This window comes from Prunus avium, chromosome 6 (genome assembly GCF_965620075.1).
Source record: "Prunus avium chromosome 6, drPruAviu1.hap1.1, whole genome shotgun sequence".
NCBI classification, from domain to species: Eukaryota; Viridiplantae; Streptophyta; class Magnoliopsida; order Rosales; family Rosaceae; genus Prunus; species Prunus avium.
Genome location: NC_142289.1, coordinates 22527282 through 22588903, shown reverse-complemented (window position 1 = coordinate 22588903; position 61622 = coordinate 22527282). Strand labels below are relative to the sequence as shown.

General features: G+C 36.4%; 4 protein-coding genes, 1 long non-coding RNA gene and 1 pseudogene across 7 annotated transcripts; 3 read left to right on the top strand and 3 right to left on the bottom strand.

The window, feature by feature from the left end:
• Positions 1-14792: 14792 nt before the first annotated feature.
• On the top strand, positions 14793-17906 carry LOC110747651 (BolA-like family protein). Its single transcript, XM_088255800.1, has 3 exons — positions 14793-14983; positions 17305-17327; positions 17420-17906. The coding sequence occupies exons 1-3, from the start codon at positions 14921-14923 to the stop codon at positions 17613-17615; spliced, it is 282 nt and encodes a 93-aa protein (XP_088111926.1). The 5' UTR covers positions 14793-14920; the 3' UTR covers positions 17616-17906.
• A 7399-nt stretch (positions 17907-25305) lies between these two features.
• On the top strand, positions 25306-26318 carry LOC148293846 (uncharacterized). The gene is made up of 2 exons (XR_015836317.1): positions 25306-25891; positions 25994-26318. It is a non-coding gene; the product is annotated as an uncharacterized LOC148293846 (long non-coding RNA).
• A 630-nt stretch (positions 26319-26948) lies between these two features.
• Positions 26949-30441, bottom strand: LOC110746429 (leucine-rich repeat receptor-like kinase protein HAR1). Its single transcript, XM_021946650.2, is given in 3 exon segments — positions 26949-27603; positions 27721-28911; positions 28914-30441. Coding segments are annotated over 3 exon segments (2964 nt in total). The 5' UTR covers positions 30322-30441; the 3' UTR covers positions 26949-27238.
• Positions 30442-31166: 725 nt separating this feature from the next.
• LOC110746430 (Plastid-lipid associated protein PAP / fibrillin family protein) lies at positions 31167-33122 on the bottom strand. 3 transcript variants are annotated; one of them, XM_088255504.1, is made up of 7 exons: positions 32651-33119; positions 32430-32545; positions 32216-32338; positions 31927-32025; positions 31781-31825; positions 31561-31634; positions 31167-31441 (listed from the first exon to the last, which is right to left on the bottom strand). In XM_088255504.1, the coding sequence occupies exons 1-7, from the start codon at positions 32910-32912 to the stop codon at positions 31345-31347; spliced, it is 816 nt and encodes a 271-aa protein (XP_088111630.1). In that variant the 5' UTR covers positions 32913-33119; the 3' UTR covers positions 31167-31344. The 3 variants fall into 3 exon arrangements, with proteins under 3 accessions (XP_088111630.1, XP_088111632.1, XP_088111631.1); XM_088255506.1 differs by lacking the exon at positions 31561-31634 and having other exon boundaries at positions 32651-33122; XM_088255505.1 differs by lacking the exon at positions 31561-31634 and having other exon boundaries at positions 31167-31450; positions 32651-33121.
• A 2515-nt stretch (positions 33123-35637) lies between these two features.
• LOC110746985 (uncharacterized) lies at positions 35638-39596 on the bottom strand. The gene is made up of 4 exons (XM_021947203.2): positions 39009-39596; positions 36946-37029; positions 36776-36865; positions 35638-36066 (listed from the first exon to the last, which is right to left on the bottom strand). Exons 1-4 carry the CDS (start codon positions 39402-39404, stop codon positions 35806-35808), a joined length of 831 nt encoding a protein of 276 aa, XP_021802895.2. The 5' UTR covers positions 39405-39596; the 3' UTR covers positions 35638-35805.
• A 2176-nt stretch (positions 39597-41772) lies between these two features.
• LOC148293845 (uncharacterized) lies at positions 41773-44869 on the top strand (annotated as a pseudogene).
• Positions 44870-61622: the final 16753 nt, after the last annotated feature.

Here is a 61622-nt window from a genome sequence, read left to right as displayed (position 1 = left end):
AGGGATTAGATACATGCTTGGTTGTTTAAATTGTTCTTCTATGCTTAATGGGTTCCTAATGCTTAATTTTAGGTTAGACAACAAATGATCAAATTAGGGAATTAGGAACACAAGGTTATGACCACACACCATGGCTTAATCATACTTTAGCTAGAATCAATCCATTAATCTAATTGAACTTGGGAATTTATCTGCTTGAGTTAGTTATTTCTTTCTTCCTTGTTTTATTTATTTCATTTCTTTTTCATTTCTGTTTTGTGTAGGGAAAATGAATTGGATCATTCAATCACCAATCCTCGTGGGATCGACCTCGCACTTACATATGCTAAACTACCAACGGCTCGTGCACTTGCGAGTATCACAAGTTGAGGATGCAACTGAATCCATTTTGGTGCAGCTGTATCTACACAACACTTACTATGTTTTAGTATTGGTAATTTCTTGTAATGTAATTACGTTAGTGTAAATATATTGGCGACTCTACTTTTGTTGAATATATGTACTTGTTATATCTAATTTCCAATTATATATGTATGTGGAAAAATAAAACGGAGTTTAAAAAATTTGGATATACTTACTGAGAAGATTAATGTAAAAAGCAATGAACTCAAGTCAGTCATACTTTTGAAATTAAATTATTTTACATTTAATTATGGCGTAAATGCAAATTATTACGGTTAGGAAATGAATCTCGTGTCTGAAAAGTTGCACATCTTCCCAATTTCATCATATACATCTCAAATTGAGAAAGAATCTCAATGCTCATGTACTTGAGTTGTACTAAAAAAAAAAAGTACTTTTGTCTAAAACGACCGGTCGTCATTTTTGCGGGATGGAAATCTTCATCCGTAACTATTTTTGACTTTTGGTCCGCGCTGTATTCTTTGTTTTTCTGTGCTGAATCCAACCGTATAAAGAACTCGAAATTTGAACATACGGTCAGGAAGTTATAGATTAAAAACTGAACAGAGGTCGGAATTGCAAAAAAGGGCCAAAGAATTTGTAAAAAAACGACCGGTCGTCCCTGGCAACCAACCGGTCTTATTTTTGCGCGACGAATACTACTATCGTATCGCGCAATGAGGTTTTGCGGGACAAATAATTTTGTCGCGACAATTAACAAATATACAATAATCTTTGATTAATAGAAAATAATCTTGCGCGATGAAAATATTTACCCGTCGTAAGAGGAGGTTTTGCAGGACGACGTGTTTCGTCGCGGCAGTTAACAAATATGCAACAAATTTTTGAAATAATAGAAATAATCTTGCGGGACGAAAAACTTTACCCGTCGCGCAAAAGACATGTCCCTAAAAATCTCAACTTATTGCGAAATAACATAAATAACCTTGTGCGACGAAGACTATCGTCGCGCAGATAACTGCGTGACGACTTATACGGCCTCGTCGCAATATTCGTTTAAAAAATAATCAATATAAATTATTTATTATTTTCTGTTTCACTTTGCGCGACGTATATAATTGTCGCGCAAAGTGTGTTTAAAAAAAAAAGTCGAAATTAAACTGTAAATATTTTTAAATGAACATCAAATTCATTTATTATATTCATACGGGGTCAAGGTTTGTAGACGTAAAAAATCATCAAATTTGGAGTTAAATTAACCGTTCAAATTTGATTTTTCATTTGTAACCGTCGAAAATGTTGGTCCTGTTACATCATGTGTGATTGTATATTTTTTTCCAAATTTTGGCATGTACGATCTCTGAGTATAAACCAACAACTCTACCGGTTGGATCGTTGAAACTACTTTCCTAGAATGCGTGTGTCATGAAAACACTATATTAAAAAAAAATGAATACATTTTGTATATGTTTGTTAAATAGAACATACAATTTTGTGGTATCCACTATTGTAAATATCTTTAAATGACGATCCAATTCAATCATTGTATTCATATACAGTAAAGGAGTGCACCCATAAAAAATCATCAAAATCGGAGTTAAAAAAACCGTTAAATCGTGATTTTTAGTTTATAACCGTCGAAAATTTTGATCCCGTAACATCATCTATGAATCTTGCATTTTTTCAATTTTTGGTGTGTACGATCTCTAAGTATAAACAAACAAGTTTGACGGTTGGATCGGTGAAACACCCATCGTACAATGCGTAGCCCCATTAAAACAACATATTCACTAACATTTTATATTGTTTACTTTTTGTACTTTGCACTACGAATATTTGTCTTATTCGTCGCGCAATAAATGATAGCGCGACGTAATGAAATTGCCGTCGCTCAATGTAATTCTCAGGATTTAGGGTTTTGAAAGGGTTTAGGGTTTAGGGTTTATGGTGTGCGACGATGTTGTTCATTTCGTCGCGCAAGTTCTCAAATTATTGGCGATTCCAATCCCGCGTATTAAAAATTTCTTGCGCGACGCCGTTTATTTTTCCGTCGCGCAAAGTACGAAATTTAACTTTGCGCAACCGATGTTTTTTCGTCGCGCAAAGACGCAAACATTTAGGGAAAGAAACGCGCAGTTTTGGTCTGTGTTCAACCTCTCTCACTCTCTCAGTCTCGACATCAAAATCGCAGCCTCCATTTCCGATTCGAACCCTAACTCGCAGCCGCTCTCTCTCCTTTCCCTCTATCTCATCCCTCTCTATCCCTCTCTCCTCCATCCCCACTCATCCCTCTCAGTCCCTCTCTCCTCGAACCCCTCTCATCCCTCGCATTTCGTGGCTCCTCCTGCCCGCTCTCTCTCCTCCGTCCCCACTCATCCCTCTCAGTCTCCTCTGTCCCCACTTATCCCTCTCAGTCCCTCTCTTCTCCGTCCCCTCGCATCCCTCTCAGTCCCTCTCTCCTCCGTCCCCTGTCAGTCTGTCGCCTCCTCCGTCTCCGCTCATCCCTGTTAGACGGCGGCCCCCCACTCTCTGTCTCGCTCGCCACCGCCGAACTGCCGTGCTCTCCGGTCTCCCTCGAAACCCAGTTGGTAAATTTCCCAACTCTCCCCGATATATATTTTTTCAATTTTTAAGTTTTATTTCAGAAATTTTCGGATTAAGTTTGGAATTGTTTTGCTGTTTCAATTTGTATATTTATTTTGTAATTGTTTAAATTGCTGTTTCAATTTTGTTTTTTTATTGGATTTGTATTTTTTATTTTAGATTTGTTTTTGTATTGAAATTGCATTGTGGTGTACGATTTGTGAATTTTTAGGTGTATTGCTGTTAGATTTCAGATTTGATTGGAGCATTTGCTGCTGTTTTTTGTATTTTGATTAATTTTTGGGGGCTTTAAACTATGTGCTACTAACCAAACTATTTCAAAATTGGGCAGCAATTTGATTTTTCTTTATTATGTGCTTCTGTTTTTTGTAATATCATACATGTTTCTATTTTGTTTGCTTTAAAAAATGTGCTTCTGTTTTTTGCCATATAAAGAATACATGTTTCTGTTTGTTTTTTAAATATTGAATTTGTTGTTCATTAGGCTTTGAGGTTTTTTTTTTTACAAAATAATAATTTTAGCCAAGGATGTTTTTTTAATTGTAAGACCTTATCAGATGTCACAACATATCAGACGTCGTAAGACGGTGATGACTTCACCTAGTTCAGCTCCCCCGACTGCGGTGTCAGCTCCCACTGGTGTAGCACAGTCGCAGGACATGCCAGTTTCTCCCCACGTCTCCCAGGCGCCGGTGTCATCAGAGTCATCAGTGGCGCAACCAGTTAGTGCCAGGCGGCGTCACCGCCCTCCCAGCACGACCGACACCACGTCGCCATCTGCTGCTAGTGCGTCGGGGTCACAACCAGGTAAAGATTTTCCTTCAACTCCAGTTGTTTCAGACCAAGAATGTTAGTAGGATTTGTTATTTGATGTTAATTTTATATTTCTTTGCAGCCAAGAAGAACACCCGAGGACCCTGTCGCCAGTTGATGACGGCCAAAGTCACCCGGGTGAACAACAGTCGTATAAACATCGCATACGACGCGCGACATCGGGCTGCACCAACGGCTGACCAGCACAGCTCGTTGGCCCATGACATTGGATCCGTCGTTCGGACTTATTGCCCGATCAAATGGAAGTCCTGGAGGGTCATGCCTGATCAGGTGCGGATGGAGATGTTAGGACACCTGTCGGTATGTATTCTATACCTTTTAATTGTTTTTCCCTTCAAATTTTATTTCTAATATTTAATGTATGTAATGAATTTATTTTAGACAAACTACAATTTGGAGAACGTCGGCGAAGAGTTGTTGGCCTACATCAACAGACTCTTTGTTGACATATACAAGCAGTGGAAGAGCGACCTGCATCACCATTTTCAGGCATATGATGATACGCAGGTTGCTCTTCAAGAGGGTTGCCCGAAGGAGCTTGAGGGCCGGGAGGATAGTGGGCAGTGGCTCTGCGGTCATTTTCAAGAGGCCGATTATGTGGTATTTTTATATATTAAATTGAAACTTATTACATGTTTCTTACTAATGTGTATTTAATTTTTTATATTTCATTTCACTTTCAACTAATACTTTTTATTTTTTGTATAACATAAGAAGGCCAAAGCAAATAAGGGCAATAGGCAGAAGAAGACTCTTCTCCACCATTCAGGTTCCAGGCCTTTCTCCTATAGGATGGAGGTGCGGCGCCAGGTAATAATAAAGTCATTTTTATTTATTTTTTAATATGTCATTAATATTAATTTGTTTTTTTCGTACTAACATTTTTTTTTCTGCTCAATTTAAGGGGGGGGTCCAAATTCCCAGAGATTGACGTATTTGGCGACGTTTATGTTCGACCTGGGAATGAGTTGGCGGAGTCCCTTCATGTAAGTAGCCTTTAATTTAAATTATTATGTAAGCGTTCAAGTTTTTATAGTTATTATATGAATGTTTTAATTCATATTTTATGTTATGTTCAACAGACGACTATGATTGAGAGGAGCCAGTTGGTTCTTCAGGAGTCCGCCTCCCAGCTTCCTCCCGATACGCCGCTCGAGTCCGTGGTTCCTCCATCAGATGCAGGGTTTCAAATCCTGACTGAAACCTTGGATCAGAGTCTCGGGGGGCGCCCAGGGACATATTGTCGAGGGATGGGGAATGCCAGGCAGCGGCCACCTAGACCCCGTGAATCATCAGAGTCAAATGAAGAGGTGACTGCTTTGAAGGCAGAGGTGGCGGACCTCAAGAGTCATTTGTCTCATATTCTACAGTCCCTCGCTCACTCCGGCATTTCAATCCCGCCTTTTACTCCCCCGTCGACCTCCGAGCATGGCAACCACACCTCTCCCCCTGTCAACAATGTCCAGACCTCCGAGCTGCATTTGCCAGACGACAATGTAGATCTTGGAGGGTTGTTTGATTAGATTTTAACATTCTTAGTTACATTTTAAATATTTCTATTGTACTAAATATATTATGTTATAACATTTTACATATTTCTCTTTATTACCTTTTCTAATTGCAATTTCATTTCATTATTTAAAAAATAATAATTTAAAAAAAAAACCAAATTTATTTTTTTTTTACCAAAATAATTCAATTTAATTTTAAATTAATAATAATATATTTATTTTTTACGCGACGATAATTTCCGTCGTGCAAATTTTTTTTTGGAAATACACAATCGTAAAAATAAATTTTAAAGAATTTATTTTATTTTACGCGACGAAAGAATTTGTCTCTCTAAGTAAATGCGACAAAAATGTTTCGTCGCGCAAATATTTTAATCACGAATACACTCGTCGCACAATACCTGCGCGACGAATGTTAGTCGTCGTGCAGTGTCCTTACAACGACGGTGTTTTGTCGCGCAAATATTTTAGACACGAATATACTCTCGTCCCTCTACTTTAGCGTGACGATTACGGTTCCTCGCGCTATGTTAATGCAACGAACGTATATTCATCGCACAAAACTTTGACCGACGAAAAATCTCATCGTCCCGCGAAATATTGTGCAACGAAGGTTTACCGTCGTGCATTTTGCGCGACAATTCGAATATTTTCGTCGCGCAAAGTCATTCTTTATGATCTTTGCGCGACATATTTTGGGCGACGAATCTTCTGTCGCATTACTATTTGTGCGACACAAATGTACTTTGCGCGACCAAAACTCCTTCGTCGCGCAAATACAAAAATCTAGTAGTGGGACCAAACACCAATCATACTTTAGCTAGAATCAATCCGTTAATCTAATTGAACTTGGGAACTTATCTACTTGAGTTATTTTCTTTTCTTTCTTTCTTGTTTTATTTATTTTCTTTCCTGTTTTTTTCTGTTTTGTGTAGGAAAATTGAATTGGATTATTCAATCACCAATCCCTGTGGAATCGACCTCGCACTTACATATGCTATACTACTGAACGGCTCGTGCACTTGCGAGTATCACAAGTTGAGGATGCAGCTAAATCCATTTTGGTGCAGCTGAATCGACGCAACATATAGAGATTGAGTCCATTAGGGATTTGATTGGGATCAAATCTCCTAATTTGATGATGATAATATCTCTTAATTAGGATAATATCTAAATTGGTGGTATTATCTTATTAAATAAAGATAATATCCTATATTTAAGATATTATCCTTATTTTTAGTATTAATTAATTGGCCAAATAAATGGGCTCAATTAATTAACCTAAAGGATATTCTCCCACATACGATTGGCATCTTGCGATTGGAGTCGAAATATTTGCTCCCACATACATGAGGGTCACTAACGAGTGATGTTTTAAGTTATAACTTATGAGGCCTAATAAGTATGTGGTGGCCTATGGCTCCTTTAGTGTCTACTGTTGATTTTTTTTTTTTTATATAAAAAGAATGTCTTTTAAATAAGATTTTAAGTAAATATGCACATTGCATTCTCATGCATGTAATTAAAGATATATTTGTGCATATATATAGAGAGCTTACGTTGAGGGATCCTTCAAATAAATTTATTTGAGGGACACTCTTGTAGGGCCTACTCCGCATTGTATTTCACTAATCCAAACTGTCTATTTTATAGATATTCATTCAAATATCATCTCGACAAAAAATCACTTGAATCCGATATCATTTCACCACTCAATTGAGTTATTGAAAATTTTAGTACTTTCTCACCGTGTTCATTGATTTTGTAGGACACGATTGGATGTCAAAATGGTTTCTAGTTTGTCTAATTTTTTGCAAGGATGATCTATGAATGTGATGTAGAACAAATGGGTGAATGGATTGAAGAAGAATTAGAGTGAAGAAGGGAAAAAGGACGCAGCAGGAATTTACGGATTTGGTGTCCGAACTCTGAATGGGTCGCATAATACCTTCTCAAAAAGGGAACGACGTCACGAGTCCAAATCACTGCTTTGCTGTGTCATATAGTGGATTTTGGGCTTCTGAGGTCGTTTGGCCTTCCAAAAGTGCATTTAAAGATTGTATTCAATTTACAGACTTTCTGTTTATTTTATGTTAAGTTTTCAATAACTCCCCAGGGCAGTTCAATGGGCGGGAACGATGTATTTAGTCAGCCGTTATGCTTGTCGGAGTCCGAAGAAGAACTTGAGGAACCGCCACCGGTTAACAATCCACATCATCGTAATCACAACAATTTTGGTGATTATCGGATTAAAGCCGAAATCCCCAATTTTTGGGGAAACCTGAAAATTGAAGATTTCTTGGATTGGTTGGTAGAAGTGGAAAGGTTCTTTGAAATTATAGAGGTTCCATAGAACAAAATGGTGAAGATGGTCGCTTTCCGTCTGAAAGTCACAGCGGTTGTATGGTGGGATCAGTTGCAGAAATCACGACAGAGGCAAGGAAAGCAACGGGTTCGTATGTGGTGAAAGATGAAGCAGCTTATGATGGATTGGTTCCTAACTACTGATTATGAACAAATTTTGTACTGCATGTACAACGGTTGTGCGCAAGGCAATCGTTTGGTTTCTGAATATACCGAAGAGTTTATGCGTCTAGCGGAGCCAAATCATTTGATCGAGACCGAACACCAAAAGGTTGCAAGGTATATTAATGGCCTGAAAATTTCGATTCAAGAAAAAATTGGTTTGCAGAATATGTGGACTTTGTAGGAGGCGATTAATATGGCGTTAAAGGCTGAGTTGTTGGAGAAAGAGAAATGCCAAACTAATTATCGTAGGAACATGACGAATCATTCAGAAAATGTTGCTACTTTTCCTAGTGACAAGGGGATAACGCAACAGCAAAACTTCGGCGGATCGTCAAAACCGTTGAACCTCCAAAGTAAAAGTAGCAATGAAGGCAGCAGCCGGTCTTCCAATAGAGTGCAGACCTGGAACCAGCCCCAAAAGGAGAATCCGTATGCTAAGTCCATGACGGATATTTGTTACCGATGCCAAAAACTAGGGCATCGTTCCAACGTTTGTCCCGAGCGGAGGCAAGCTAATTTTATAGAACATGAAGGTGATGACGAAGAAAATGACGAATTTGTAGACGATGATTATACAGGGGCTGAGTTTGCAATTGAGGAGGGAATGGAAAGGCTTACTTTGGTTTTACAGCAAGTTCTTTTGGCACCAAAAGAGGAAGGGCAGCGACACAGCATTTTCCGTTCTCTTTGTTCAATCAAAAATAAAATTTGTGATGTGATCGTAGACAATGGGAGTTGCGAGAATTTTGTGTCAAAAAAATTGGTGGAGCGTTTGCAGCTACCAACAGAGCCACATATCAGCCATTACTCACTGGGTTGGGTTAAAAAAGGACCTTCAGTTCGTGTTGCTGAGACTTGCCATGTGCCACTCTCCATTGGTAAGCATTACAGAGATGATGTCGTATGTGATGTTATTGATATGGATGCATGTCATATCTTGTTAGGGCGACCTTGGCAATTTGATGTGGATGCAACCTTTAAGGGTCGAGATAATGTGATCTTGTTTTCCTGGAACAACCACAAGATTGCGATGGCTACTACAGTGCCCTCAAAAAAATCAATTGAGCCCAAAACTAAGAGTTCTAGTTTTCTAACTCTGATCAGCAGCGAGCAAGAGTTAAATGAGGCAATAAAAGAAGTAGATTATTTTTGTCCCATGGTGTTGAAGGGGCTGCTGAAGTCCAGCAAAGAAGAAAATGTAATTCCTCCTGAAGTGCAACAGATTTTGTCAAAATTTTAGGAACTAATTTCTGACAAGCTGCCAAACGAGTTGCTGCCGTTGAGAGATGTACAACACCACATTGATTTGGTACCTGGAGCTAGTCTACCAAATCTACCACATTATCGCATGAGCCCTAAGGAGAACGACATCTTAAGAGAGCAGATTGAAGAGTTGTTACATAAGGGTTTTAACAGGGAGAGCTTGAGTCCCTGTGCAGTTCCAGTCCTTCTTGTCCCAAAGAAAGATCAATCTTGGCGTATGTGTGTTGATAGTTGAGCAATCAACAAGATTACAATAAAATATAGATTTCCCATCCTGCGATTGGAAGATATGTTGGATGTGCTTGAAGGCTCTAAGGTGTTTTCCAAATTAGATTTGCGCAGCGGATACCACCAAATTCGCATCAGGTCAGGCAACGAGTGGAAAATAGCGTTTAAGAGCAAGGAATGGTTATACGAATGGTTGGTGATGCCGTTCGGATTGTCAAATGCACCTAGCACCTTAATGAGACTTATGAATCAGGTTCTTCGACCATTTATTGGCTCTTTTGTCGTGGTTTATTTTGATGATATTTTAATTTATAGCACCAAAAAAGAAGAGCATCTCGTGCATTTGAGACAAGTCTTAGGAGTTTTAAAGGAAAATAAGCTATATGTGAATTTAAAAAAATGTACTTTTGCACAAATAAGCTACTATTTTTGGGTTTTGTGGTTGGTGAGAATGGTATTCAGGTGGATGACGAGAAGATCAAAGCAATTCTTGACTGGCCAACTCCAAAAACAATCTCTGAAGTTCGAAGTTTCCATGGATTGGCCACTTTTTACAGGAGGTTTGTGAGGCATTTTAGTTCCATTGTTGCGCCTATTACTGCATGTTTGAAGAAGGGTAGGTTCAATTGGGGAGAAGAGCAAGAAAAAAGTTTTGCTCTTGTGAAAGAAAAACTTTGCATCGCTCCGATTCTAGCTCTTCCAAATTTTGAGAAGGTGTTCGAAGTTGAATGTGATGTCAGTGGCGTGGGAGTGGGTGCCGTGCTTTCTCAAGATAAGAGACCAATTGCTTTCTTTTCTGAAAAATTGAGCGACGCTCATCAAAAGTGGAGTGCTTATGATCAAGAATTTTATGCAGTTGTTCGGCCTTTGAAACAATGGGAGCACTATCTTATTCAGAAGGAATTTGTTTTGTTTACAGATCATCAAGCTTTGAAGTATATTAACAGCCAGAAACATATTGATAAAATGCATGCCAGATGGGTGACTTTTTTGCAGAAATTTTCATTCGTTATCAAGCGTACTTCTGGCACTTCAAATTGTGTGGCTGACGCACTGAGTAGAAGGGCTTCTTTGTTAGTTACTCTTACTCAAGAAATGGTGGGATTCGAGTGTCTAAATGATTTATATGAAGATGATGATGATTTCAAGTAAATATGGGCTAAATGTGCTAATCATGAGCCATAGGTAGATTACTTTCTAAATGAAGGGTATTTGTTCAAGGGCAACCAGTTATGCATTTCTGTTTCCTCCTGAAGGGAGAAGCTCATTTGGGATTTGCACGGAGGAGGGTTGAGTGGCCACTTAGGCCGCGATAAAACAATAGCAGGATTGGAGGAGAGATTTTACTGGCCACAGTTGAAGCGTGATGTTGGAACAATTGTGCGCAAATGCTATATTTGTCAGGTTTCGAAGGGACAGGTACAAAACACTAGATTATACATGCTTTTACTAGTTCCTAATGATATTTGGCAGGATCTTGCTATGGATTTTGTCCTTGGTTTGCCTCGAACTCAGAGAGGTGTGGATTCGGTTTTTGTGGTGATTGATCGGTTCTCAAAAATGGCGCATTTCATAACATGCAAGAATACTGCTGATGCATCCAATATAGCCAAGCTGTTTTTCAAGGAGGTTGTTCGCTTGCATGGAGTACCTACATCTATAACTTCTGACCGTGATACAAAATTTTTGAGCCATTTTTGGATCACTTTGTGGAGAATGTTTGGGACTACTTTGAATCATAGTAGCACTGCCCATCCTCAAACAGACAGCCAGACTGAGGTTACCAATTGAACATTGGAAAATATGGTGCGAAGCATTTGCGGAGAGAAGTCGAAACAATGGGATTATGCACTACAACATGTGGAGTTTGCATATAACAGTGTAATTCATAGTGCAATCGGGAAGTCGCCATTTTCCATTGTTTATATTGTTGTGCCTAATCATGTTGTAGATTTGGTGAAGTTGCCTAGAGGCCAGAAAATCAGTGTTGCAGCAGGAAATTTGGTTGAAGAAGCGGTGGCTGTTCGTGATGAAGTGAAGCAAAAACTCGAGCAAACTAATGCTAAGTACAAAGCCGCTGCAGACAAGCATAGGCGAGTTAGGGTGTTTCAAGAAGGCGATTATGTGATGGTGTTTCTGAGAAAGGAGAGGTTCCCTGTTGGTACATATAGCAAGCTGAAGCTTAAGAAATATGGTCCTTACAAGGTGCTGAAAAGAATCAATGACAATGCCTATGTTATTGAATTACCAGATTCCATGGGAATTTCCAATACTTTTAATGTTGTTGATTTTTATGAGTTTCGTGAAGATGAAACCCTTTATCCTGAACATAACTCGGGGTCGAGTTCTTTGGAGGTGGAGGGGATTGATGTAGAACAAATTGCTGAATGGATTGAAGAAGAATTGGAGTGAAGAAGGGAAAAAGGATGCAGTGGGATTTTACAGATTTGGTGTCCGAGCTCTGATTGGGTCGTATAACACCTTCTCAAAAAGGGAACGACGTCACGAGTCCAACTCACTGCTTTGCTTTGACATATGGTGAATTTTGGGTTTCTGAGGTCGTTTGGCCTTCCAAAAGTGCATTTAAAGATTGTATTCAATTTCCAGACTTTTCGTTTATTTTCTGTTAAGTTTTCAATAACTCCTCAGGGCAGTTCAATGGGTGGGAATGATGTATTTAGTCAACCATTATGCTTAGTTGAACTATTCTGAATTTTTATCAAATAATTCAAAGAGAATTTCTTTCTAAATTCCTGGTGGATTCCAAATTATTGTTCTTCAGGATTTTCGCTTGAAAACCTATTTGTTTGTGCTGCATCAGAATATAAACTTAAAAAATAGATGATTTGGATCATTGAAACAAAATTCATACAGGACCCTAAATGGTGTTCCTCAAATAATTTTATTAGAAGAATCCCTCAATAGAAGAGGATTATATATATAAACATGTATAGAAATTTTATGACATAAATATAGATGGTTCCTCATATGATAACAAAAGACACATAAGTGTGTGACATATAATCTGAACATCAAAGTATAACTTTATTACGTTTACATAACTTGGAAACTAGTATTATGAATTAAAATTTAATTCTTCATAGTATATTGCTTGTCTTGATATTTCCGGTAGCTTTGCCATGGATCTTGAGATTTACCTGCAAAAGTATATACACATCAAAGAATAATTTATTATGTTAATTTTGTAGTTTCTTTTTGTTTGATTTATTGAAGAAGCTTACCGATAATACTCAATATTAATCCTTCCAGTTTTCACAAAAGCGTCTTTGGCAAGAGTGAAGGTTCCACGTCTTCGTGAAGGGCAACTGTCGACAATTTTAACCCTAACTTGTTAATGAGTACAGGGGTACTCTGCTTACTGCGGCAATCATATGACCATGACCTTTTTTATATCCATAGCATGCGGAGCCTACCAAAAAAAAATTAGTGTAGTTGTTTAGAGTTGGGGTGGGCATCTCAACCAAAAAATTCGCGTACCAACTGCCAAGGACGGACTTATGCCTAGGTTGGGAAGATTTCTAAAATATTAAATATAGTTTAAATTTTATAAGCTTATTCCTACTCCAATAAATATTTAACCCAGTGCATCAAATAAATATAGCCCACACATGCATTTTTTTTTTTAATCACTAATATAACAAACTAATAATAGCCTAATCTAAGTAAAGTAAATAATAGCTCAGTCTTCTATTTAAAATATGCCCACTCATCCTAAAGCATATAGGAAATAATAAACATCAATACAAACCTTATAAATTTGATTAGAAGCAGAACTCACGCTAAGGGTCTACCAACTTGAGCTATTCTAATCGTACTGATATTGGGCTACACCCACAAAGAGCAAACATCAAAAAATTTATTCTAGCCACCGAAAAAGCTATATTTGAACCTTAAGAGCCAAGAGGAAATAGCTCTCCTCCTCTAAAAAATTGTACCATCCTATCTTCTGTGGGTTCTTCAATCTTGATAAGTTTTTCTCTTTTTATATATATTCAATTTCCAATTTAAATTGTTGTTGTTAAGTTTTTATGATTTAGGGTTTGGGTGAAAACTTTTGGAGATTGTTGATATATGTTTTATTTTTGCAACTTGAATTATTAATTAGCATATATGATTTTTGGTGTCTAGTATTTCTTGTTAGGATATCATGTCACATTATGATAATAGATCGGTAAAGAGAGGAAAAACTATTTATTCATTCTTCAAAAAAAGTGGATTTTATTTATATTTTGTACTTTTTTGTGTTACATTTGCTTGTCTTATAAAATGTTATTTGTTTCAAGAGAAAAAGGCTTATAATATATATCATCCTCTATAAAAAAAATTATTTTGCCTACCCCTATAAAAATTCCTGGTTCCACCATTGCCGATTATACCGTATCGATGGTTTGGTTTGATTTGGTTAAATTTTTATTTTTTATTTTTTAATTCTCTCAATCCGATCCGAACTGAAACCTTTGGTTAAAGAGTGATTAACAATATCCCAAACCTGTGGAAACCCATACCGAACCGAACAAGAAAAATAATTTATTATTTAAATATAAAATATACATGTGTCAACGTATTAGTGGCTTTTAAAAATGCAATGTGGGCTGTGGGCAGGCACGGCCCAGCCCGGTCACCCTGAATTTTGAAAACTCTCCCTAAGTTGCCCAAACCCAGCAAAGAGAAAGGTTAAACTTAAAAGAACAAGAAGATTCCATCTTCTTCTCTCTTCAGCCAGCCAAGAAGCCAACACGTGGCTTTTCCTTTTATTATTCTCTCTCATATTGTTCTTCATATTGTTATTTTTTTTTTCTTGTGATATAATTTTAAGCTTGCATCAAATTTTGATTAATTTGTTGGAATCTGTTTTATGTTGGCTTGTAACTTTAAAACTAATATATTTAATTTCTTACTTAGATTGGATTATTGGTATTTTATCTTTTATTTGGATACTGTGGAGTATTTATTAATGAACTTATGTTATAGGAAATGGTTATCAATTTTATTTTTATTACAAGATTAATAGGTATTTTTATTAATTGGTACTATTGGTATACTGAATTAATCCGAATTGAATTTTCAATTAACCAACTGAACTGTTAAAGGGCTTAATGGTTGGTTAAAGGAAGAGAAATTGCTCTACCGAAAGGTTGAGCACGGTTAACGGAAGAGCCATTTACCGTTCCAAACTCATCTGTGCCCACATCTAGTTTGGAGAAATTGCTCCCGCAAGCACGGTTCTGAGTTCGTGTATTAGTAACCATGTAGTGTATGTGAGTTTAGAATATTACAGCCTATTTCAATAGAAAATGTCTTATAAAATAAAATAAAATAAACTTGTTTAAGCAAAAGAAAAATGAAAAAGGAAAAAGGAAAAATAATAGCAATTGCTTTCATTAGCCGAATTGGCCTTTCCACTGGGCCTTGAATACAGTCCACCGAAGTAGAATCTCGATTTTTTTTTTTTTTTAGGTCTGATGTAGAATCTCAAATTTAAGCGACTCTGGTTTTTCCGCTTTCAACTGGAGACAGAGAGTTTGTGACCAAACTTCGAAAGAAGAGAGAGCAAGAATCAGAGAGACATGGGAGTGACAAAGGAGCAAGTTGAGTCTTCACTGACCTCAAAGTTGAACCCTGCACATCTCGTAAGCTCTATTGTCTTTTAATCTTTCCTTGTTCTCATACTTCATATAAATTTTTTCTTTTATTGAAAATAAATAAATATACGCCTCCTATTTCCTTTGAATTGCTTTTTAATTAGGTTAAGTTCAATTAGCACTTTACCACTTACTGGGTTCACCTCAGATTCTTCAACGGTTCTTTGATTTGCCTTGGTAATGGATTGTTCCGGTAATCTAGGGTTTACATTCAGTATTTTATGTATTCGAATACAAACATAGAGATGGTTTGGTAATTTCTTTATTTTCTGTGGTGTGGTTTGGTTTTAGGCCTTTGCCTTAGTTTTGTGAAGGAGCTCATTATCAATTTATCATAAGTAAGCTAAACTACATGTTCAGTGATTCTGTTGATAAGGAAAACATATTTTTTGTTTTTTTTTAAATTTTGGGTGAGGCAGTAAAATGAGGCAAAGGATACCAATAATAATTCCCTAACCTAAAACAAGCAATAAAGAGTGAGTGTGGTCGACCCTGGACATTTCTTTGTGCTCTATTGAAACCTGCCTGAGGATTTGGTTAGCGTAATATTATGCTTATGTTGTTTACTTTGGCTTGTATGTGATAAGATTTTGATCAATAGAAGCCCATTGCAGCTGATATTTTTCTAGATCGGTTGTTGAAAAGTAACTTAGTTGGACTTGTTTTGGATGTGTCCTTGGTATGGCCGGACATGTGGATATGCTGTGAAAAGTAGCAAAGTAAGAAAGGGTTATTGAGGACTTTGAGATCACTATGCTCTGAGTGGTTATATTGGAAATCATGGTGCTAATAGGAGGGACGGTCTTCAAATGTTATTTACACTTTACTTCTGCTGGGAGAGACGGCAATTTATGGCTAACTCTGAGTCTGCATCTTAGTTTGCCTTGTATTAGTTGAACCATGACATCTGTGAATTGTCTAACAGCAGCCACTATAAGTTTAGAGTTCGATTAAAGGAAGATTAGGATCATCCATCAGGCATATGTAGACACTTGATTATGTTGTTGGCACGTAGGGGATTTCTGCAGTTGTTGGGTTATGCATGTAGGCCTATAGAATGAATCCAAATTTGGTCATGGAGGAAGAACTTGGTTAAAATAAAGAAAAAAGTTGGTGCATATCTGATATCAGGAGTTATAGTGTCATTCTGTATATCTTTTTAGTAAGAGTAGGACTCAAAAGAATAAGCAATTTAACTCGGTGTTATATACGAGAGCTGTTGTCTTGCTTTTGAGAGAATGTCATTTAGTGTGATTTCTAATGAATTCTTTCCTCTCTAAGTTTCTAATCCTTCTAGTGTTCGCGATCTTTAAGTGTTTATTGTGAGTTCAGGCTGTGTTTGTTTACCTGGAAAATCGTGGGAGCTAATTCCAGAAGACCCATTTTTTGGGGTGTTTGTTTGACTCATTTCTTTTTTGTCCCAAATCAATAAAATGAATTCTTTCGTGTCTAAGTATCAATTAAATGATCCACTTTAGTCCCCAATACACTTTAGTTCCTGCAGTGTAAAACCCAACAACTTTTCTATACCCCTGCCAAATCGGTCCAAAGAATTGGAATCAAGGCCAAACTAAAGGGACAAGATGGAATTGAGGCCAAATTACAAGAGAAAAAAGTGTGATTTTTTCCAATTTTTGCATGAAATAACCTTGCTGGTACTATTTATTGTTAATCATGAGGAAAAGCCAAACCGGTTTCTAAGTTCCTCTCAGGGATGCTTTGGTCAAATAATGTCGTCCTCAGATTTTTGAGTTATTTTTAAACATCTTTATTAGGCTACTTGTTTTTTCTTATTCTTTTAGTTGTTACAATCAAATTACTCAATGCATATTGCCATCCTACTACTTTTGAAAAACATTTTCCCATAGGCTGCGGTTAATTATCGTATTGATCCAGCCAAAAAAGAAATATTGTGTTTAGAAAAACAAAAACTGATGTTTCCCCTTATTAGTAGTATGTATGAGAATCAACTGAGTTTGAAAATTGATTGGATGCTCTGATCAGTTAAGTTGTTATGCATGGCGACTGGAATTGAGTTTGCAGGTCAGTCTTAAAAGTGAAATAAAGGGAAGTGACCGCAGAGAACATGCTACATTGAGTGCTATAGAAACAGATGGCGGCCATTTATATGGCCATCTTTCTTACAATCGCTTCCATATCCTTTTTAAAATATTACGTGGAAAGACTTTGATTTTGCATTGTTGATGATATTTCATTTGCAACAAATTATCATATTCATATTCCATGCAATATGTTTGCTCCTATGCCCGTATTTCTGTACTAATTATTTTTGAACTTTTATATTTCAGGAAGTAATTGATACATCTGGAGGGTAAGTAACTTGTTGCAGTTTAGCTTGAATTTATGAACTTTCTGCAGGATAAGTTACTTCTTATTTATTCAATTGAATTTATGTGGTTTCAGATGCGGTGCTAGCTTTACTATTGAGGTAGTATCGGAGAAGTTTGAAGGGAAGAGGTTGCTGGAGAGGCATCGGGTGGTAAACACTGCTCTGGAAGAGGAGATGAAACAGATTCATGCCCTCTCAATAAAGAAAGCTCTGACACCAGAGCAGTGGAAACAACAGCAGGAGTCTGAAAAACCTAAACCTGCTGCTTAAACATAGTCTTTCGAAGGTCAGGTATATGCTGTAGCTGATAAGCTCGAAAGTGTTTGGAATAGAATTTGATTGGGAAACTGTATGAAATTTCTTTTCTTCCAACCTCCTAAGTTACAGATTGAAAACATGTTGATACTTATTGCTCTTGTTTTGTCACACAAAATCATGTTAATTATTTTAGGAGGTGTTGCATATTGCACCTTTGCTCAGCTTGGGAGGTGTTGCATATTGCATATTGCTACCTTATTTTCATTTTCAGCATTTAAGTAAATGTTTGTCTTTTTACTTTCATTTACATGTCTTTGCCCTTTTACTATCATTTATTTTTATATTACTTCATTTACTTAAATTTATAATGTAAATCACAACACAAACCCACCCCCCCAAAAAAAAAAATTTGGATTCAAATAAAAATATTAGAAAATATGAAAAATTGGTTTTAGTGCAAAATACGATTTCGGCTAAAAATGATGGCTCATTAAGTCAATATATACTTCATACTAAAATCTCATAAAATTATTCCTTTGATGTGTAATTATCTTGAGAAAATGATTATTCCAATTCATACTTGGCCAATATTTTTTTACATAAAATAATTTTTCATATATGATATGAATGCATGAAGGGACCTAAGGTCAATCTAGGCAAAAAGCCTTAGATGTTCAATTCACAAAGAGTTTTACAAGAATAACCTAACTCTTACGTATTGAAGTAATATTTCCTTGAATAAGCTCCCCTTAAGACAATACTCATAAGGTTCCAAAGTTTGAGAGCTAGAACCCAAAAGAAATGCATATAAAGCCCAAAATCAAAATGATGACGGACATAAAAAATGATGTAAATGCCCTAAAATGAGCAGGATTACGCTAATATATACCAGCTCTTACGTCGAATAGGACGAGATGCCTTGGGAGGCGAAGAGGATTGCGCTAATTTTTTGGTTTATTATCACATTCTTAGAGATATTTCTGGTTTATTGCAATGTGTGTCTATTTTTTGAAGTTGATGCAGTTCTCTTTGATAATGAACATGAGTATTTTGTATGGTTTTATATTATCGTTTCATTTCGATGGTTCTATTTTGTATAGAATTTTTTAAACCCTTTTACACGTTGACCTCCAGAATGAAAATTCATGGATCTGTCACTGGCTATTGCACAGTTCGTTTGTTTTTTTAAATTCTTTTTATAAATAAATCATGGCCAAAATTGCACATCCGCTAAAAAATTCCTTGGACCGCTAGTATACATGGCATAATGTAATTGTCCATAATATACAACTTTAAAAATATATAAATAATATTGAACCAAATATGAAAGGAAATTACATTTTGTTACACCCACAAAAGCCTAGCACGTTCCATATGTTCCGTTTCTAGTTCAACTTTCTTCTCTTGGATTCGTCCATGAATCATCCATTTGATTCTTCACAATATTTATAGTAGAAAATACTCACTCTACACTTGGAGTTGCAACTGGTAAGATTCATGCTAGTCAGAAGCAAGTACATGAAAGGACAAATCTTTTATTCTTTTTATTTTTTATTTTTTATTTATTTATTTTGTCTCAACCATATTTTGTGGAAGATAAGTAATCCCTTTCACTTTTGTAAACTCATTATTAGAGCTCATGTCCCAAACTTATATGAACATCTTCTGAAACATATAAACAAAACAAACTAGCCAATCATTTCAAAGCAATCTATTAATCAAACCGACCATAAGTCAAAATTTCAAAAATCCAAACAAACCCTAAGTGGAGAAAAAACATAAGAAAATAAGGAAAAATTAACAAATCTTACTTCAGTGAGTTAAATCAATTAAAACTTTATAATATATTATTTGGAGATTAAGAGAATATGAGAATAAACAAAAGTTACAAACCTGGTTCTAAGAGCAAGTAGGAAGTGTTCTGTCAGAATCTGGAAAAGATAGATTGGGTGAAAAAACTTTTACATTTTTAAGGATTTGCGTTAAATAATAATAATAATAATTATTATAATAATAGGTACACTAATTTTTTGGAAACAAGGAATGATTAAAGGCACATCATAAAATATAGAAGTTTTACCATATAAGGACAAATAGGAGGGCACCAAGACAAAATGGTCTAGCCCCTCAAAAATTGGACAAACCGGTCCAGTAACTGTCCGACAGTGACATGAAATAACTCTTATGTTATTGTTGGACATAGGGGTGGCAATTTCCGACACGACCCTCATGGTTAAATTTTTGGGTCATTTTCGGTTTAACCCACCACTGACCCGTTAATAAATGGGTGGGTTTTGGGTCAACCGCCAACCTGCTAAAATAACTATGTAACCCACCAACTCATTTCTTTGTTTCTTCTTCATTTTCTTCATTTTTTTATATTTTTCTTTCTCAATCTTCAAACATAGAAAATGCAATTACTTGATTAAACCATCAAAATTCATGTTTTTTATTTGCTACCACTTAGCGGGTCAACCTGACATGACCTGAAACCCTCACGAAAAATTAGCTGGTTAATTTGTACGTGACACGTTTATTAAACAAGTTGTGTTTGGGTTGAGCATTCTTGACACGTATATAATCTTAACACGACATGAACCCAACACAACATGACCCATTGCCAGCCCTAGTCGAACAATAACATTGTAAGACTCTCGGGTCATTGTCCGATAGTGACATAAGAGTTATTTCATGTCACTGTCGCACAGTGACTGGACCAATTTGTCCAATTTTGGAGGTATTGGACCATTTTAACATTTTGTCTTGAATGAATGACTTTTTTTTATTTATAACTTGTGTAAAATATATTAATGTACGTAATACTTTTCTTATAAAGAGGGGCCCAAAAGCACTATTTTCGGTTAGTGCCTCCACCATTGATGTACAATCATGGAGAGTCAAAGAACTCTAGAGTCCTACTTTAAAAATTTACTTTGAATCCTCGGAATCTCATAACCGAACTAACCATTTAGTCGAATTTCCATATAACCATTGAAGTTTTTTTATAAAACTTGAAATTTGTATGTTATTTCATTTCTTTTTCAGCTATTAGCCCCCTCAATATTTAGACTCTAGCTTTGCCACTGCCTATACCATCCTAATTTTGGGAGGGGCATAATTACTTATGGGGAAAAGCATATCCCACATGCTTTTACATATAATCATTTTAAGCAATTTTATGATAAAAAGCTCCTCCATAAAATAAGTAATTATTGACCTATCTAAAATCACTCCCAAACAAGAGTGTATATATATATATATATATTTACTGATTTAAGCTACTTTTCATATATTTACTTTGTCTTCACTTGTTACTAGTGTCAGCCATGCCGGAGATATCTGCTTTTCCTCTTGGACTATTCCAAGTTCCAACATGCAATGCACGTGTAACCAAACTGATTGCATTATTGTTGGACAAGTGGTTCTCTTTGTAAAACCAGAAACTACTAAGAAAAGCAAGGATGGCAGGAGATTGGCTGCACGAAACCAATAATTGGTAGGGAAGCAATGAGCCAAGGGACTCGGTGAAAAGCAAGAAAGCAGATATAACACACTAATTCTGTTTTTTTATTTATTAGCTAACCTATTTGGCACTAGAAATATAGTATAATCTTCTAACGCACATTCAGAAAACTTTTAAGAATTTAAGTCATCTACTAAAAATTGGTCACATCGAGGAATGCTCGTGTATCATGAAGATGGAGATGATTCAAACACCAACTCTTGTTCTAACTCGCTTACACTGAATCAACCCTAATTATATCATGAGTTTCCCATCATGTGCAAAATTTGGTGTTTAGTATTATAGTCGAGTAATAGACCATAATGCAACATCAAAATTACGCATCCGTCGGAACAACGTACGGTTTCACCAAACAAGAACTGTAATGGAACTACCAAGGTAAAGACGTCTTTTTCTTTTCTCTACTAGAGGATAAATCTAGGGTTGTTCTATATTGTCCTTTACATATCGGTGTCTTGCCTAATTCTATCAACAACGCATTCTAAGAAAAAAGAATTAATATATTATGTGCATATTTCTTGTGCTTTGGAAATTGTAATAGAAACTCAATATAGATTCTGACATGTTCAATCAGTAGCTCGATCACTTTCACAGCAACTCATCATGAATCGCATTTTGACTCGATCTTAAGTTGCACCAACAAGTTTTAGTACAACTTATTAAAAAGCAACAATATCTGTTTCCCTCTTTTCGGCCGGGTAGGCTGATGGAAGGAGTTTTTGGTCCTTCTTCTCTTGAGATGCGTAGGCGTGCCACTACCAAACCACTTGATGGCTTGGATGGAAAGATTGTGTGAGTGTGTTTGCGCTTCTGACTTCTTAATCAAACGATTGATCGACCAGGCAAGGAACCTCCTCTTGGCCTAGGTTCTTTTTCCTCCTTGAGGTCAAGGATGATTGATATTTGTATGACTATTTTTATGATTTTTGTGATAAGTGCAATGAATGTAAACGCAGTAAACGAAATGACAGAAATGTAAATGCGATTAAGTAGATTAAAGCGATAAAGACTTGAATTAAACTTGAAGGTAAAGACAATTGAAATTAAATTGCAAGAATGTAAAGCTTACAGTAGGAAAATGAAGAACTTGGATAATCTGAAAAGCTTGAAGGATAAAAATCCTAGACTATGAATTGAAAAGTACAGGATAAAAAGACAGGTTTTGTGTGTTCAGTTGGCGGTCCTCTTCTTTTCTTCTGACGATCAATTTATAGAGCTTCCTTCAGCTCATGGGTTTGGCCATTAAATGGCCTCAACTAACTTTCATTGAAAATCCTTTCAAAATTAATGTCTTCCGGAGCTCTAGACATTTAATGAGAATTTTCCAACCATCATCGACTCCTATGGTTGGTCAGTAAAATGAGATCAGGATAGTAGGGTGGCTACAAATCTTCCCAAAATTAATGCCTTCCGGAGCTCTAGGCGTGAACTTCCTGACAATTTGCTTCTCTCACACCCTTGCTCAAACACCTTGGAGAACTCAATCTACCCTTGGTATTTCATGCACTCACTAGTTTCCAGCTACTTTACCTCTCTCTCACGGCTGCACTCTTGCCTCTATCTTAGCTTAGCTATATCTTCGACCAAAGATGAGAACATCTTGAACCAAGTCCTCAAATTAGGCTTCCATGTTTCCTGCAGGTTGTTCTCTCCTTTACCAATCAAAAGCAACTTAAAACAAAAGCCCTGCCTGGAAAAACACCCAAGGAACCCAAAGAGAGAGGTTAAAAACATGTGGAAAAAATAGCACACCAGAAACTAGACGGCCGGTTGCTTTTCTTCAATTTCTTGTGTCTTTTAGTTGAGCCAAATTCCTCCAACGGATCTTTCCTTCCAACCAAGGATCTTTGAGTTCGACGGAGGATTTTTCCACTGGACGAAGGATTTTTCCATCCAACCGCGAATCTTTAAGTTCGACGGAGGATTTCTTATGTAGTCGACGGAGGATTTTTTATGAAGTCGACGGAGGATTTTTTATGTAGTCGACGGAGGATTTTGCCAAATAATTGGTGGGTGGGTCTAATAATACCAATCATGACATATACATATATATATAACTTAAACAAAAAGCAATAGGCCAATTGGTGGCCTCTGAGTCATCTTCAGAAAATTCCCACGCCATTTTCATATATATATATGTATAAAAAGTGATTGTAATCATGCAAACACTAAAGCAAAGCTTTAGCCTTCCCGTCACTTTCTCCTACCAACACATAGTTTTATATTGAAAAGTTGGAACCCTTTACTTTGTTTAGCATCTTTTCTCTTCCCTTTTGCAGAGAATTCCTACGCCCCATTCATCAATTGCATCTGCTCAACTCCAACTCCAACTTCCCCATAGCTGTGTGAGCTCCTCCATAGCCAGTTAATCCATTAACAGGTAACTTACTATCACATGCCAAATTCTTTATCATACTTAAATTTAAACTGATAACAACAGGCCAATTGATGGCCTTTGAATTATTTTCAGATTTTAATGCATTTTTTCCTCTCACAGCCATGGTCTGCATATATATATATATATAAAACTTAAACAAATGGCAATAGGCCAATTAGTGGCCTCTCAGTCATCTTCAGCAAAATCTTCACGCCATTGACATAATGTACTGGGATATTTCTGGATATAAAGGCAACCCATTGAGTGCATTTATATAAATGCATTAGTTGAGGCTAACAAACAATTCTATCATGCAACTTGATCTGATGTGCCTTTTGCATGAATAGATATGAATAAATATATTGGTGCACCATATTGTTGAAGCTCAATTATGTATTGTTGAAAGGGGCACCAATATGTATTTATTCATATCCGATGTACAACAATTAAATAGATGCATTTATATTGTTGAAAGCATTCTTATGGGTTATAATTAATTGTTGTGAATTTTCAACCACACTCAAACAATATCGTACCATAGAACTAAAATGTACAGGATCACTTTTGTGATGGTCTATTATTTACTGAAACTATTAGTCCAAATCCCAAAAGATATCTAAAGGTTGGCTATGGTCGGAGAAGACGGTGGAGGATTGGTGAGCATGTTAACAACTGCCCCATCGCAGGTCTTGCGCAGTTGTCGTTCTTGACGCACATCATTGCTATGTTGAACAAGTGTAGGGCACCTGCCAATGGGTACCCGCTAAGCTTGGGATCTACCAGTGCCAATAGTACTGCAGATGATGCAGCAGATGGCTTATAACGGATTTCTGATGTGGTCTTCCTCACTCAATTTACTATGTTCACGTCCTCTTCTTCCAAGTTCATCACTGGTTTCCTTCCAGTTATTAGCTCCAGCAACACCACACCGAAACTGTACGCGTCGATTTTCTCATCCACTTTCAGCATATAACCGTACTCTATTTGCACCATCACAAAAAAAAAAAAAAAAAAAAAAGTACATGCTTGTGTCACAAGAAAACTGATTAAATTCAACCCAGCGCATGTGCCTGCCCAACAGGAGGAAGAATCATGGGTGGGCGTGATCACGGGATCAGTCCGAGCAAATGGACAGATGAATCCAAGCGTTGCTATTAAAGGCGAATTGACCTCAGCTAACCATTACATTTTTTTTTCTTTTAACATTTTAAATTAAAATTCGTTTAAAAAAAAATTAAATAGATAAACAAATTTGGAAAGTGCATCAATTTTTTCAAAAATAGTCGTTGGCCATTTCTTTTGTTTAAAAAAACCTAAAATATGTCTATAAATACTTCCAAATTTCTTCAAAAAATTTTGCACTCATTTCATTCCACATTTCTTACAAATTTTATCACATTCTCTACTTATTCACAACTTTCCACTCTTTTTTTTTTGGTCAAATATTATCCACACTCTTATCAGAAATCTTGTTAAATGCTTATCAACGTACATGTGTCATATTTGGAATATTGTCTCTAAATAATAATTTAATTAATTTAAATAATACAGAGTAGTGGAATGTATGAGTATTGTACCATAGTTTTTCTCAAAATAATAAAATATGGAGGGCCCTAACATATAGCCATGCATGGCTGGAGATGGAAAAATTTAGCTCTACACTATGCTTTGAAAAATATATTTTGGAAGGCTAAATTGTAGCCCGGGACTACATTTAGCCCTCGTGACCGGAGATGGCCTTACCATCCTAAATTAGTAGACTACTCGTGGATTTGCTGTCCATATGTTTACCTTGTCTCTTCACTTGTTTACTGTCGGGCATGTCGGAGATATATGCTTTTTCGCTTTGACTAGCATTCTAAACATGCAATGCACACGTAACCAAACTGAATGCCCCTCTCTTCCCAGCGCCGCCCTGCCCCATTTGGGGACAAGGTGTGTCCCTCCTCCCCTCTCCTTCTCTTTCATGCTGCTACCTCTGTATCTCCCCTACCTTGGTTTCTTTTGGCGAGTCTGGTCTTATACCTTCGATTTGAGCCTGTTTTGGTTGTGGCTGTGGTTCTCTTGGTGAGGTTGTTTGCTTTTTCCTCATGTGGTGTGGTGACTGCTTAAGCCTTAGCCTCTGCTCTGAGATTTGATGTCTCAGAACGATTTTGTGTCCCCCTTTCTTCGCCAAGCACCCCATACAACCAGATCTACTTCCTCCTCCACATTCCCTCCTCTTCTTGCCTTCTCCTCATTCTGGATCTGGCTTCTCCTGTGGGTTACAGCAACTACTTCTATATGCGTTTTTTCACGTCTGCCTGGGAATGTGCTTTGAGCTCTTGCGACAATTCTAGCTCTGGTGCTTGCACCACTACTTTCCACTCTCTTGGTGTTGATCTTCAGGTATATACCATGGTGTTGTTGTGATTGGTTGTTGTTTTTCCTTGGATGATTGTGTGTGTGTTGATGTATTTATGTGTTTTGCGAAATTTTTGTCCTTGACAGATGATCAGTGGGTCTCTATGTGCAGTGGTGTTGATTTGTGTGGAGGAAGTGTTTCTCCTCTTTTGTGGCCATTTTGGTGCAGTCCCTGTTCCCTTAGCGATGATGGTGGTTTTATTTATTTTTTACTTTGTTTGATTTTGTGATGGGGAAGATTTATTGTGCTAGACTGTATTAGTTTTAGCTTAATCTTTCAGCTCTTGTTTTCGCTGTTTTTCCTTCCCTTTTTTTTTTGGGGTTTGAAGAACTTTGGACAACAAAAAAAAACCGATTATTGTTTGTGAGTGAGTGAGAAAGAAGAGTAGGAAAAGTATTGATTTTCTAACCATCTTTTTTCATTTCTTTTTCCAAAGTATTATAATAAAGTTTTGTCCATAATCACACAAGGTTGCATTATTGTTGGACAGGTGGATCTCTTTATAAAACCTGAAACTATTAAGAAACAGACAAGGGGTTTGGTAAAAGCAAGAAAAGGAAACCCATCGCTAATCACAAGTAATTCTGCTTTTAATTAGCTAACCTATTTGGGCACTAGTAGTATATTATTATCTTTTCTAATACACCATTCAAACAACTTTTAAGAATTCAATTCATCTACCAAAAGTTGGCCACATCGGGGGATGGTCGTGTATCATGAGCATCAAGTGATTCAAATACGAGACCGCGGAAGATAAGGGAAAGGGACAATGGTTTTGGAATCCTGCCTACTTTTTGTGGAATATACTTAAATGCGTTCCATGAGTGATACGTGCACACACGTGAAAAATTAGGATTCGTTTGGTATTTTACTTAAAAAATGAACTCAAAATGAGGGTGTTTAGGGTGTTTAAAATCTGATTTTGAATTTATAAAATTAGATCCAAGTAGAATACCAAACGAGCCCTTAGACATCCAGTGGAATAACACTCTCTCTATCTTTATATAAGAAAATTAATTGCACAAAACAAGAACTGTGCGAAAAGACGTCTTTTCATTTCTCTACTAGAAGATAAATGTAGGGTTGTTCAATATTGTCCTTTACATATCGGTGTCTTGCCTAATTCTATTAACAACTCAAGAAAAATAAATTATTATTGTGCATATTTCTTGTGCTTTGGAAATTGGAATATCAAGTCAAGTACAGATTCTGATCACTTTCACTGAATCTTAAGCTGCACCAACAAGGTTTAGTAAAATTTAAAAAGCAACATTGTCATACCAAAGCACTAACATAAACAGGATCACTTTTGTGTCGGTCTACCAACATATCTAAAGGTTGACTATGGTCGGAGAAGACGGCGGAGGATTGGTGAGCATGTTAACGACTGCCCTCATTGTAGGTCTTGCGCAGCTGTCGTTCTCGACACACATCATTGCTATATTGAACAAGTATAGGACACCTTGCAATGGGTACCCGCTGAGCTTGGGATCTACAAGTGCCAATAGTACTGCTGGTGATGCAGGAGATGGCTTATAAGGGATTTTTGATGTGGTCTTCCTCACCCAACTTACTATGTTCATGTCCTCATCTTCCAAGTTCATCACTGGTTTCCTCCCAGTTATTAGCTCCAGCAGCACCACACCGAAACTGTACACGTCGATTTTCTCATCCACTTTCAGCGTATAACCGTACTCTGTGTGCACCATCACATAAGAAAGAAAAAATGTAGATACTTACAAGAAAAATGATTGAAATTCAATCCATTGATAAGTTGAGTTGAAATTTGTTGAAGATGAATTAGGTTACGCACCTGGGGCTATGTAGCCAAAGGAACCAGCAATGGAAGACATGCAATCTGCAGGTCCTTGAAAGTACTTAGCGAGCCCAAAATCAGCAACATGAGCCTCCAAGTTGGAGTCCAACAAGATGTTGTGGGACTTGACATCCCTGTGTATAATCAGAGGCGAGCAGTCATGGTGGAGATAGCACAGTCCCTTAGCGACCTCCACAGCGATTTTATACCTCCTCTCCCACTGCAATTCCGCGGCATTTGGCCCGTGCAATAGTTTCCCCAAGCTACCATTCGGCATGTACTCGTACAATAACAAGTTTGATTCATTGTTTGACATGTACCCCAGAAGCCTTACAATGTTTCGGTGCTTGATTTGTCCTAGTGTTTTAATTTCCGCTGAAAATCCATGATCCCTCTGTCCTCCTCTACTTGAGCCAACAAGCTGTTTGATTGCCACTTCAAGGCCGCTTGGCATGGTCCCGCGGTAGACAACCCCAGCACTCCCTTTGCCTATAATGTTCTCAAGCTTTAAGCACTGGAGCAACTCCTCGACGTTGAGATGGAGCTGCTGGAACACTATGAGCCTCCAACCCTTAGATTTTTGGATCTTTCTCATCTTTGTGATTCTATAAACCTTGACAAGTAGGAATAGCAGAAGGATGATAAGTAGGAGAACCAGAAGCGGTCCAATGATGATAAGAGCTAGCTTCAAAGGAGAACCAAACGCATTGTGGTCTCGAGCTCTCTGGTTAATCAAGGACGGGCATGAGACATTGCGACAGAGAGAGGGATTTCCTTCAAACGACACGATGGCCAGAAACTGACTGGATTGTGGGATTGTTCCAGTGAAGTTGTTGTAAGAGAGATCCAACGTTGTGAGGCTTGTGATGTAGCGGATTTCATCAGGTATTTGTCCCGTGAGTTGGTTTCTAGAGAAATTGACAAGTTGAATTGCTTCTAGCTTTGTTGTCCCTCTTGGGATTTCACCAACCAAATTGTTTCGACTAAAATCAAGGAACGTTAGAGACAAACAATTAGAAATTGAAGCTGGAATTTCACCACCCAGGTTGTTGATGCTGATGTTGATCTTCAATAACCATTTCAAATAAAAGATTTCCTTTGGTATTTTCCCATAAAACTTGTTCATCGCCAGGGAGAGAGTTCGTAAGTTGTTAAGATTTCCAATTGCCCGTGGGATTTCCCCGGAATCTGGTTCCCAGAAAGCGTGAGGATTTCCAGTGAGTCCGCATACATATGTGTTGGAAGTTGACCAGACAAGTAGTTTTGATCCAGCTCAATCATGACCACGTTAGGCAAGTTGAAGATCCCAACAGGAACAGTCCCATTGATTGCGTTTTTCATCATTCGGATTTTGACAAGGGACTTGCACTGGCCTAGTTCCTCCGGAATTGGCCCAAAGAAGTAATTGTCCATCAAAATCAATGTTTTCAGCCTCCCTCCTCTGCAAAGATCCTGAGGAATCAACCCGGTCAGGTGGTTTCCGGTGACGTCCAAATCCACAAGCCTGCTGTTCCTGCCAAGGCTCTCCGGTAGCTCAAATGTCAAGTTGTTCTCCCACAGTTGAAGCACCTCCAGATGAGGAAGATGGCCGATAAATTCGGGTATGCGACCGTAAAGATTGTTCTTGTACAGGTTGAGAAGGGTAATGTTCTTCAGCTCTGAGAAACTTTCTGGTATCTCTCCTGTGAGTTCGTTGATCGAGAGATCCAAACCCACCAAGCTCGTCATGCCCGAAAGTTCATGTGGTATACCACCGTTGAGGTGGTTAACTTGTAGAAACAGAGAGTGCAAATGTTTCAAAAGGCCTAGGCTCGTGGGAATGATGCCGCTCAGGTTGCAGCTGGCCAAGTCCAGCACTTGCAGCCACGTCAGCGATCCCAACTCCGGTGGAATGCCGCCGTCAAAACTGTTATAGTACCCAACGTACAGCTCCTTGAGGTTCTTTAACAGAGCCAAGCTGGCCGGTAGCTTTCCGGTGAGCCAATTACCATTGAGTCCTAGATACTCCAGGCTCTGAATATTAGAATAATTCTCAGGAATCTCTCCCGTGAAGTAATTTCCTCCCATTTGAAGATGTTTTAGCCTTTTACAGCTGGCCAGCTCGGGTGGCAGTTGGCCGGTAAAGTTATTGTTGTAGGCGTCAAGAACCTCAAGCTCCGGCATCCCAAGGAAGATTTCTACCGGGAACCGGCCTCTGAAGACGTTGTTGGAGATGTTCAAGTGCTTTAGAGACGTCAGGTTGGCCATCGCCGAGGGAAGCATCCCGGTTAACTTATTGCCGGCGATGGTGAGGTTGACCAGCTTGTTTAGAAGCCCAATCTCGGCTGGGATGGAGCCAGGCAAAGGCACGTTGGAGACGTTAAGAGCAACCACTCGGCTTTGCTGCTGGTCACATGAGACTCCAGAGAAAGAGCAGTAGTGGGCAGAGGGCTGCCAGTCCTCCAGCACCCCTGAAGCTTGGGGACCAGTGTTCATGGCGTTCTTGAGCTTCAAAAGGGCGTCGAGGTCACCACCGTAGGCACAGCATGGTGACGGAAGCGAAAGGAAAATGAAACAAATGTGTAGGAGGAGGATAAGAGAGTAAGAGGATCTTGCCATCTTAGTTTGTTTGTGTTCCTTCTGCTTAATCGTATGGCTTTTAGGAGAAATATATATTTGGGGTCTCAGTGCTTCTGGCACTTTCACAGTCAAGTCAATGTGCCACTCCTTTATTTGATAATGAGAGCTTGCTGGAGATTAAGACTTTTGTGGCGGAACTTGTTACATTATTTGAGGCTCTGCATTGGCAATTCGGTTTGTTGAAGATATTTTGTTAATTGATGATCTATTTTGGTTATAAAATATGCTTTATTACCCTAATATATTTTGACATGAGACCATGTTTGAATTAAACAATGCTCAAATTTGTTCATAACAGGAAAAAAGAAAGAAAGAAGGAAACTGGCGCCTCAAAGGTGGGAAGTAAGAGGCAGCATGGAGTGCCTTGGGGTTCATGCTATTTGCTTCAAGTTTAATAGTGGATCTGGAAGTGGAAATTTGAAAATCGCCTTTGTTTTCGACTTTAAACGACCTCGTTCGCCTCAGAAGTGTGCAAGCAAATTTGATCAAGAGTGCCTCCAAAGATGAGTATACTCAAGAACTGGTTGTTGAAGCTGCTTTGGGGAGCTCTTGAAGCTGAGCCCGACTTTTAACACTATTGGTGCCGCTAGCCTTGTCTCTAACTTAGGAGAGGAATTGTCGTTGGGCATCTTTGCCACCACTGTATCCAAATAAAAGTAAAAATTTACTGTTACAGGGCAGGGCAGTGAAAGTTTGGGTCTTCCCCACAAGAAGAGGCATTTTTAAAGGTCTGCTTGGAAGAAAAGTAAGGGCAAATGGACTGTTGGCAGCCAACATTACAGTTAACTGCTTTCTTATTTTGATTAGTTATGCTTCTGAAATCGTTCATCATGAAAGCACATATCTTCGTCTTTCATTATTTCTCTGGAAAAAAGATGACCGCAGATATGCAGCTTTATGAGTTACAATTACAAAAATGTTCAAAAGTGCTACAATGCAGCAACGAAATGTACTCTTCAAAAATAATCTTTCAACCGGTAAGGATATAACGACGAACTGAGTCTAGCTTGACGCTTGAAGCGAATTTTCGTTTGATCTCTCTAATATGAAGATGTTGCCTTTATCATCCCTTCCGATCCTCATGGTTTCATCAAGATATCTGCAGTAACTGAATTCAGGAAAACATGCAACATGATATGTCTGCATCCAAAAGGCAACCCTCAAGCGCAGGAAATAGAAAATTGATAATGCGGTGTCAACTAATGTGATTTAGGATACGTGATCTCAAGCCAACCCTCTGGATTGAAGATTCCAAGCAGAAGATGGTAATTTTTCCGAAACACGTTCATCAACTAATGCGTTTCCAAACATAAACACAAATAAACTCAAAATTATGGCCGATAACAGCACCCCATTATGATGAAGCAAATGAAGCAATAGTTTGTGTGCGTGTGCGTGTGTGTATGCGCATGCGAATGGCGCATATAATTTAAACTACCTGAACCGGAGTGATTGTGGAGTTGTCATATTTGATGTCAACTCTCTGAAGAATTTGAAAGCAGAAAAAATTTAAGAACATGATTCCAGTCAGATCAAAGAAAAGAGTACAAAGGGTGAGCAAAAGGGCAGTAGATGGGCTTTAACTGATTTGGATGCTTGCTTGAAGGAGGCCTCAATCGTCAGCTGTCCATTAAACAGATTCAATCCTCTCACATCGAACTTGATCACATTAACTGCTTGGCCCTCCGTTTCGGCACACGAGCAAATGCCCAATTGTAAAACACAAGAAACCAAATCACCATATATTTCAAGAAAACATATTGGAATACTTAAAATGGTAAACCAAGTTGAACACTCTTTTAAGTATAAACAAATTTTACAGTTTTGTAAAATGTAACATTTGAATCGGAATTTGATAAAAAAATCTCTGTACCTCAGCAACATTAATATTCTGCAGGAAATCACCCAAGGAGATGAAGTCCCTCAATCCTAGCTTTGTTCTTTTGGAGCCTAAAATTGTAATTGTGCTGTAAACAAGTTTCCAGCATCCACCCATCTTCCAATTATAGAAAGAATTGAAAACTTTCAAAAAGAAATCATAACTACCAATCTCAAGGCAACTTGAACAAAAAGAAAAAAGAATATACCTTTTCCAAATTTAGAATAGGATCTGGAGTAGGATTCTGAGACTCCAGCTGCTTCACCAGAGCTTCAATCTCAGCTTTCTTTGCAGATGGGACCCCAAAAATCCCTCTATTGATTCCTAGGATAATAATTAGTGGCAACCCAATTCAATTTTTACTTCAAAATTTTCACCAAATTCTTCAAAGTAAGGTAATCTTAGAGGCTGGAGTTGAAAAGAACATACCTTCGAGTGCTTGGTAAAGCTCAGTCTTAATCTCAGTGGGTGTCTCGTCCCCAATAAGGCTCGAACTTTGCTCTGCAACTCTGACTGTGTAAGTGGTCCTAAACCCAAATGGGCACTGCCCAAATCTCGTGCTTTGAGTCCATTGATGTGTGGCTGAGAGGAAGCTATGAGGAGCTACCGCCATGTTTGTGGGTCTATTTCTAGGCACTGGTGGAATTGCATGGAAAGCTGGGATTGGTGGTTGGGCAAGCATGGTGCCCATGAAGCTAATCTCACTAAATGGCACAAGATATTCTCTTAATATTGCTTGGAAATCATCCCCAAGCTCATGGCCATGGCAGAGAAGCTTGGAGGAAGCAGAGTAAATGGCTATATCTAATTTACTGACAGGGGGCTCCTCGGCTTTTAAGCTGTCTTTGTTTGCTTTCTTATTTTAATCCATTTTATATTTTACTTACTTTTATGGTAATAAACTAACAAACAATAGAAAGTGTTTGTGTCTGATTTTGCAGCATGTCTTGAATGTATTTTTTTTTCTTACACAGTACATGAGGATAGGTTTAGATACGTGTGGTGTGGTTGAGACTTGACAGTTCCCAAGGCTTCATGTCAGGAGATAGAAAGAGAGAGAGGGTTTTTTTTTGTCTGGTTTGTTTCTTTTATTTTTTTGGAACCCACACTCATAATCCTCCACGGCGATAGCATTCACATAAAAATAATTAATTAATTAAAAAAGAAAATTTTGGTTATACTCAATTGATCGTTGGTTTTTGTATTAGTTCTGATACTTTCTTAGTGCTGCTGGTATGTTTTGTTATGGGTCGTATTTTCTATTTTTTATCGTGAGTTAAAAAAAAAGATTGATAGTTGTTTTTGTTTTATTACTGTTCTAGTTATGTTTTTATTAAATTGTTGATTGATCATTGTTATTAAAATACATAATGCATTGTAGTTTATATTTCTATAGAATTTGTTTGGCTTATTATCACAAAAGGTCCCTAAGTTTTACGAAACTATCAGATTGCATCCTTAATGTTTTTTTGTGTCACTCGTGGTCCTCAAGGTTAGTATGTATAATCACAAATGGTCCTTGCCGTTAGGTTCCGTCAAAAACTCCGTTAGTTTGCTGACATGGCATATATACATATCACAAAACATCCCTAAGGTTTACACATCTATCACAAATGGTCCTTGTGAAATTTTTTAATTTTTTAATTTAAAATTCATAAAATTTTGGTTTTCTTTTTTATATTATTTAAAAATATATATTGTATTTTAAATACATATGACACATATATGCCACACCAACAAACTAATGAAGTTTTTTTAAAATAATTTAAAATTCATAAAATTTAAAAATGAAAAAATCATTTATATAAGGATTTTAACCTTAAGGACCATTTATAATCCCTAAACCCTTGGTTTTTTTCATTTTTAAATTTTATGAATTTTAAATTATTTTTTAAAAACTCCATTAGTTTGTTGATGTGGCATCTATGTGGAGCCCACATCTAAAATAATATAGTGTCATGTGTATTTAAAATACAATATATATTTTTAAATAATTTAAAATTCAAAAAATTTTAAAAATAAAACCAAAATTTTATGAATTTTAAATTTAAAAAATTTAAAAAATTTGCATGGACCATTTGTGATAGATGTGTAAACCTCAAGGATGTTTTGTGATATATATATATATATATATATATATATATATATATATATATATGCCACATCAGCAAACTAACGGAGTTTTTGACGGAATCTAACGGCAGGGACCATTTGTGATCATACATACTAACCTTGAGGACCACTAATGACGCAAAAAAACATTAAGGATGAAATCTGATAGTTTCGTAAACCTTAGGGACCTTTTGTGATAATAAGCCAATTTGTTTTTGTTATTGTTGCCGTCTATGTTTTTTTGTTGTTGCAGTTTTTGGTTTTGTTTACATCATTTATATCTACATTGTTTTGTTATGTATAACTCTAGAACATGAGGGATTTGGTATAAATCTTGCATGTATCGGTGTTAAAATTATTATTTTTTTATATATAAAAAATTGTTGATTGTTAATAATATTACATAACTAAACAAATATCACAAAAACAAGGTTGGTGTAGTGGTTTGTGAATGAGGCTTTCATTTTTTAAGGGTCATTGACCTTATGTAAATTAGGTGATATTAGATTCTTATCAATAGGGAACTCCATATTGAGTTTAAACTAAAGCTCCCTAATAAATAAATAAAAACTAGGAGACTGGGCATTTCAACTCGAAAACCGGCCAAACCAAATCAGTTGGCTTGGTTCGGTCCGGTTTTTATTTTTATTTTTTTAAATTCAATGGAGAACCAAACCAAACAGATTAATTCGGTCCAATTTACGATTTGCAATTAACCAAACCATTGGTTCACCTGAACCGAACTGATGGTGTAAAAATATTAATAATTGGGAGAAGTTGGAGGTAATGAGTTTCAAAGGGTTTAGGGAAAACTAAGGACATTCAACATGTAATTTTTTTTAGGCAAAATTGTAGCAATGTTCCCTCAACTAAGACCCGGCTTTACTTTTAGTCCCTCATCTCCCAAAATTGTTATGGTTATGCTACATGACCAAGGATTATCTGTAAGACCTGTGAGCTCTGAAGAATGCAAGGCAAGAAGAGATAAGATCAGTGAGCAATCTCACATTGCTAGGAGAGGGACGGGCGAAGTGCCTTATATGTGCAAGCACTGAACAATCTTAGCAAGAGGCTTTTTGGACAAAATAGAATAAGCTGGAGCCCAAAAGCAAAACCGTAAGGGCGAGGCCCTAAGCAGACAATATCCAAGCTGTGTCAATCTCATCCTTGAATGAGGTTTATACCGAGCAGGTTTAACCACAAATCTAATCGACTGAGATAATTGCTTCAAGTAAAATAGTTAAACCGTGTCAAAGCATCTGATGATCAAGTTCATTTTCTAGAGAAGTGAAATAGGCTGATCCAGAGGCAACATGAAAAGCTTTACTCATTCCATTTATCTCTCCAAATCATTTTGCCTCATAACAAAATCACTGTTTCTTATGAAAACGAACAATTCATGCAAAGCATATGAAGGAACTGGATGTAAAAGTACAAATATCGTAAAAAGAACTGATTTTGCTCCCTTTTTGTCAAGTGGATGAACTGGAGGCCACCTTCTCTTCAGTTAAAAAAGGAATAGGTTTGGTTGGGGCCGGCAAGCGGCCGATGCTATCAACTTTGTCCTTCTGTTTTGGGGGAGGTCTCGCTGCCTTTGGCAATAACCTGCCTTTCTTTTCAAACCACTCAGGTTTTAGCAATGCTCGAAAGCCCAACTTGTTGTAATACACTCTTCTGACAGACCCACCTGCAGCTTCAACAGCTTCCTTTGCCCTTACAGTGACACGTGATACCTGCAAACCTCATTTGTAAGTCCATTTTTGAGTAGCATGTAAGTGAAAACAATGATATCAAGTGCACAAGTTTACACTCAAGTCAATATCAAAGTCTTGGAGATTACCTGACAAACCAGCACACAAAAGAATTACGGTGACAAAATCCAAAGTCTGACCTAGATACTTTACTTCATACATATCTTGAAAATAAACAAAATAATCTTCCAAGTTCCAACACTAAATATTACAAACTAGTTTAAGAAAGCTAAGACCAAAGTCACTGGAGTAATTTTCATTCAAAGATGTTTATATGAAATAAATTCCCTTGTGAAAACATTTCAAGCCATCACCAAAGTTGCCACTAATAAACATGATCAATCAACATTTTCCAGTCATAACATGGTTCTGCTTTATGAAAATAAAGTTTGAACTGTTAACATTTTTAAAATTTAATGGAGATCAGAGATAAAATCAGTAATGACTCAAAATAAAAAAGACGATGTAGATTACAATGCAATCATCATACCATTGGACTAGCAGTAATAGATTCACCACACCTTGGGTCAAAAATCTAAAATTGATGCGGTGAGGCACTCCCATACCACAAAAACAGTTTTGAGGTGAATGCAGCAATTTTAAATTCCAAAACGGTGAAGAGGTAAAGCAAGAAAGACACCCCCACCCACATAATATACACGTCCATATAACATATAAAGCCCAGATGTACCTCCAGATGAATCGGCCACTGGATCTGTTCAGCACCACGTCCCATCAATCGGACTCCATCTTTAATCTGCTTCCCTATGGCCCCTGTATCCTATTGTAACGATAATTATCAGATTGAAACAAAGTTGATGCAGGAATTGGTTCAATAGTCTGAGAAGGAATTTACTGCACCTTGAGTGTTTTCATTGTAATCAACTCAGACGAATCAATCTTTCCTGCATTTATAAGTTTGGCAATTTTTCCTAATCCGACTGGCTGCCACAAAGACATGCATACAATATCAGAAAATGAATGGAAATAAAGGTGATACATTTAAAAGCCTCCAGAAACAGAAAAAGGCTTCAATAGATTCAAATTCAATTAAAAGGAAAGGATAAAAATCTGATAGCCATAGTAGCAAACTCTGCTTCAAAATATGAATATCCAAAAGAATGAACTAGAAATTTCAACAAAGTTATTTGATTTAAAACTCTCTCTATCTACATATATGCTTCCAAGATTGACATCTATGTTCACACGGTTGTGAGATGGCAACAATATCTGGGTATCATGCAATTCATATACCCAGCCCATTGGCCCAATCTTGGCAAAAAATAGAACAAACTCTAATGAAGGGCCAAGGTTGCAGGAAGACTGAAGTAAAGAGCTTCGATTCAATTGTACCCGAAAAGTTGTGATATAACTTCGATTCAATTGCTTTCTTTCTTACTTCAGGCAGTATTTTCAGCAGTATAATTTGTGGTATATATTTAGGTTGTCAGATACAGGTAGTTTTACAGAATTTTCAATCTCATTAGACACATGTTAGGCAAGACATGTGTTTCTTTAGGACACGGTTTTCCTTCTCGCATAAACACTCTGTAATTGTTTCTTTCACTCATTTTGATTTTATTCTTGGAAAAAATTAAACTGAAATCCTAGCCCAACCCTACTCCACCATTCACCAGCTGACCCAACGCTTAAGGGTTTCATTCCATTTGAATGGTCATTATCAGTAAGATGATCTAGAACTCAGAGAAGAAAAGAAAGGGGCCCGTTTGATAACCATTTCAATTTTAGTTTTTAGTATTCATTTTTTGTCCTAGAGAATTGAGGAAAATGAGAGTGAGGATGGGAGTGAGGTTGAGGTTGAGAGAGATGATGAAAGGGGAGGATGGGAGGGAGTAGTAACAAAAGTGAATATAAAAACTTGAAAGTGAAAACAATTTCAAATATATTTCAGTTTTTAGTTTTTGTTTTCACTTTTGTATCTCCTCCCTCTCATCTTCCCTCACACTCTCATCTTCACTCTCATTCTCACTTTCATTCTCCCTCTTTTTCCTCTATACTCTAGCACAAAAAATGAAAACTAAAAACTAAAATTGAAATGGTTATCAAACGGGCTCCAGTTTCTACTACAACCTTAGTTCATTACTTATGTAGTGTTTATGATAAGACATTTCTATAAAGCGATGCCTATTTTGAAGACATTTCTACAATTAGCACTTTACTTTAGTACCAACAACCATTTCTAGAGTATACAGGAAGCTACTTCCCTTATTATCTATTTATCAGGAGAGGCATATTCACACAAAGTTAACATAAACCCTGGTGGTCATTATAGGTCATGGGCTTGCATAAACTCAGTATGTTTTTTATTTTTTTTTGGAATAGAAACTTATATATTCAAAATAGAAACAAGAAACACAGAAAAGAACAGGTGGATAAGGAATCCACAGGGAAAAACAAAAACAGGGAGCATCAGCACCCACAAGGAGACAAGCCTAAAAAAGAGAAAAAAAACAGCCAAGAAGATACATACACAAGCATAAACTCAGTATGTCATTACTAACTATAGGCTTTTACCATTTACGATCACGCAAACACAAACAGAGCACTTTGGCCATCTTACAGAGTACACGATTAATGATCCCAAACATATTCCTGCTAAATATATCAACCTGAATTGACATATAAAACAAATATAACAGGAATAAGTTAATTGATCAACCACTTTGTACTAAAGACTAAGAGACATGAAACTAACTATTCAATTATTCTAATAAAAAGGGAGCAATTGTGCTCAAACTCATGCATACGGCATATCTTCAATGCCGTACATCTAGCCACAAAACACCATAAACAGCATAACCACCCCATTTTCCATTTCCTTCATATTCCACCATTTTCAGAGCAACCCAACAAATAGCAGTACATATAACAGACAATGAAACCAAAAAGAAAAGAAAGGGTACCTGAAAAGTGAGACTAAAAGGGTTCTTAAACCCACGCTTGGGCAAACGACGTCGTAATGGCGTCTGACCACCTTCAAAACCCAACTTTCCGGAGCCTCTAGCCTTCTGACCCTTGTGGCCTCGACCAGCAGTCTTGCCTTTACCAGACCCAATCCCGCGGCCTTTCCTCGTCTTCTGCTTCCTGGGAACCTTGCCTCTCAGATCGTTCAAGCTCAGCAGACTGTACGCTCTCAATCCCTGAGGCTGAAAGCCGAACCCTTTGACATTGCCTATGCTAGGGTTAGGGTTTGGGCAATGGAGTAAATGGAGGGATTGGAATGAGATTGGTGAGGGTGAGAGAGTAGGTTTAGTGCGAATGGCGGTGGAGAGAAGGGATGCGAGTCTTTTTCTCAGCATATTTGTTCGCTTGATGCGACTGTTAATCGCTAGTTGCAACTAGCAGTTTTGATCCAGACGCGAGTATCGGAGAGAGGTGGTCATGAATCGCCTGAGCTAATTGACCGGAAAATGGTGCGCCTTGTAGCGGAGCGAGGTGGCTGCTTTGTTGCAGAGTTATGCAAGCGCGAGGAAGCATCTGACCCAAATTTAATTTTTGTTTTAATAACCTAGCACAGAACGACGACGTCTAGCCAAAACCCTTAAAAGTTTTGAAACGCACGATGGGTTTTTCTTGTCATTGAGGTTTTTAATTTTTATACAAAGGGAGCTTCGGTTGCGGGATTACTTAAATAAGTTTATTTGAGGGACACTCTTATAAGGCTCACTTCGTATTGTATTTTACTAATCCAAACCGTTTGTGGATACTCATTCAAAGATCATCTCTACAAAAATCACTTGAATCTGATATCATTTAACCACTCAATTGAATTATTGAAATTTTAGTACTTTCTTGAAGCACCATGTTCGTTGATTTTGTAAGGCACAAATGGATATCGAAATAGATGGTTTGCAATGATGATCTATGAATGAAAACCTAAAAAATAGATGGTTTGGATCGTTGAAAAAAAAATTTGTAGGCTACCCTAAAGGGTGTCTCTCAAATAAAATTATTTTAGGGATCCCACAATATGTATTTTATCAATCCAATAGGAAGTTTAAAAATTATAAATATTTTTCAAATCTCTCGGTCAGATAAATTTCTTTATATTATTTATTATCATCATCTCTAATTTATTATTCTCCTTGAAACACTTGGTTATTATAATGGAATCGAATGATTTATTATGGTTTTATTTTTTTCATATATTTTTAATTATAATAATTTACTTTCACAAGGTTTAAGCTTTAGTTTTATTTGATAAAATATCAAAATTAAATCATGTGCCCAACACGACATTTTTTTAGGGTAATTTGAATGAAATCTTAAAAATTTAATGGTGCAGTACACCAACTAATTTACCGTAAAATAAGAATATCTTTTATAAAGAACAAAGTAAATTGATGGAAACATATGCTAAATATTGTGTTTTTATATAAATATTCTTATAAAAAAGTATATATTTTTTTAAATATGGAGATAATGCTTATAAGTTATGACATTAAGGGTTGGTTTGGGAGTAATTCTAAATAGGCCAGAATTACTTCTAGGAAGAACCACCTTCTATGTGATTCTCCATATAATCACTTTAAGTGATTTAAAGTGATTCTGAGCAGAAGCACCTCTCATGTGCTTCTTCATAAAATTACTTAAAACTGCTTAAAGTGATTATTTGGATAAGTAATTCTCCACAGAAGTGCTTTTTAGCCTATCCAAAATCACTCCCAAACGAAACTTAATGCATTTGTTGATTAGACTACAATTATTATTTTTTGTGAAAAAAATTAGACTATAATTATTAAGATTATTTTTGTAAAACATTTTAGTTTAGTTGTGTTTTGTATTTATATGATGCTTGATTTATGTTCGACTTGGTTTACTTGGACACTACCCTCCATTTGGATGAGGGAAAATAACTCATAATTTAGCTAAAAGTTGAGAATTTAAAAGGAGAAATTGACAATTCCCTTGTTTGGCAACTTAAGGGCGGAATTTATTAAATGATGTGCGGAAAAAATTGTGGAAATTGAGGCATCAAATTCCCAAGTTTTTCACCAAAATAGGTGTCATTTCACAATTTCCATATTGAGTTTACAAAATTCTGTCATTTACAAAATTTGACATACATAAATCCAAACACAGATTTCTTCAATTGCCAGAAATTGAAATGATGGAAATCTAAATTCCGTCATTTTAAAATTCTATGTAATTTTCAATTCCTTCATCCAAATGGAGGGAGTGATAATAAGAAACAAGTTTTAACACATAAAAAAACCTTTCATATGTGCATAAGGAATGAATGTGTATAAAATATTGCACCTATAATTTCATATACAATTGATTTAATATAAAATTTTAAACATAAGATATATAATATGAAGCTTGCAAGATAAAAATAAATTCAAATTCAAATTCAAATTTTAAAAATAAATAAATAATCAATCTAAACTCATAATCGACACAATTGTGTTCTCTCAGTAAGACAAGTTTTGAGTTTGAGGGCCCAAGAACAAATCAGTGTGGGTGAGACCCAAAGTGAACAATATCATGGTATCAGAGTGGGCTGTGACGAGCAATACTATTCTCCTTGATAAAATATTGATTAGTGTATCCCAAGTTCCAAAAAGGTCACATACCCTTGCATCAACACCAAACCCACTAACACACAAAGGTTTAAAAGTATAGGGGTTTATGTTGGATAAACAACAATCTAAAGACAGTAACCCGATGGATTCACAATCATCAGTGACTGTGAACGGGGTGACTAAGAATCCTCATGACGAGAAGCTTGAGAAGTTCAAGGGAATTGACTTCAAGAGATGGCAACATAAGATGTTGTTCTATCTCACAACCATGAATCTGGCACATGTTGTCAAAGAGGAGGCTCCCAAATCAGGTGAAAATCCAATGTCTAAGGACACAATGATGACCATTGAGGCTTGGAAATAATTTGATTTCCTGGGCAGAAACTACATCCTTAACAGGCTTGATGATACTCTGCATGGCATTTATTCGTCGTACAATTCTACAAAGGAAGTTTGGGAATTGTTTGAGAAAAAAAATGCAAAACAGAAGATGCTAGTGCGCCAAAAAGTTTGTGATTGGAAAATTTCTCAAGTATGCCATGGTTGATTCGAAGATTGTTATTAAACAGGTTGAGGAACTTCAAATTCTTATCCATGAATTGCTTGTAGAGGGGTGTTCTATTAATGAACACTTCCAGGTTGGAGCAATCATAGAGAAATGGCCTCCATCATGGAAAGACTTCAAAATTTACTTGAAGCACAAGCGCAGAGAGATGTTTATGGAAGATCTGATTTTGAGGCTTCGGGTTGAGGAGGATCACAGGAAAGGTGACAAGGGTGAAGTGTTTGTCATGGAAGCTAAAGCCAATGTTGTTGAGACATCAAAGTCAAAATTCCTGAAGAACAAGGGCAAGAAAGTTGCAAAGAATTATGCCAATCCTCATGTACCAAAAGGTAAGGATTTCAAGAAAATCAAATTCGCCTGCTGGGTATGTGGAAAATCAGGGCATAAAGCACAAGATTGCCTCCACCGAAGAGATCAAAATCCAACCAATCCTCAAGCCAACGTGACTGAAATTAATGAGGATTTTGTGGCTGTAGTATCTGAAACCAATATGGTTTTTGATACTAAGGACTGGTGGGTTGATACAGGTGCTACTAGGCACATTTGTGGTGACAAAAATATGTTCACTGATTACAAAAAGAATTCTAGTGGTGAGAAACTGTACAAAGGAAATGCCTCTGTATCTGCAATTGAAGGCAAAGGCAGTGTGCTGCTGAAGTTCACTTCTGTGAAGGTTTTAACCCTTTTGGATGTGATGCATGTTCCTGAAATTAGGAAGAACTTATTGTCTGGCCCTATTCTTAGCACGAAGGGTTTCAAACTTGTATTTGAATTTGACAAGTTGTTCCTAACCAAAGGAGGGCTATTTGTAGGAAAGGGTTACCTTGCTGATGGCTTGTTCAAACTTAGTGTAACTACAATGATGCTTTTAATAATATAAATAAGGTTTTCGTTTACTTTGTTGAGTCTTCAAATATTTGGCATTCTAGATTTGGTCATGTAAATTATCGATCTATGCATAGAATGATGCATCTAGGTTTACTGGCTAACTTGATATTGACTTTAATAATAAGTGCTTGTACAGAATTCAAGTTTTCTAGGCAAACCTTTAAATCTGTTCAAGGAAGGTCAAATGAATTACTTGGATTAATTCATAGTGACCTTTGTGACTTCAAATCCACACCAACTCGTGGTGGGAAAAATTATTATATAACATTTATTGATGATTGCAGTAAGTGTTGTTATGTATACTTAATACATAGCAAGGATGAAGCCTTACAGATGTTTAAGACATAAAAGGCAGAAGTTGAAAATCAACTTAATGGAAAAGTAAAAGTACTTAGATAAGATAGAGGTGGAGAATATGAGTCCACTTCATTTTATGATTTCTGTACAACTCATGGAATTATACATCAAACCAATGGACCATATACACCGCAACAAAACGATGTAGCATAAAGGAAAAATAGAACTTTCAAGGATATGATAAATTCCATATTGAATAGCTCTGGGCTTCCACACAATCAGTGGGGTGAAGCCTTACTTACTGCAAATCACATATTGAACAGAATTCCACATAAGAAGACTAAACAATCTCCTTATGAAGTGTGGAAAGGATGGATTCCTACTTACAAGACACTGAAAGTGTGGGGTTGCCTAGCTAAAGTACAAGTACCTTACCAAAGAGGGTAAAACTTGGACCTAAAACTATTGATTGTGTTTTCATAGGTTTTGCTAACACAAGTGCTACATATAAATTTTTAGTTATTAAATCTAATATTTCTAATATACATGTTCACACAATTATAGAATCTGTTGATGTTGATTTCTTTAAGGCAATTTTTCCTTACAAAGAAAAGAGGTCCGGTTCAAACAAGAGGAAAGTAGATGATGGAATTCCTGATGAACCATCCTCTTCAGGTGTCCAAGAACAAGACTTGGAACCTAGAAGAGGAAAGATGACTAAAACACCAAAAAGTTTTGGGCCAAATTTTGTAAGTTTTCTGACTGAAGAAGAACCACAAACTTATAAGGTAGGGATTCACTCGAGGCTCCTTTATGGAAGGAAGCTATTAATAGTGAAATAGAATCCATTATGCAGAACCATACGTGGGAATTGGTTGATTTGCCACCTAGTAACAAACCAATTGGATATAAATGGATTTTTAAAACAAAGCTAAAAGCCGATGGTACTATTAATAAATACAAGGCACATTTAGTTGCTAAAGGGTATCGGCAAAAGGAAGGGTTGGATTATTTCGACACTTATTCTCCAGTATCAATAATTACATCTATAAGGATGTTAATTGCTATAGCTGCTATACACAATATGGACATACATCAAATGGATGTAAAAACAACTTTCTTAAATGGAGAATTAGATGAAGAAATATACATGGAACAACTAGAAGGTTTTGTGGTAAAAGGTCAAGAAACTAAAGTCTGTAAACTTGTTAAGTCTTTATATGGACTTAAACAAGCTCCAATACAATGGCATCAAAATTTTGATAATACAATGATGTCATACGGCTTTAAGATCAATGAATGTGACAAGTGTGTTTACATAAAGAACAACAAGAATTCTTGTGTTCTTGTATGTTTATATGTTGATGACATGCTCATAATGGGAACAAGTAAGGATGCAATAAATTCTTCAAAGAATATGTTGAATTCAAGTTTTGACATGAAAGACTTAGGTCAAGCTGATGTCATTCTAGGAATTCAAAAGAAATAGTGATGGGTATATTCTTACTCAATCCCATCATGCAAAAAAATATTTTAAGAAAGTTTGGTCAATTTGATTGCAAACCTGCTGTGATTGATGTAAATTGCAAGTTAAAGAAGAATAATGGAGATGCAATTTCTCGATTGGAGTATTCCCAAGTAATTGGAAGCCTAATGTATCTAATGAATTCTACTAGGCCAGACTTAGCTTATTTAGTAAGCAGGCTCAGTAGATACACAAGCAATCCTGGACATGATCATTGGGAGGCATTAATCAAGGTGTTAAGATATTTGAAATACAACCCAAGATTATAGATTGCATTATACAAAATATCCACCAGTTTTAGAAGGCTATAGTGATGCAAATTGGATCTCTGACAGTACATAAACCAAATCAACTAGTGGATATGTATTTACATTAGGTGGAGCTGCAATATCTTGGAAATCCTCTAAACAGACATGTATAGCACATTCTACAATGGAATCAGAGTTTGTAGCTGTTATGAAATTATTGCAAGCACACAATCCGCACAAGTAATATAGAGATAAGTGAAGTGTCGTTCCCACGAAGACTGTAATTTCCTTTTAATTACCAATTATGATTAATGCAGATGTTTATTTGAACAATTAATTAGGAAGATTGATTGATTTAATTAAACTAAAACAATTATAAAAAATAGCAATTTAATTAACGATGGAAAATCAAGTTGATGAGACACTAGAGCAACCGATTTCACCATAACCAATTCCACTTAATTCTTATAGCCAATTAACCCTAATTACTACCCATGTTGACAGTTGGTTTCTCTTAATTAATTCGATATTCTCTCTCGGGCTCCACCAAATGTATTCTTAATTAACAACCCATCCTCTCTCGAGCAACAGATTTAGAAAATCAAGAACCCATTAAATTCTATGAGAACCTGCAAGAAAACTGCATGAGTCATGTTAGTCCTTCTCAGGCACGCATTCAAGACATGGTATTTGTTACGAGAAGCAAACACCAAACATCTCCTCTCGATCTCCGTTTGGATCATCAATTAAATATTAGCTAGATATTTAAGGCATTAAGAACAGTAACAAATACTCAACATGGAATAGTAATCAGAAATTAATATAACTATAAAAATTAAATATTCATGGTTAGGCTACATCGTAGCCCTAGAAAGAGAAATTAGTTCATGACAAAAGAAAAGATAAACAAGAGAATTATTGTCATAAAACCGATTTGGCCGATGGGCTTGATCTTCGGAATCTCCACAAGAACACCTTCGAAAGCTCCTCAAGTAGTGCAACAGCAAATTCTTGGCTCTCTCTGATATTTCGCTGGGTGTATGAAAGTTGGTGGAAAAATACATGGTATTAAAACTGATGGCTCTTAGGTTAAAGCTTTATATTTATAGGCCAAGGGAATCCTTTAAAAATAAGGAAGATAATATTTATTTAGGAAGGAAAGAAAAAATAGGACTATTAGAAAAACCAAAACCTATTCTCAAAAGGAAATAATAGGCAGCTTCAAGTGAAAGAAGTAATTGGCTTTGGGGTTTTAGAGAAAAATAGGAAAGTAGGCTCAAGATATTGGGTCCAGTCGATATACACACTTTTCTCCAAAAGCAGATGACGATGGCAGCTTATTCAAAAAGGTGATCAACAATTGTTTCAACAATTGCAAAGCCAATGCAACCCACCAAATCCGCAATATCAGCAAACTCACATGCCCCAGCCAATGAGTCAAACCTGGCCGAAACCTAACCTAGTTGATTGGAGATCCCATGGTCTAGGTTTAATAGGAAAATTGGTTGGGTAAGATTCAAAAAGTTAAACACACAATTCAACTCATTCCTATGATGGTTAGTGTGTTGTCTGCTAATGTGTAGGTTATGCTTTGCATTTAATGACACTAATATCTTATTAACAGGAGTTTAGGCAGAAAACTCTTAATTGGTTTCACCAATATGGGAGTAAATGTGGGGTCGTATTAATGAGAACGAAAAAAGGCTAAGTTCTCTAAAGCTCTCATGAAACTCGGGACATGTTCATGACTAAAATGAACAAAAACGTATGAACTAACGTTTGTTAAGATGTTATATGTGTGAGACATATTGTCTAGGTTTACTATAATGTTGAACAGTTCGAGATCAATTATATCCACTACGTCACCAAGTAAATCCGATATGTTTCACTAGGGTAAGTTCAAGTCCAAAAGACACTTTTCCTGATGCATATAACATCTGCTTCCTCTCAAATGCATTACATTCATTTAGCACTATAAGTATAACATTTCAAATGTGGGGTCTAGAATTTCAATTCAAATGTGGGGTATTGTTAGAAGTTTGAATGAAATTCAAGGACATTTGTCCCACATTGGTAGAAAGAAGAAAGAGTGAGGTCTTTATAAGTGTGGAAGTCCCACACTTAGTAAATGGAAGTTGGGCCAACTGGAAGCCAATTGGGCTTCAAAATTGATTTGGGCATTGAATATTATATAAATAATACATAATATTTAATTATCAAAACGATGGGCTTTGGGGGCACTTGGGCACTTTCATATTTAAATTAATTTTTTAGTTTTGAATTAATAATTTTTTTATTAATTCAGATTAGTTTAATTAACTGTTTTCTAACAGTTGTGACTCTTCTGATAAGGTTTCAGAAGTTTATTTAAATCAAACAAAGCCTCATTCATAAAGACAGAAAAAACAAAAAAACAAAAAAGCATTCTACAAGCACTTCATATTGTCTGAGAGGAAAACAATCAAAGTTCGCCAGATTCTAAGTCCTAGTGGTAGGACTTAGAATACAGATAGTTGAATCCTGGGAGGTAGTCACCTGTAGAACTGCAAGCACCGAGAAGGGGTGAAATTACTATCTTTAGGATATTGCATCAAATCTACAAACCTCTATCTTGAATCCAAGTTAGTTTCATTTATTATTTGTTTACTGTATTTTGAATTACAGTTTGTTATAAATACAATTTCGTTGGTGTATATATATTATTATTATTATTGTTTTTGTCAGATCAGCTACGCTAAAATTGATTCAGCTGCATCCTTAACTTGTGATACTCCCAAGTGCACGAGCCATTCGGTAGTATAACATATGTAAGTGCGAGGTCGATCCCACGAGGATTGATGATAGGTTGATTCAATTTGATTCCCTACACAAAACAGAAATGGAAACAAGGTTTAAAGATAATTGTGAAGAGTAGAAGAATTGAAAACATAAAGTTTAAACAAACAAAGAAGACACTAAAACTGATTTTGGGTTTAAAAACAGTTTTAGGACACTAGGGAACAATCCAATTCCAAGTCTGAAGCAATCAAGTTAACAAGTTCAATTCAAGTAAAAAGATTGATTCTCTCTAATGTATAATCTAGCCATGGTGTCTGGTCTAAACCTTGTATTCCTAATTCCCTAATTAGATCTTTGTTGTCGAACCTAAAGTAAGCATTAGAAATCCATTAAGTGTAGGAGAACGTTTAAAACAACCAAGCATGTATCTAATCCCTATTGTCGAATGTCTATACATACTCTTTCTATTCATAGTTCAATTCGAATTAAAGCATATGGTCTCTACTCTTAATTCCAACCAAGATAACTAACATACAAGTTTTAATGGTGATCAATCATTCAAACAAGCATATTAACTAATAAGCATAATGAATAAGAACAAAAATCTTAATTGAAACTTGGAAACTAATCAAACTTGAAAACTTAAAACAAGAAATTACATTATAATGAAAAATAAAGTACAACTAAGAAAAACATAAAGGAAAATTTAGCAAAAGGGTTTTGTTACAACAATTGAAAACTTCAAAGAAAAACTAAGAGAATTTGAGGGAGAGAAGGGAGAGGTGTTTGAGAACTTAGAGAATTTGATGAAGAGAAGGGAGAGGTGTTTGAGAACTTTAGAGAATTTGAGGAAGAGAAGGGAGAAGAGCTCTAGAGAGATGTTTGAGAGCTCCCCCCCCTTGGGGTGTGTTTGAGAACTAAGAGAATTTGAGGAAGAGAAGGAAGAGGAGCTCTAGAAAGGTGTTTGAGAGCTCCCCCCTTGGGGTCTGTTTGAGAACTAAGAGAATTTGAGGAAGAGAAGGGACAGGAGCTCTATAGAAGTGTTTTAGAGCTTCCCCTCTTAGAGTGTCTTTAATAGCTTGGAGAACCTCACTATTTATAGGCCCAAGGGAAGTAAAAATCTGAATTGAGTATTGTTCTACCTACAACACCCACTTCACCAAATTTACCTAACTTCCCCACCAAAAACAATTAGTTCATGCATATGTCATGCATGACAATGCATTGCAATCTGATTGTAGGCTCGTTTTGGGCTTGTTCCTTCATTGATAAAATTCTGGAAAAATATGGGTCTTGAAACTCTTTGTCTTATCTTTCCAACCATATGTAGCCCAACTCAAGAAAAAATCGGAAAGGCCTTCAAATGTCATTTTTGGCACAGTAACACAGATGTTGCTGAATTTGACCTTAAGCTGCCAAAACTTGCATAACTTCCTCTAGAAGACTCAGAATCATGAATCATAAAATGCTCCTTAAACTAGAGTTCCACGTTTTTCCAATGATGTATGGCTCATCATCTGGTTCTTCTTGAGCACATATAGTCCAATCCGTGAAGTTGACTGATCTACAGACACAATTTTGAGCTAACTTGACTCCAAAATGCATTAAATGAGTCCCAAAGCTTAATACACTGAAACAAACACAAAAGAGATTAAAAGTACAAGTTTAACTAAAAAACATAACAAAATCAAAAGTTAGAAGGGTAAAAAATGATATGTAATTATGCATCGATCAATTATATATATATATATATATATATATATATATATATTGTTAATATATAATCATTTTAATTAGTCACTGATTGTTTTTTATCCAACAGTTTACAGATTCATTTATCTTGCAAAATCCAGATAGAATGACCATCCCTAATGTGCCATACCAAGAGTTGCTCAATAACTTGTCATCCCCAAAGTATCGAGTGCCAAATCAATAAAGGAGAACTCCCCAAGCCATCATTGAGAAAGTCTCCATCAGAAAAATAATGAGCCCTAATAAGTTGGCCCACCAAGGAATTAGTGTTCTTAACGAGTCTCTAAGCCTACTTTGCTAGCATAAAATGATTGAAAAACTTCGAAGTTTTTAAAACCCAGGCCACCCAAACACTTTGGTCGACATAATTTAACATTCCAGTTATGCTACAAAATATGTTATGTAACTGCATCCACTTGTGGAAATACAACGATCTTATGGCAATCTACCACACAAAACTTTGGTTGCTACATCCTCTAATTATTCAGAAATTTTTACGCTCCAAGAAGCTAGTAGAGAATGTATTTGGGTAAGAACTTTAGTCCATCATTCTGAGAGCACATGTGATAACAAATGTTCTAACAATCATGTATGAAGACAATACTGAACTATTCCTTTTAAAAAGAAACAATGCTGAATTGTTTTGAAAAATTGGCAATGATAGAGAAAAAAAGAAGGATTAACTACAGCAAACCCCCCAAACTATGGGGGAAATTTCAAATCCATACCCAACTTTTAAAGATTCGTTTTACCGGTACCTGAACTTATGGAAACTTTCATAAGACACCCTCCATTACTCAGTCCATCAGGAGCCTCGTTAAGTGATGATGTGGCGCTATCCGACGTTAGTATTTTGTCTGACGTGGACCATTTTGAATGGTCACCATGGGCGACTCAAAACCCAACTTGCCACATTTGATTCGTCACATGTAAAACCCAAAATTGTCGAATCCATTTAGACAAAAAAAATAACGGCTTTGAGCCACAAAATCGTCGAATCCCTAATTTCCTCCCCCATTTTTTCCTGTTGGTTCAAAGATGGAGGCACCGAAGTGTTTGTGTGGTAAGTGAGCTCACGAGTTCACTTCATGGACTGATGCAAACCTTGGGAGACATTTCTTGTGATGTGCAAACCACAGGGGTAAGAGATCTATGTTTGAAAGTGATCTCCAGTTTTGTTCTTAAAATTTGTTTTATTTTTATGGATCTGGGTTTTAAAATGATGATCTGAGATTGATGTTATTTATAGAAAGGACGCGGCTGCAACTTTTTTAGGTGGATTGATCCTCCAATGTGTGAACAATCGAGGATTGTTATTCCTGGGTTGCTAAGAAAAGGTGAAAAAGCATGATGAGATGAAAAGAAAAGTGGCGACAAAAGGGAGGGTTATCTGAGTAGTGTTGCTGGCTTCGTGGGTCACCATTTTGCTGCTTCTGTTGGTGTTGATTGGTGGGGGCTCCAGTATGCATGTACCTAACAAAAATGTTAGGCTAGAATTAGAATTTTAGGTGTATTCTGTGTCCTTGTTTTGCAAAGGGTGTTTGTATGATAACATTGTAATGCAATGTAATTTATGCCCTAGCTGTAATGAGGTTGTTGTTGGAAACACTGAAAAAAGGAAGTCTGAAGGCCCATAAGTTGCAATGTAATTTCTGCCATGGCTATAATGAAATGTAATTTATGCCTTAACATTGTCAAAATGCACAAGTTCCAATTTCAAGTCTCAAGTCTCAAAATACATAAGTTGCAATATACAGTACACTCAAAATACATATGTTCCAATCTCAATTCTCAAAATACATAAGCGCCAATCTCAATTCTCAAAATAAGTTCCAATCTCAAACCCAAGTCACATTTATAGTACACTCAAAATACATATGTTCCAATCTCAATTCTCAAAATACATAAGCGCCAATCTCAATTCTCAAAATAAGTTCCTATCTCAAACCCAAGTCACATTTAACACAAGTTCCCATCTCAAAATACATCAATCCTCATTTAAAAATATACCATTTTAGAGTTGAACATAACTCTTCCCATCTCAAAATGCAAAACATAACCAAACAAAAACTAAAGCTATGATCCAAATATCTTCTGCCTTCACTTGTCTTTGCACAATTGTTTTCTCTTTCTACCCCAAGTTATGGGTTGACTTGGTCTTTTGATAGGATTTGTTGTACCTATGCAAATAAGGTTAAAATCACTAAAAATACTTGCAAGTATACAAGGTAATTGTAGTATAAACGCTCATGCAAGGTTGTTGTCCCCAAAGATTGTTTGACCAATTTGTAATTAAACTCACTCTTAATTAATAATTAAAATATATTTTATCAAAGATTTGAAATTTATGAATTTGAAAAGATTAAATTAACAGTAAAAGAAATATGAAAGTTGGGAAATAATAACAGCAAAGAAGAAAAATATTTTTTAAAATTAACAATTTAGAGAAAACTAGGGTTTAGCCATCACCGTCACAATCCTATGCAATTCTATCAATTACTTATGAATTTCCACATATATGCTTTGAAGGTTAGGTTTTCCTAATGCATATTTTCCTTGTGATGTTCAAGCGAAAACATATATCTAACATGCAATCCGTCTGTGATGTTCAGATCAAATATAAACAAGCAATACTCATTAAGCTTTGTGAAAACCCTTTGAAAAACCATGCAACCCTTAAGAGCGTGATGTTCGCCTTAAGTGAACTTACAACCACTAATCACAAGAAGCCCTCCTCAATTTTAGGGTGATGTTCCAATAGAAATTGCATCAAATTACTTGTCTAAATATCCTAATGGTGATCAGTCATTAAAATAAATAGATAGTTTTAACCACGGTGATTAATAATTCAAAGCAAGCATGCATCCATTCATAAGAAAATTAATAAAATTACATAGTCATACTAAGGCTTATGGCCTCGCCCTAGCAATTCGAATTAGTTACGCATACTCATAATTAAAATCAAAGAAAATATCATTAGAATGAATAAGAATGAAAACACCTTAAGGTAGAAAACACCTTAAGGTAGGAAATCTTCAAGAACCCTAGCAATTACTCTCTGTCTCCAAAATTGCATCAAAGAAAGCGTACCCCAAACTAGGGCCGACTAACCTTAAATATCTCCCTAAAAGCCAATGGCACAATCCCTGAGAACCAAGTCTCCTCTTTTCACTAGGAAGCTAACTAATAATAAAATATAGGGGCTCTTAGATATGGGTCCAATTTCAAGAATAAAGTTTGATTGCAGGACAGTAATTGTTACCTATTAATTCTAGTCCTAAAGCCCAGTTGTGCAGCCACCTAAGCAAATAGTGTGGCCACAAAATTTAATTTATTTACAACTACTGTCATTCTATACAAACGGAAAGTAAAGGAGGTTCATCCAAATCGCATATCTCAGATCCCCCAAATCGTTGAAATCCCAAAAGTCATGCTCCGTCTTTCCCAATTTTCACTGATTTTTTGGTTATTTAATGGGAAGATTTGTGGGTTTCTTCTAATAATTCACGATTACAGATGGAATAACCCAAATTTTTTGGATTATCAGAAACTGCGGCGTCAATTGAATTTCCTGTATCCTAGGTAAATTCTCTCATTCAGCGTTCGTTCATCCTTTTTCTGTAATGAATTGTTCTTGATGGTTTCCAAGAGTCTGTTTGTTGTTGCTTTTCTCAATCATTGGTGAATGGTTTTGCTGCAAAGTTGTTCTGGCATATCCAACTCCACTTGCTGTCTTATGAATCTGTAATAGAGAAATAGTATAACTGGGGTTAATCAACAACTAGAACTTGTTGTGTAGGTAATTTCTGATCCTGTTGTGTAGGTAATTTCTGACCCAAAATCTCTATATCTCATAACATGTCATAGGTACACTTTCGGGTTGTTTTGTAAAGGGTTTACCTTGATTTCCTCTGTTTTCCATTTAAACCCATGCTTAGTTCCAGAAAGAGGAAGCCAAAAAAGAATAGAATTTTTGAAAGTTTAGGTTGTTTCTCATCTGGGTTTTCAAAGATATTATCTTTTAAACTCAATTATTACCTGTGCTTGTGATAATTTAGTTACTCTGAGGTCCTAGACATCAAATGCTGTTAATTGGAAATTTTTGGTGATACCTTCTTTTCTTTTTCCAACTGGCAATTACAGTGGGGTTTTGTCAGCGATCAGTGACATAGTGTCTCGGAAGCTCATCGGGATTCAGAAACGTCAGTTAAGACGTCTGCTTCTCAAAGTGGTAAGGTCCCCATTTTATTTTGGTTTCTTGGTTTTCCAATTACACAGAAGATTTTGTATATTTGATTTGTGTATGTGTGCGCTCGCAACTGTGTTTTCCTTTCTTCTATTCTGTATAATTGGGTACTAAGCAGTTAAGCTAAATGAATGGAAAAATCCCAATTCCCAACTGTAGCTTACTGATGCTCTTTCTGTTAGATCTTGTCACACACACACACATTTCATTTGCTTAAACTCATAACCATTGGAGGACCTTAATTAGAATACGTTCTCAGCTAGATTTGGTCTGAAAGACCAACATAACACTGCAGTGCATTTCAATTTGGTGGATGCCTATAACCTCACCCTACATATCACACCCCTGACCTGGGTTTTTGGATTAAGGCATGCAGTTAAAGAAGATAATATCACGAACCCCTTTTACAAACTAGTATAGCAAGCATAAAATATTCCAGTAACTTGATAAAATGCAAAATATACAGCATTGTTGTCAGGGATGATGACTAAAACTCATTATGCATCATAATTACAATCAAAATATGTCAGTGGTAACAACTATCACTTTGTGATTTGTTAGGGCACTTCATGCAGAACCTAACCTACATGTAACTCTTTTAGTGTGTACCTATGGCACATATACTTTACACAGTGGGTAGGATTATGTTCTGAAGTGTTTGGCATGTACATGTGGTACAGTGCATATGTCACCTATAAGTCATGGAGGACCTATTTCACCTGCAACTTTTGAACCCAACTTCTGTAATCATCATTTGTGCGCATAGTTTCATTGTGTCATGTCTTATACTTCAAATTGTGAGTCAATTACATGTATATATCTTGAGCATAGGTATTTGATCTTGTTATTTTTAATTTTGTTTGTTTGTATTTAAACAGGGATGGACGACTCAATAGTTGGTAGATGCCGGTTTGGTATGAAAACTTATTCAGTTTTGATTTTCAAGGATACCAAGTACATGGACTTATGCAGCCAAATTTGCTCTAGATTTAAAGAGTTGAATTCATGCGAAATGGAGATGACGTACGCAATTGGAAACCACTCAGCATGTTTATTACAAGATGACATGGATGTTCGTGTTTTGAACATGTCTGTATCCAATGAAAACAAAAATTTGGTGGATATAGATATTGTTAGAGGTGGAGGTACATCGTTTGGCAAAGGTGTGGAGGATGATATTGATTCGTCAGACAATGAAGACAGCAATTCAACTCATGAGAATGAATGTTTAGGTAAGTATGCAGCAAACAAATCAAAACTTTATTTGTCTCATGAGTGGAAGACATTTATTAGTGAAGTTGGGGAAAAATATGAAGGAGGGGTGAATGAAGAACGAAGTTTGTTAAAAGATTTTAAATTTTAAATCAAAACTTTATTTCCATTCTTCATTTTAAATTTCTTTCTCTTCTAGTTTTTTTTTTCAAGTGTTAATTGTTCTTTAATGCTATCAAGAGAGAGAGAGAGAGAGAGAGAGAGAATGAAGTATGTTAAAAGATTCCACTTGCAACTTCATCTCTTCTGTCGCTCTTATTCAACTAGAGCTTAGAGAATTGTATCTTGGAGTCTTTTGTGACTTTCAAAAGTAAGAACTGAAAATCAGATTGTCAGGGTCAGCTATAATTAGATAGCCTACCAGTGAGTTACAGGCCAACTAAAATTGGATAGACTACCATTGAATTATAAGCCAGCTTTACTCTATAGTTTTGGGCACTATAGGTAAACTTGAATAGTATCTATGGCACAGGTAACCTATAATGATGTACCTATGGCGCAGGTTAGTGGCTTGATATGGTGCTTCACAGAGAACCTATTCTATAGGTAACCTCCGAAAGTGTACCTATGACACAGGTACTTGGCCTAATCTTCTTTGAAGTTTGGCATATACCTGTGACATAGGTACCTGCGATTACCTACATGACAGGAGCTTACCTATACGATAGGTTGTAAACCCAGAACAAGAGTGATATCATAACTGTTGGATAGAGTGCAAATGAACAGATTAAGTCTCTCTATATATGAGCAAACATTCTCCAATATATAGTAGCAAAATCCAACAAAACAATTCTCCATTCTCCAACAAATGAAAATAAAAATCATTAAAAATGATCAAACATGAGAAACATATAGTACGCATCCCAACATCCATTAAATGGAAAACACTAATAAATGAAAAACACCATTAAAACATAAAGCAATCTAGTTTATTCTGTACGCATCCCAACATCCATCTTCATCATTTATGAACTTCCCAAGCACATGTGCTCTCATATTCTTCATTGCTCCAATAGGGAATACGTTCTCCAATGCCTTTCCTTCAGATAGTGTTTTGATCATGTACATCACAGCAACCCCAGCATCAGCACTACAACATGTTAAAGCAAGTAGTTTGAACGAACAATCTTTATAATGTAACAACTCCAAAATCCCAAAAACTATTTACAAACCTGAGAGGATTTTGTTGTGGGCATTCTGTACTTGACCTCATAGGATAATCAACACAATTCTCCATCAACCATGTAAGCATTTCTCGATCATCTTGTGTAAGGTTGCACTGTTGTGTTACGACTTCACCCCTCCTCATAACATGTTTCCATATTTCATTTTTTTGGAAAATTGTATGAACACTACTTTTGGTGACTGTAATACAGATCAAACAGGACAAACAAAAACAGGAAAATGACAGAAATAATACCCCATGGGCTTAGAAGCTCGTTATAAGCTTGTACTTCTAACTTTATCAATATTGCTAATCTTATACTTGATAACTACCACTATTTCTTCAACAACAGCGTGTCCATCTTAGTATTTGGTGTGAATGAAATTGTCATACAAGGGACATAATACCTATGAAAAAGAGGGGGCTATAAAAAGAAATGAAAATGAAATTCGTTGTGTGGAATACAAGGAACAGAGTACAAAGATCAACTGGTTTCTTCATCTTCTTCCTATGGTATAGGTAGAGGACCCAACTATATTTCCATCATTCTATATTAGTGACGTTGGACTCTGTCCACAAAACCACCATAAAACATGAATCAATTTTGTTAGAATCGTTCTATGAAAACTAAGAAAACTAAGAAAACTCGTTACATATACAAATTCATTCAAGAAGCAAGTTTTGTTAACATCAAAGGTTTCCACCTACAAAAGAGGTAAATATACAACATATCTAGAACACAAGCACTGCAATTGATGGAGAAGCAAGGTGGGAATCCCCAAACGACGGCAAATTCCACCGGCTGCAATTGAAGAAGACAAAAGGCACGCTCAACTCTAAAATGAAACCCAAAATCCTCGACAATTAAGAACCATGAAATATGCAGAAATCGGCTTGACAGGATCATAATTGATTGTGGAAGATACGATTTTTGCGATTCTTTCTATTCTTGGCGTTTGAAGATTGTTTAATGCGATTTTTGATATTTTGCTGGCTTTTAGGTTAGCCGATTTCTATGTTAGGGGCAAAATTGGAAGCACAACATAAATTAAAAAATTAAGAAAATAAAATATAAACCTTAGAAATTAAAAGAAGGTAAGTAATCCTACATGGTACAAAAGTCAGAGGACTTGAATTACTAACAACAAATGTGTGGATTGCACCCAAATTCTGTCATAAGAATTGGACTTATACCGAATTTTCTATAAAATATATTAGACATGAAGTCCTAATTAAGTTAGGATAAACTGCACAGAAACTGTCCAGCCACGTTTTAGCCTCAATTCTCCTCCAAATCCGGCCCAAGATAGCTCGCTTTAAAAATAAGAACATTCTGAACACATCTCCAGAAGGCCATGAACCCATCCGAGGTCATCTTGGGCTCCAAAAAAGCTATTCAAGCCCAAAACATCACTATTCCAGCACTGCACATCGCTCCTTTATTTATTCACCAGGAAATCACCACTTGGTGGAAGAATCTGATATTTTGATACTATCAAGCCAACTGACTCACGAACTTCCTCCAACTGGAATTGCTCCAAAATTCAACCATTTGACCACGTTTTGCTTCAGAAGAAGTTGAAAGTCCTATATTGAAAATACAATTTAAAGCTTCAAAATTCTTCCAAAATATTAACCAAAATATACTAAGAATAGGATTAAATATATAATATAAAATCTACTCATCATCTTTCTCCATGGGTACCTGTTACTTGGATGGCCTACATAACACAAATATGCATTTCATGCAAGTTGATACTTAGAACCACCACATGTGTAGTTAAATGAATCCCACATTTATTGTTACTAACCTGGGTTGGTGCCTCTATTGAATTGGTGGATATGGATCTTCTTGTCCTTATTGCAATTGGTTCAGTTGGTGGGTTTTTTTGTCTATAAACATTAAGGCAATTTTATAAGTCACAGTAACCATACAAGCATAGCTTATAAATGAAGAGACTAAGGTTTAGAGACTTACATGACTTGCTTCTTCATTTGCTTCTTACCCTTTGTAGGTTTTCTTTTTCCCTTGGAGGCAAATGCTTCTCCAGTTTTCTTCTTTTGCTTTGGAGGTAGAGGCCTGTGATGAGTCTTGGTGTTGTGACCTTCTTCTCCATAGTGGCTGCACCTCATAGCAATGCCTTATTTTCCAAGCCATTTATTCCCATATTTGGCAATTTTCTCCTCACGCTCCTTTCTTCTTAGTTTCCTTAGTCTTCCTGGTTATCTACTGTATGAAGGTGGCTTAACAGCTTCATGCTCAGACCTACCCATAGATTTGGACCATTGATTGGTTGTATGAGGTTGTCATAGGCTCTGAGGTAGGTTGTTGCCCTATAGCATGATATGACATACTCCTCAACTGGTTTACCACATTTATAGTGTACTGTAGCAATACCATGAGGACAAGGTATACCAGACAAGTCCCATTTTTTACAAGAACATGTGTGTCTGTCTAAGTCCACCACATATTGATCCCCTTTGCCACCATCCACTTGAAATTTAGAGCCTCATGACCACATCACAATGCATTGCCCAGATAGAACCTTTTTATCTTGCAATGGCTTAAAAATGTTAAGGAATATTTCATAAGGCCAACTCATCATCCTACTCCTTCTGGATGCTATTCTACTCATCAGTAGGATTCTTATGATCTCCACTAAAGTGATGATTGGCTTATCTCTTGCAGCTTTAATTGTATTGTTGAATAACTCACACAGGTTGTTGATGAGCATGTCACATTTAACTCCTGAGTTGAAGTGGGATCCAAACCATTGTTGTGGAGGCTTAGACACTAGCCACTCTTAGGCCCTAACATCAAGAGTCTTTAGATGATCCATTGCCTTATGATATTGCTGAACTGTAGTGCCCTTAAGTGCTTTGCCCTTATATAGTTTGATGTAGTTGCTAAATAGATGCCTAGGACAAAAACGATGCTCAGCATTGGATCAAATGCTCCAGGCAATCCTTTTTGCCTATCAGAAATAAAAGTCCATGGCTATCAAAAGCTATCCCTCATAGACTCCCTTCGAGTGACAACCATCTAACCCTATTAAAGGCCTACAACCTTCCTTGAATCCCTTTTTACACCCTCCTAAACATACATAGAGTCTCTGAAACACTGCATCTTTGCCATTGAAATCACACTTCATTTTCATAGTAATTCCTGGATTAGCTCTCTTCACTTCTTCACAATAATCTCATAGCTTGCTATACTGTGAAGTCACAGTCCCCTGTATCAACTCAAGAGCGTTTCTTTTGGCTCTATATATAACACTTCATGTGTGATACACCGACTGCCCATTCCTTAGAAGCAGCATCCACAAGTGACTTTGGTGGAATTTGAGGATTGGATTGAACCCTATCAATGAATATGTTAGTTATCCATTTGGTGGTGGCTTGTGTATTCTCCCAAACTTTGGTACAAATATGGTTGGGATTGTAAATCTTCAACCAAGGTCTTATCCATAAAACTCTTAGCAGATACATAAATCTGCCATAGACATGGCTTTATCTTACATAGAATCTTCAGTTTGTATCTCTCATTCCCCTTATAGGTGACATCTTTCCCATGCTTCAAGTAATGTGCTTTGATTGCCTCTTTAAATACATGACAACCAGAAAACATCAATCTTAACTCAAACTGTGGATCGTGCTTCTCTGTCTTTGGGTTGTATTATGTGAACCTCTTTGACTCACTATCTTCCTCCCATCTGATACAGCCCTGAGCTCAGCATTAATATGGTCACCTTCCTCAATATCTTCTACTAGCTTAAATTCACTACAAAAAAAAAACCCTTCCAAGCCATTCCCAGATTGAGGCATATTTGCACCTTTCTCATGCCCGCTTGCACCTTGTTGATGCCCATTTGTAGGTTCCTCAACCTCGTTTGCAGGTTCTTAAGGCTCATTTGCATCTTCAGTTTGGGCCTCACATGCAGTATGTCCTTGTTTCTTTGTGCATGAAAAGCCTCCAAGCCAATCATCTCCTAGTAAGGTATTTAGGTCAATATCATCATTCTCATGCATTACATAGCCAATATCAACCAATCCTGAGTCGTCAGAAGGATAACCATCATTTGAATCAGAAGAATCAGATGCTTCTATTACAACTGCCTTTCCTATCATAATTGTTCTCCTCCCCCTTACCAATGCCTCACTACTACAAAAAGGGCAAAAGACGACCAGAAAAAGACGACGGTACAACAAAAAACCGTCGTTGTTTTTAAAAAGACGACGGTAACAAAAAACCGTCGTGGATAAGTGACTTAAACAACTAAAAAATGGAGATAGTGTTGAGAATTTTTTTATAACGACGCACACAAATAAAAAAGTGTCGTCTTATTAAAAAGCTTTTCTTTAGAGTTAAAATCTGACCAAAAAACAACGACAGTAGGTATGACAAGCGTCGTCTTTTAAAAATCAAGTGTCCTTTTTTTGGTAAAGACATGGTTGTTTTGAAAGAACTGTCGTCTATTATATGTAAAGACGACGGTTTTTTTTATAAAAAGGGTCGTCTATTATTAAGTAAAGACGACGGTTTTTTATAAAAAGGGTCGTCTATTATAAGTAAAGACGACGGTTTTTTTTATACAAAGGGTCGTCTATTATATGTAAAGACGACGGTTTTTTATAAAAAGGGTCGTCTATTATATGTAAAGACGACGGTTTTTTATACAAAGGGTCGTCTATTATGTGTAAAGACGACGGTTTTTTATAAAAAGGGTCGTCTATTATAAGTAAAGATGACGGTTTTTTTTATAAAAAGGGTCGTCTATTATATGTAAAGACGACGGTTTTTTATACAAAGGGTCGTCTATTATATGTAAAGACGACGGTTTTTTTATAAAAAAGGTCGTCTATTATATGTAAAGACGATGGTTTTTTATAAAAGAGGGTTGTCTATTATATGTAAAGACGACGGTTTTTTATAAAAAGGGTCGTCTATTATGAAGTAAAGACGACAGTTTTTTAATAAAAAGGGTTGTCTATTATATGTAAAGACGACGGTTTGAAAAATAGCGTCGTTTGAAAAACCTTTTACGTCGCTTTTTAAAAAACTATGACGTTGTTATGTGTGTACAACGTCATTTTAAAGAAATCATGGTTTAGAAATGCGCTCTTCGATAATCATCGACGGAAAACAAAAAAACCGTCGTTAACAATATAAATAAACATGACGCTTATTACATCTATACCCTAAACCCTAAATCCTAAACCCTAAACCATAAAATATAAACCCTAAATTATATATAT

Excerpts from the sequence above, each read along its gene's own strand:
- LOC110747651 (XM_088255800.1), top strand. The coding sequence starts at position 14,921 with ATGGGAGTGACAAAGGAGCAAGTTGAGTCTTCACTGACCTCAAAGTTG. Across the intron at positions 14,984-17,304 it reads AGTTGAACCCTGCACATCTC|GAAGTAATTGATACATCTGG; the intron begins GTAAGCTCTATT and ends TTTATATTTCAG. Across the intron at positions 17,328-17,419 it reads GTAATTGATACATCTGGAGG|ATGCGGTGCTAGCTTTACTA; the intron begins GTAAGTAACTTG and ends ATGTGGTTTCAG.
- LOC110746985 (XM_021947203.2), bottom strand. The coding sequence starts at position 39,404 with ATGCTGAGAAAAAGACTCGCATCCCTTCTCTCCACCGCCATTCGCACT. Across the intron at positions 37,030-39,008 it reads CTTTTAGTCTCACTTTTCAG|CCAGTCGGATTAGGAAAAAT; the intron begins GTACCCTTTCTT and ends TCTTTGTGGCAG. Across the intron at positions 36,866-36,945 it reads TTACAATGAAAACACTCAAG|GATACAGGGGCCATAGGGAA; the intron begins GTGCAGTAAATT and ends TCGTTACAATAG.
- LOC110746430 (XM_088255504.1), bottom strand. The coding sequence starts at position 32,912 with ATGGGCACCATGCTTGCCCAACCACCAATCCCAGCTTTCCATGCAATT. Across the intron at positions 32,546-32,650 it reads GCTTTACCAAGCACTCGAAG|GAATCAATAGAGGGATTTTT; the intron begins GTATGTTCTTTT and ends TTATTATCCTAG. Across the intron at positions 32,026-32,215 it reads AGAATATTAATGTTGCTGAG|GGCCAAGCAGTTAATGTGAT; the intron begins GTACAGAGATTT and ends GCCGAAACGGAG.